We start from the raw sequence: 60,948 nt of genomic DNA, 5'->3' as shown, positions 1-60,948 counted from the left end.
ATATAATATTTTTCCTAAATATGAAAGTAAAATAATATTTTACTCAAAAATAAATATTTACTTTTATAAAAAAATATAATAATAAAATTTAACATTTAATTTAAAAAATAATATATAAATATAAATCATTTTCCTAAATTATTTTTGTTATTTTACTAAAGTAAGCGGGACAAACTACACGGAGGTGACCGTTTTTTAAACAGACACCACCAGTATGTTAGGAGAGTGGAGACATAACTGTGCGGAGAAGCGAATGTATATGGCTGTGTCAAGTGTAAGTCCAAGGAGATGGTTTCCACCAAAATCAGGCTTGGTAAAAGTTAATATCGATGCGGTTGTGTTTATAGAGTCGGGATACAGTGGTGTTGGCAGCGTTATACAAGATGAGCATACCAAGTTTGTTCGAGCCAGGAACCAAAGAATTGATGCGGTTTACAGTCAAAGGAAACAGAAGCAGTTGGACTGAAAGAGACTCTATCTTGGGTTAAAGAGCTTGGGTATAAAAAGTCTGTGTTCGAGACTGACGCTAAGATGCTTGTGGAGGCATGTAAGAAGGTTCAAAAACGTACTTATTTTCATTCAATTATGTTAAGTCGTGTTGAGTTATTTAAAGACTATGATGAGATGCTAGTCGAGTTTGTTTACGGGTCTGCGAATGAGATAGCTCATAAGTTAGCGAGAGCTACTCTATGCTAGACATCCATGAGTGGGATGATTCTGTTCCAAAATTTATTTCTAATGTGTTGATCATTGATTCAATTTAATAGAAGTACGTTTATTTAAATTAAAAAAAAAAACAGACAAGACACCACTAGAATGCTAGTTGTGTCCGAATACTGTTGGGCAACTAAATTTTTATCAGGTCCTTCTACCTTGTGTTATTTTATCTTTATATTCATTAATTTCATTCCATTTTAATTCTATTCATCGTAACCAAGCAAACATAAATTTTTTATGATGAATATTTTAAAGAAACATAAACAAAACAGAAGAATGAGTATTATTTCCAAAGCATATGATTAATATTTTTAATTCAAATAGTTTGGACGGAAATGATTGAATATTGAATGAAAATTATTTATATTTTATTCGAACAATTCTAGTTTAGAATACAAATTTGAATTTATTCTTCTCTCATTCATCCATCCTATTCAAATATTATAATAATCCCAAAATACATGTAATAACGTAAACAACATATGAGAACAGAGAGTGTGTGTATATAATTTGATTTTTAATATCTATGAAAAGGTTCAGTTTTTAAATCATTACTCCCTCTGTTTTTTTAATATATGACGTTTGACTTTTTGGCACACACTTTTAAGTGCTTTGACCGGGTAGTTAAAAATATTATTTTTGAAATTTTCTTTTTCTGAATAAAAATATGCAATCAAAATTTTAATTCATAAAAAAAATCAATTAAAAATAATGATTTTTACTACCCGGTCAACCCACCTAAAGTTACGTGCCCAAGTCAAAAGTGACATATAAAAAAAAACAGAAGGAGTATTTCATAACAACGGAAGAAGAATGGAGGTTTAATTTACGACAACACGATTTTAAGTTTGATTTTAGGGAATTTATCAAATATACTACTTTTTAGGATCTTATTTGCAAAAATACCATCTTCCTAAATTAATTGCATATTTACTAAACTAAGTTTCTAAATTGCAAAAATACTACCCCTCTCCCTGCAACTAAATGCAACCTCATATGCAACTGAATGCCTGATTTCAAATTCCACTTTTCAAATTATATATATATATATATATATATATATATATATATATATATATATATATTCTGAAAATCGGGTCGAAAATGACATTTGGAGACTGGAACTTGAAATCAGGCATTTAGTTGCATTCAGTTGCATTTGGTTGCATTCAGTTGATTCTATTTTGATCTAATGGCCCCGCCAGGGGCACCCATACATCAGTTGTAATTTACAGTTTTCAGTTGCATTTAGTTGCTTATGAGATTGCATATTCAGTTGAATATTGCCCCTGCGGGGCCTGCAACCCAAATCCACCACAATATCACCCCACCCTAAAAAAATTCAGTTGCTTATGAGGTTGCATTCAGTTGATTCTATTTTGATCTAATGGCCCCGCCAGGGGCACCCATACATCAATTGCAACTTACAGTTTTCAGTTGCATATGAGATTGCATTCAACTATATGCAACTGAATGCAACCTCATATGCAACTGCAACTCCTGATTTCAAGTTCCAGTTCTCAAATGTCATTTTCGACCTCATCCTTACAATCCATATATATATATATATGGATTGTAAGGATGAGGTCGAAAATGACATTTGAGAACTGGAACTTGAAATCAGGCATTCAGTTGCATGTGGTTACATTCAGTTGCAGAAGGGAGGGGTAGTATTTTTGCAAATTAGAAACTTAGTGTAGTAAAACTGCAAATAGCTATTCTTGAGAAAAGTAAATTTGCAAAAATTTACTTTTTCCTATATATTTATGAAAAAACCCCTTGATTTTAATGTATTTTGTGATCTATTTTATTTATTTTTCTATTTTTTCACGTATTTTCATAAGTCTTCACTCTATAATTAAAATTAAGGAGGTATATTCAACGAATCAACTTAGATCTTAATTGATTATATATAATTCATAGATTTTAATGGATTGTATCTGATTTTGATTTTATATGAATTTTAGATAAAATATCATGTTGATACAGATTATTTCAAGATTTATATACAATGCTTCATTAATATCTGTGGGATTTTAAAATTTTTTAAATAAATCGAAAAGTACCACAATATCTATCATTTTATGATATCCAAAACTATTAATCAGCATTTGAATACATGAGATTTTAATAAGTTTAAAACAATCAATCGAATATCATCAGACTTTTAAGCATAACTTAAAATTCAAATTGAATAACACATAATTTTGAAACATAACTTACGAATCTAATTGAATATTTTAAGATTTTAATATATTTTTTAAAGTTCAAGCTGAATATACGTGGTTATTTATTTATTTTTTTTGCCATCAATATAATATACGTGGATTTTAAAAATAAAGAAACTTCTTTAAAATTCTAATTGAAAGTGAAATTAATGACTTATTTCTACGATCAAAATCAAGTCTCCTATAAATAATCAAATCACTTGTCAACGGAGAGGATAATACTTTTTCATGTACTTAGTAGGCGTTTGGGTAAACTTAAAATAAGTGCTTTTTGCTTAAAATAAATAAGTGGAGCAGAAGTTAGAAGTAAATTAAGACTTATAAGTGGTTAAAGTGTTTGGCAAATAAGCAGAAATCCTGAAACAAAAGCTAGCATTCCTAGCTTTTTATAAGTGCTTCTTGACTTCTTACACAAACGGTACGAATAAGTGCTTATAACTTATAATCCAGAAGCTGGGCTTTTAAGCCCTCCCCAAACATCCCCTTAGATTCCGGTTTTTTTTAAGGAAAATTCACTTACAATATTTAAATAATATCAGAACACAATATGTGATGAAGTAAAATGGGGAGGGTTAACAACCCTTCCGTCAGCCCAGACATAGAATGAGACATAGAATGAGTAGCTAATAAATATGTGCATTCGCAGAACTACGCATGCACATCCTGCACTGTAATAAGATCAAAGTGCCTGAACAAATCTATACAATTGAAAATGATAGTGCGTGGAAATAGCTTGCTCCGTCCTCACCTTTACACGCCTCGACCAGAAGTTTAAAACCCAACTCGGAAATACAGTAGTAATAATTCAAGTTTTTAACTCAGGAAAGAGCTTTTCTTAAACTCAAAGCCAGTGGCGAAATTAGAAATTCATGTAAGGAGGGGCGTCATGTAAATACTCTCTTTATGCGGACACGTTCTTTGCATTATTTTTTGGAACACATTTTTAAGACTCTTATAAAATTAGTATTATAATATTTTATTTTAAAATTCTTTTTCCTGAAAAAAAGTTTGATGTTTAAAATTTTATTAAAAAAATAAATAAATTAGAAAAATGTTATGAAACTATACTTTATAAGAGACTCAAAATACGTGTAAATAGTAAACGTAAAATACATTTTTCATTCTATGTATTACTTTTATTTTATGAGAATAAAGTAGAGGATCTAGGTCAATTTTATTTTTTAAAGCAGGGGCAGCAAACAACATTAATTAAACCACAAGATTTGACCTATAAAAAAATTTATATTTGAGTTAAGGGGAGGCAGCGGACCCCAGCCATAAGGCTCGTTCCGCCACTGCTCAAAGCCTCAGCCTCTCGGGACTGCCAGGAAAGAACTTCGATTCCGGTTTCGATTCCAGTTAACCGAACAAAAATGTGGCTTAATTCCATTTAATTAAATACTTATCGTAATTATCACTGATCGATCCGTGTTGACAGAGATCGCTATTCACTAACATCTGTATGATTCTTTTGCATCTCTACCGGTAACAATAAAACACATATAAAGATGCAAGTATAACGCATGTGTTAGCATGTGCAAATGAATGTGCATGAACGGCCATGTGCCATGCTAAGTCATTCATTTTAAAGTTGAGAGGGTGAATTTATGATTTTAACATGAAAGAAGATGCCATTTCTCTAATTGTAGGCCACAATCTAGGAACTGATTGTACCTTTTCAGGATGAAAATTTCAATTTTATTGACTTTAATTATGCGACAACACATGTTTGTGTGTCCTAGACATATATATACACAGGCCCTGACTGAATCTTGAGTCTTGATTAACAAGTGGAGCAAGTGTCTGCAGTATTAACACTGTTCTCCGTGATCATGCAACACAACACGTAATGTTAACAAAAGTTTATAGTTATATATTTAATATATTATTTATTATTTAATATACCATTGTCGATTTAATTTGGAGGGGCGGAATGAAAGAGGTTTATCTTCACATCATTAAAGTTCTGATTTGGAAAACTAATAACAAAATATTTTTGTTAAGGACTGAATTGGGACTGAATTGGGTTTATTTTTGTTGGTATGGACATATTCGGCGTAAATGTAACTCAGCATCGGTTCGGAGAGTAAAACACATATCGGTTCGGGGCAAGAGAAAGAGGGGTCGGCCTCGTCGGACATTAAGTTTGGACATGGGAGCCTTAAATCTCACGGGTGATATGACATTAGATAAGAATCATTGGAGACGGCGTATTAGAGTGGTTGAGATTAGGTATCGTGGCTCACAGAGATTATGAGGGTTATGTTTTAAGGGAAGGGTTCATCTCAGTCATTACCAGATGCATTCGTGCCAATCAAAACCGTTTGGGTATGTCCCATGTGAAGAATGTCATGGGCTAAGGTATTATATTCTTATTATAGCACACACTGTTTTATTTGTTGTGCACTAAGCCGGTGGTCTTCACGGAAACAGCCTCTCTATTTTAAGGTAGGGGCATGATTGCGTACATCTTACCCTCCTCAGACCCTGGTCTAAGCGGATATACTGAGTATGTTTGGTTGGTTTGGTTTATATAGATCAATACAACTTGATTTTGAAATTTAACAATTTATTATTTCAATCTCAGTTTGCCTGATAACTTTCCCGAACACACAACTTTTCAGTAATTCTATAATCCTCATGCATAAATACAGAATTGTAATTCGAATCAAATCAAGTTGGATTCAAATTTTCAAAATCAACTTCGTAACTGTAGAAAATTCTAAGTATATTTTTAGTCTTTTAATATTCATTCATACTTCTTCTGTATATTTGTATATATATATGTTAGGTATCTAGGATTGTATATGATAATAACTATAATAATAATAAAACAAGAATCTTATTTTTGGTGGGAGCGAAATTTTATTTTAACTTTCCAAAATAAATTTTTGCCCTAATCACCATTTTATTAATAATTGTATAGATTATATTTTGGATTTATTGTATACATCACACTATAATTTATTATGTTTAGACTTGTTAACTTAATGATATAATTTATATCAAAATTGAAATAAATTATGATTATAAAATAAAAAATTGAACTTAACTGACACACACACATATCGATAGGATTAATTAAAAATATTAAGTAATCATAATATTTTATAATTATTTAATATAGATAATTTATTTTTAGGCGTCAGCTCCAATGGTAATTAAATACAAAATATTAAACTCAGTTTAATAGAATAATATAAATTATTTCAGTTTTAAATTTGATTATATATGGTCTTTAAGTTTGTTTAATATATCAATATTTGGATATTTGATATCTATAATCAGGTATGCATGCTTTGACAAGTTCGTTGAAGACTTGTACTCTGTCCGAGCTGTTTACGTTATTTTTTGAAATATATTTTGAGATTCCTATGAATATATATAGTTTTATAACAAATTATTAAATTTTTTTCTAAAGAAAAATCTTGACATTTAAATTTTATAATAAATTCAAAAAATATTATGAAATTTTATAAAGTGTCAGAATGCATTCCTGCCTCTAGTTGTTATGGAATTTGTCGTATATTTTTAATGATAATAAAAGAAATGTCGGAAGCCCCGCATCCGGTTGTTATAGATCACCATCCAGAGATTTGTTACGTCGCTTCACTAAGGTGAGTACTACTATTCTATACATTACGCAGTGATCAACCTTCATTATAAATCAAAGATAATGCATGACATTAATCAGCAAAATTGGTAAACTATAAATTACTAGTAGTCTTAAATTTGTCCAAATCATCTTAATTTCCTCTTTTGTTTCGAGGTGGGGTGAAATATTATTTATTAATTTTGTATCACAATATTAATATTTTTAAATATCGAGGATTTTAGTTGCGTCACTAACAGGTCACTAGTTGGTCATGCCATTCGTTTCCTCTTTTGTTTCGAGTAATTGTTTTATGTTTTGCAACATAAAGCTTTATGAGTCGGTTAGCATTACGTTTGACTCGAAAACGATTAACAATTTTTAGTCAGAAGATTAACAATATACGTGTACTTATGGACGAGCGTCAGCGAATAACAAATAAGACATGCTGTTAATGTGTTTGTTATAATAAATAAAGTTATTCCAAAAACAAATTAATTATGCTGTTCATCTAATACGTACAGTAGAATATGGGTTTTATGTTTGTCTGGTGACAAAGTCAATAGATTATTCCATCCAATTATTTTCACCTATAAACATACATGTATATTTAATAACATGATTAATAATTCTTCATCTATATAAATATATATGAACGTTTTGAATGATTAAGCATGATGAAATTAATGACGAGAGGTTTGATGTTTATATACTAAACAACTTAAGAATTAGTCCAAATCAATTGAATGTCAGCATTGGGGATCAATCATTAGTGAAATATAATGTTGATCAGTACTCCATGGTTGCAGATAATAAGATTTGGAGGATCTTTGTTGATGATAATCTAATCTATCCACTACGGGAAAACAGGACATAACCGACCGAAAGAATCGGTCGGTTATGATTAATATCGGTCGGTTATAAGGCTAAAACCGACCGATATGGCTGGTCGGTTAAACCCTGGTCGGTTATGTGAATTGGTCGGGTTTAACCCTTAAAACCGACCAAGTAAGTGGTCGGTTATGTGCCTTTTTGTTCCCAGAAAATTGGCCCCACTTGATGCCACCTGTCACCACGTGGCAACAGGTGTCAGACCACGTCAGAAGCGACTACTAAAACCGACCGACCAAAGTGGTCGGTTATGTGCTTTTTATCTGAGTTGACTTTGACACAAAACCGACCGAAGTCAACCTTCTGCCACGGTCGGTTATGTGCGGTCGGTTATGAGTCGGTCGGGTTTGTGGCAGTAGGCCACCCTGATTCACATAACCGACCGTCTCATAACCGACCGACGCTTTATGAAGACGGTCGGTTTTCTGGGTTTTATGTAATGAGCACGGTCGGTTATAATTGAATGCGGTCGGTTTTCTGGCAACAATATGGTAAAAAACGGTCGGTTTTGTGACCATTCGGTCGGTTTTGCTGGGTGAATTTTTAAAAAAATTGCAGCAGAATCTGCAGTTTCCAATCCATTCTAACCACAATCCAAACAAGAACCATACCAAAACCAGAACCATACCAAAACCATACCAACCACAATCCAAACAACAAAATTAAACGAAACCATTCTAAATAAACAAAATTAAACGAAACCATTCTAAATAAACCCAAATCCAAACATTCTATTTACAAATTCAAACATTCTAATTACAAATCCAAATCCAAACATTCAAAACACAAACATTCACCACAATCCAAATCCAACCATTGTCTTAATATATACCATCCGTTAAAATTAAATTATAAATTACACTAATCGGTCAAAGAAACATCGGATGATTCACCATCGCCTTCGCCACCATCTTCACCACCGCCTTCACCACCGCCTTCCCCACCACCTTCGCCACCGGCTTCACCCTCACCCTCATCATCCGTGTTTTCATCCGTGTCCTCGTCCACATCCGTGTAATCTTTCTCTCCCTCTTGCGCAGTTGCCTACAAAAACATGTCAAACAATTAGAAATCCATTCATTTTTACATATCAACCAAAAACAAAAAACAAAGCATTGTCATAAGTGTATTACCATTTTAGCACGAGCATCCATTTTTTGGAGGACATCCTCGAGCAATGTCCCTACAATATGCACAACCTCGCCGCCAAGAAGGTTATTCCATTCCGCCCTCCGAGCCGGGTCAGCGGCTGGATCGGACGCCTCGAGGGCTGTGCGTGCAAAGGTTGTTATCTCCTCATCCGATAGGCGACGAGCAAATTGCAGAGGATTGGCACGGGTTTCATTGAGCACATTGCGGACAATCGGGAGGAAGATGGAATCGGGAACCACTGGATTTTGTGTTGGAGCGGATGAGGATGAGCCGGCGCCGCCACGGGTGGAATCCCTATAGTGCGTGGCTAGTGTTGGGATCAAATCACTAGCTCGAGCTTTGGGGAACCCCACAACATAATTCTTTTTTGGCCTCTCGCCTTGGGGAACCTCCATTGCTTCCATCCACCAATCCCAAGGCTCATCCCGCTCCCCCGCTTGAGTAACCTCCACCGGCATACGCTCAAGAATCGAGGCATATCGTTCCTACACATTTATCACAATTAATTAAACAATTAATTAAACAATTAATGATATAAACAATTAATTAAAGTGCTAAAATTAGAAGATTACCGCAATGCGCATAGCGGCGGGGGTAGTATATATCCGGCTCTCGGGAGTGGAGCCGATCCTAGTGTGGCATTCATCCCACACCTCAAGCTTTGTCGGACTTTTAGACAATTTATTTTTCATGTTCTTGAATTATACCACAAAATAACTTATATTAGCATTTGCATTATCATATTATATATTATATAATTATAAGGTAAAAACAAAATGTGTGTGCGTGTGTTTGCATATTAAAAATAGTACTACCTCGCGCACACGGTTGAAGGAGCGAGCACCCGCGCTATGCAACCTTTCCACGCGTTGCCGATTAGCAGCTCCAACTTCCGACCTATGCAAGTGGCCTTCATCCGTGTCCCAATACTTGAGAAGATCTTTCCAAAAAATGATATTCCAATATTCCGGTTTCAAAGCCAACTTCGAAACCCCTTCCTCCCTTGACTTCCTCTCGATCCTCCTCTTCAATTCATTCATGGTCCTTTTGATTGTGACCTTTATGTGATCTTCAATGATAGCTTTGGCTTTTGAACGGCTTTGACCTTTCAATTGCCTATAATATTTCTACATAATATCAACAAATACAAGGATTAAAATTGAATAATCACACCAATTACCAACAAAATCAAAAACATATTATATTAAAAAAAATCTACTTACTAGAAACTCCTCAACCCTTAGACCGAGCCACTTTGGGTAAGCCGCGTCTATGTCACTAAACGTGTATTTACCCAAAGGCCATCTTGCCCGAATAATCGCAAGCAAAGTCTTTTTTGCCTCATTATCTTCAATACTATATAAGAACATTATAAATATAAACTCGTGAACAAATTATTAATAACTAACGCACACTATATATATTAATCATTACAAATCACTACAAAACACAACATATAAAAAAATATACTTACTGTCCATCGGAGATATTGATCCGTCGAGGTCTTGTTGGTATCTTAGCTCCAAAAATGCCGCATGAATGTGACCGTGGCATCCTCACAACTCTTCTCACCGGTTCCTCCTCCGCCTCCGCCTCCCTTGTGTTATGCTCCGATTCGGTTTCCGAATCCGTTGGCTCATCACGCAACCCCGTCTTTCCCTTTCCTTTTCCCTTGCCTTTTCCCTTCGCCTTCTTTTTGTTTGTACTACTACCGACACTCTTTCCCTTGCCTTTGTCGGTGTCCTTGTCCGTTGCTTTCCTTTTCCTTGCCATGATATATATCGTCAATGAAATCATGACGACTATCATCACCCAACCAAAGAGCCCCTATAATACAAATACACAATTAGAACACAAACTATACAAATTACAAACTATACAAACACATACATTATACAAAGACAAATTACACACATTATACAAACTATACAAACACACATTATACAAATTACACAAACTATATAAACACATACAAATACAAACACACATTATACAAATTATACAAATTACACAAACTATACAAAGACATTATACATAAACTATATATACAAAGACATTATACATAAACACACACATTATACATAACCGACGAACACACATTATACAAATTGGAGGCCAAAATTTATACAAATTGAGAAATTAAGAAAAAAATCACCCCACATATAACCGACCAACAAATTGCACATAACCGACGAACAAATTGCATGCAAAATTTCCCAATACACGTATATACACATACATATGCAGATTCACCAACAACATACAAACACACACATACACAATTATATTAACATATACGTATATGCAGATTCACCCATACACATATACACATACATATGCAGATTCACCAACATATACACACATATATATATACACATAAACGAAATTAAAAATAGAGAAAATGGAGAATATACATTGGAATCGCCACTGAGAGTTGGGGGTTTCTTCCTCCGAGCATAATAAGCACCGGGTCTCCTTTGTGAACCACCATAGTGAGCCCCCATCACCATTGGAACCACCATAAGCAAGAGAGTTGGAATCGAGAGCACTGGGGGTTGGATTGCAGAGAGTAGGAGTAAGAGAGCATAGTGAATTGAGAGTTGAAGAGCCATTGTAGAGTAAGAGAGCACTGAAATCGTCATTGCAGAAGGTTGGGAGAGAAGAGAGTTGGGAGAAAAGAGTTAATTGGGAGAGAAAAGGGAGATAGAAAGAAAAAGTAACGGCTGTTCTTTTTTATATATACAGAGCACAAAACCGACCGCATCAGCGGTCGGTTATGTCTTCGTCCCCAGTGAAACGACGTCGTTTCACTGTGGCGCGGTTTTTAATTTTTCACGAAATATTTAGGCGCAAAAAAAATCGGTCGGTTTTAGTAAGGGTCGGTCGGTTTTATTGAACCCTAAATTTAGGGTTTTTTAAACCCTAAATTTAGGGTTTTATTTAATTAAATAAAAACCATAGCTTTTAATATTAAAAATATTAAGATAAAATTATATATTAATAGCTAGTATTATTTAATAATAATTTAATTTCAAATTAAAAATAATAATACTATATTAGCTATTAGTAACCCTATAATTAAAAATAATATTACTATATTCATAAATTCTATAATTATTCATATTTAAGGTAATATAATATTTTAATTTTAATATATATCATATATACTTCGATTAAGAAATATATATAAGGATTAATCGTATTTCAAAAATCGAATCATTGGCCGACCTTGCAGTGGATTAATCGGGGATTACTCAGTTAAATCGGGGATTTTTAATTAGAACACTGCTTATGAACATATATAAGTTATAAGAATATACATGCAATGATCAGAATAATCTTAAATTCTTGGCACATCAAGTTAGAAAACAAAAGTTAAAATAATATATATTAAAAAGGAGCCAATAATATATAGACACGAGATACTGACTAGTACTGAGTCAGTCTACATTCTGCTTTGAATATCGTCAAAGGAGACGGAATGAACGACGTTTACAGCTTGTCACCGTGAGGAAAGGAGGAAACAAGAGTTAGGTTTCACACCTTCCTCTCCGGATACTTCACTTGTAACCATCCGTGTATGTAAGACTGAAGATAGCTATATGACTGTATATATATTTATATTCTGAATATATTTTATATAAATATTACATTTAAATATTATATATATACATATTTATATAATATATATATTTGTTTATATTATTATAATTTATATATATATATAAAATAAATAATATATTAGCTTTGACTGAGTTTTACCTAAAACCGACCGAAGTCAAAGGTGTCAACGGTCGGTTTTGTCTAAACACGGTCGGTTTTATAAGAATACGGTCGGTTTTCTGGAAAGAAGTGGTCGGTTTTACATGAATGCGGTCGGTTTTCTGGTAAACTTATATTATTATAATTTTTATATATATAACAAATAATATAAATATGCTTTGACTGATTTTTAGGTAAAACCGACCGAGGTCAAATCCTACCACGGTCGGTTATATGTGGTCGGTTATGACTCGGTCGGGCTTGTACCAGTAGGCCATCCTGATATTTAAAACCGACCGAATCATAACCGACCGCTCTTAGATGAGTACGGTCGGTTTTGTTGAAGAAGATGGTCGGTTTTAAGTGATTTCGGTCGGATTTCTGGAAATTTTATGGTCAAAACCGGTCGGTTATGTGTACTATCGGTCGGTTTTCTGGGCAAAAAAAGAAAAAAAAAACATAATTCGTTTGCAGTTTCAGTTGCCAAATCCTGTACCAACATCAAATAGCAATACATAACCAAATTACTAAGCAGCCTAAACAACATTGTTTATCATTACACCATCGTATATGATTACACAATTATAAATCATTACACAAAATTAAACATCATTGAAAGTCATCAAAACCGTCATCATCTTCATCATCATCTTCATTATCTTCATTATCATCTTCCTCTTCTTCATTGTGTTCAACATCATCATCATCATCTTGATTTTCATCATCTCGCAATTCGTCTTCTTCATCATCATCATCTTGATTTTCATGCCGAATAAATGGTATTTGTCCATATTGTGCAAAATCAACAAATAGTGAAAATGAGCTAGCGGCATTAGATCTATCTTCTTGAAAAGCGTCCTCTATATCATTTTGCACAATAATTGATTCATCAATCGGACGACTTTTAGATTTGACCACCGTATATATTTTGCTTCGTGGATCCAATACGCTAGGAGCGTAATACACTTGAGAGGCTTGACTAGCTAAAATAAAAACTTCGTTAGATCTCAATCTTGAAGTTATATCAACCGTCACGACTCGATTCTTATCGATCCTCACACCATTTCCGAGACTATCAAACCAAATACATTTGAACAAATATACATGATTGCATCCTTGATAAATAAGTCTTATAATTTCTATTAGTTGACCATAATAATCAAGATTATTTTCGTGCAAAGTTCCTTTAACTACAACACCGGAACCGGATGCGGATGATGTTGAAAATTTATATCCATTAACTTGACAAGTTTCAAAAGTCATGACCTTTAATGCCGGTCCTTCTAGCAAGTCCATGAAACGAGGTCCGTCTATCTCGTCTTTCTCAACCTTTTTCTTAAACCAAGCTTTGAATCGAGTTTTCACAATATGATCTAATTGTTGTGGTGTTGTCTCAGGACGTTGTCTCATAACTCGATCTTGGTACCTCCTACAATAATGCATAAATGTCAATAACATGAATTTATCATAAAATGTATTGACATCTTCACAAAAATTTATCATAAAATGTATTTAACATACCTTAGATAAGGTTGAACTTCAGGAGAGTTTAGAAGAACATATTCATCAGCTAATAATTGCTCATCATCATTCAAATATCGACTTCGTTCTTTTCCAAGAGAATCACATGGATATTTAAAAACTTCTAATTTGTCGGTCTTTTGTACATCAAACAAAACTTCGTTACGACTTAATTTATTGTGAATCGAGTCGGATGCAAAGTAAAAAGCACAAATATTGACAATCTCCTCCTCCATATATCGTTCGGCAATAGAACCCTCAACTCTTGCTTTATTGCCGACTTTTTGTTTTAGTTTCCCCAATAAACGCTCAATTGGATACATCCAATGCCAGTAAGCAGGTCCAGCAAGTCTAATTTCTTCCGCCAAATGCACAACCAAGTGTTCCATCGAATCAAACCAACTTTGAGGAAAAATTGTTTCCAACAAACACAATGCCTTCACAACTGATTTTTCCATTATTTCCAAATCGGTTTTTGTAACCGTGGATGAGCACAAATCTTGAAAAAAATTTGCAATTGCCGTGATGGCATCCGCAATAGGCGCCGGTAAAAGCTCACGAATTGCAAGAGGCAATAATTTTTGAAGAAATATATGACAATCATGCGATTTGAATCCATAAAATGTACACTCCTCAACATTACAACAACGAGATATATTTGAGGAATAACCGTCTGGAAGTTTCAGTGAACTAATCCATTCACACAAAAGTTTACGTTGTTTTCTTGTAATGGAAAAAGGTGCTTTGGGTGACTTGCCATTTTCATCGATCCACAAATGAGGTAACACACCAAAGTGCTTGCAATCCGCTCTTGCTTTTTTGTGATCCTTTGACTTCTTCGCATTCACAATAGTAAAAAATAGGTTCTCAAAAACATTTTTTTCCGTATGCATGATATCAATTGAATATCGTAAACTATGTGAAGACCAATAAGGGAGTTCATAAAAAATTGGAACATGAGTCCAATGATGCTCTTCCCCATATCCGATACTCCTCGCCTTTGTATTAGTCTTTCCGGGTGGTGGAAAAACTAAACCGTCAAGCAACTCCTTTACACCCTCCCCGGACAAACGACCACGAAACACTCTTCTTTCCGCATTATCAAACAAATTACTTTTCTGACGTAGTGGATCATTCGGTTCAAGGAATATTCGGTTCGTGCCATAGAAACTACATTTACCACAATGTTTTAATTGAAACCCTTGCACACTTCCAAGACACACTTGACATCCTAATTTTCCTTTACCCGACCATCCACTTATCATACTCATAGCGGGATAATCACTAATTGTCCACATAAGAGCCGCTCTCATTGTAAAATTTTGTTTCAAAGATTGATCATATGTTTCAATTCCTGTATTCCACAATATCTTCAATTCATCAATGAGAGGCCTTAGACAAACGTTAATATCTTTGCCAATGCTATTCGGACCCGGCACTATATCGGTCATAAACATATAGGGTTTTTTCATACACATTGATGGCGGAAGATTGTAGACAACTACTACTATGGGCCACACACTATATGTCTTTTTCCCGGTAGGGCCAAATGGGTTGAAACCGTCGGTTGCAAGGCCAAGCCTTATATTACGAATTTCTTGAGCAAATGATGGATATCGACGATCAAAATTTTTCCACTCTTCTCCGTCCGCGGGATGATTAATTTCTCCCTCTTTGACATCTCGATTCTTGTACCATCTCATATGGTCGGATGTATGTTTTGACATATACAAGCGTTGTAGTCGAGGAATCAAAGGAAAATGTCTCAATATTTTTTTTGGTATTTTTTTACCATCTTTCCTCAAAACATCCCGATAACGATCTTGACCACATATATCACACACAACTTTATCCTTGTCATCTCCATAAAATAACATACAATCATTCTCACATAAATCAATCTTTTGATATTCAACCCTCAAACCCTTCATTATCTTCTTCATTTCATAATAAGTTTGGGGCAACGTGTGTTTTTTTGGTAATACATCCGCAAAAAGTGTAAGCAAACTATCAAAAGCCTTATTACTACAATGTGAGATATTCTTGAATTCTAACAATTTTGTGGTAAAGCTTAATCTTGTATACTTCGTATTACCGGGATAAATAGGTGCTCCATTTTCAACAATCACCTCATACAATTTTCTTGCACTATCATTTGGAACTTCTTCTACATTCCTAGTTCCCGTATCCACGTTGTTATAAAATTCGGAATTTTCACCGGCAAAATCATGTAGCATCGCATTCAAATCTACCGGTTGTTCTACCCTCGTAGGTTCCCGAACACAATAACGATTATACGATGTTCGACTACGTTTTCTTCCTCTTTCTTCACCATGTGATGTCCAAACGGTATAACCCTCAAGCATCCCCTTAGCAAGTAAATGGAATCTAACATCATCGATACTTAACCAATTCAAATTCCTACAACGTTTACAAGGACACTTCATTGTACCATCTTCTCCCATTCCATTTTCACTTGCAAATTTTAAAAAAGTTTCTACACCATTCCTATATTCCGGAGTTAACGAAATTTTATCACTTTGCACTTGATTACTAATCCAACTTCGATCCAAGTTTGTCATCTACACACACATTTAACACACATTTAACACACACATACATTTAACACACACATACATTTAATAACACATACATTCAATACACACATACATTCAATACACACATACATTCAATACACAAATGTAATAACACATACATTTAACAAATAATTTCACATGAATTTCATACATTCAATACAAGCATTCAATACACACACACACACATTTAATATAACAAACACATTTAACACACCCACCACACACACATTTAATGCAAAGAAAATGAAAATCACTTACTTGAAATGTTTGCAAGCAATAATTCTTCCCCACTTTAGCTCCTTTCTTCTCCTTTGATTTTTATTTCAAGTGAATGGGAGCTCACTACTAGCTAAAAAGTGATATAAAAGCTGCAGGATAAAACCGACCGACCAATCGGTCGGTTTTAGTACCAAACAAAGAAAACGACGTCGTTTTAAGGGGCTGACGCACAGATATTTTTATTTAAATTGATTTTTAATTATTTTTCCGCGGAACACAAAACCGACCACAGGGAACGGTCGGTTATAGCATTGCCATGTCATACATATAACCGACCGTTGACGCCGGTCGGTTTTATTTGTTGCCACGTCACCCAGGTCGACGTCGTTTTGTGATTTCGACGGGTTAAAACCGACCACGCGACCGTCGGTCGGTTTTATTTGTGGCGGTCGGTTTTGTGCGGTCGGTTTTGACCTGTTTTCTTGTAGTGATCTATCGATGTATATACTCAAAACCCTTAGCTAGGTCAAATCCTTTATTATGTTTTTTCTGTTGCAGCTGCCCCATAAACCTACCCTAATTTATTAGTATGGCCCTACTTCCCCAACTTGTACATTTCTGTTGTGGTTTCCTTCTCGTCCTGCAATTTATTTCAACCATTTAAACCTTTAATACCAGAAGTACATGTTTTGATGATTATGAAAACTAGATTTAATTTTGTTTGGCGATAGTTTTCATATATTGAAGAATGAATTTGAATTTCCAAAATGTAAAATTCAATTCAATACTTTAAAATATTAATCTCCAACCATTTAAAGTACTAATGCTAAAAATAAATTAAAAATATAGTCACATGTAAATGATTAGATAAAAGAGTATTTGGACCTTTATAAGCACAAACAAATAACTAATATATATCAATTAGCTTGCACTTTTGGATCGACATGTGGTGGCTAGTCGGGTCTTGTATGTATCTAATTGGGGGTTGGGATGTTATAAATGGTATCATAGCGGTCTGAAGTGCAAAGACACTACTCGGATTTCGTAAGTTTGATTGTGGACTTGACGAGGATGTCGAGGAGGAGTTTGGAACATCTCACATCATTCAGATAAAAAAATTAAAAAAGTATTTGGCCTTTATAAGCACAAGAAAATAATTAATATATACTAATTTGCTAGCACTTTTGAACCGACCCGTGATGGATTGTAACTAGATCCGATATGCATCTAGTTGTGGGTTGAGAGATATTATAAATGATATTAGAGTTCTATGCGGCCGGAAGTGCAACGATAGATCAGTCGTAGATTGTTGGATGTAATATGCATCTAGTTATAGGTGGGATGTTATGATAGGAGAGGCTAGGAGCCTAAATTAATGGTGTATATATACTTGTTCAGAATAATCAAATATTATTTACATTATATTCCGTCACTTGTTTGTAGGAGTACTAAAATTCCAGCTCATGTAAATTATTTTCTGTACGTAAAACAAAAGTTTCTGCACTATATATGAAAAGTAACCTTATTATAAGACTTGGAGCTCCGAAAGCCGGCCACCCTTCTAAATTATACAAATTCAACAGTATATATAGATAGATAGAAGGATAAGTCTAGCATTGCTATCATCAAAGGTTGCTCTTCCAAGTCAAGGTAGAATTATGGGAGATTCTTCAGCAGAGGAAAGTGGTTGGACTTTCTACTTGGAAGATCTCTTGAACACTGAACAGTTTGATCATGAAAATAACTCTATGCAGCTTCCCTCTGCTTGTGATGATGAAATGGGTAGTCAGAGCCTTTGTCTCGTTTCTGATGCTGCTTCATCAGCCTCGGTTATGGGGAGTTCGAAAATATTGAGCTCCAAGAAGAGGAGAACCTGTATATTTAGTAAGAGATCTTCCATGGCGAGCGATGATTCATTAGAAGATACGGCTAGTTCTCCTGTTAGTAGTCCTAAGGTACATATACACTGCTTTTAATCTCTCTCTTGTTATGCTTATTAGTTAATGTCATACAAGTAGCTAGGTAGGCATTGCTGCTAGTAGCTTGTAATGTCCTTGCTGAAATTTTTATTCAGGTCTCCGATTTGAACCGGAAGGCTACTATGAACAGGAAACAGAAAGAATGTGCAGAAATTATAGAGGTAAGGAACATGTGCATGTAAAAGATGGATTTGTGATATAATGTTGATAATGGCACTACAAGAAAACAGTCAATAGACATCGGTTTTTAACCGATGTCTATGTTCTTTCCGGACCGATGTCTTTGTCGGTGATGTCTATATATAGACATCGGTCAAAAACCGATGTCTGAAATATATTTAGACATCACCCTTACCATTTTTCATGATGTCCATGCAACCATTATTTACAAAACATGTTGAGAGGTAAATGAGTTTATAATCAAATTAGTCTTACTACATGATATTAAACATATAAGGAGCCATGTATTTTAGTTATTAGTTTAGATTTTTGATTTTAATTTTATGTTAAATATGTCTGAAGAGAAGGAGGGAAGCCTAAAATGTTCTAAGGCGGGGGAATATTTGGTTCTAAGGCGGGGTTTTTTTGACTAAGGAGGGGAGAGAGGGATGGCCCGTGTGTTTTGAAATTTTTTAATAATATTTTAGACATCGGTTTAAAGTTAATTGATGTCTTAAAATGCTAAAGACATCGCCTCTAGAAGGGGTGATGTTAAAAACATTTTTAACATCGGCGGCAAATCTGACCGATGTCTGACCTATGATGTCTATTAACAATTTTCTTGTAGTGTGGTTTGAGCAGCTTTAAACTCATGGAGATTTTTTTTTGTTTGCTAGGAATGTACTAGCACATCCTCAACGGGACTGAAGAGAAGGGGACTTTGCTTGGTACCGGTTTCCACCATTGTGAACTTCCTCGGTTGATTTTTAGGCAATTGTGAATGATGTTTATATGGAGCAGGGTAATTGATTGTCTTGTTTGGGAGGATCTTTTCTCATGTAAGGGACACCAGTCTGTTATAGAAATGCATACATAGGATTGTCTCTTTGGTAAGATAACTACTCAAGTTAAGGGCTTTGTGTAATTATTTAGTTATGGCTGGATGGCTGTATAAATTGTTGAATGCAGCATGCTCATTGCTCTCACCAATTCTGTTTGCAAACCCCTAGTTTCCTTGTGGTAAAACATGGGCCAAGCCAACTTATGGTGCTACTATCAGTTACATTTTGTATAACGCAAAAAACCAGAGGGATTTACCTTTGTCCCGTCGTAGCTCTATCAGCGTCCATGTATTCTTATGTACTAGCCTTTAACCCGTGCGAAGCACGGGCGGATATGTAGTTCCTAATTTATTATTTATAATTTAAATTTTAACGTCATTTTATTAATATTTTAATATTAATAGATTGAATTTAATTAAATTATATTATTCAACTGACTATATTTCTCTCGATTACTTGAAAATTGACAAACCCTAACAAATATATAATATATATATATATATGTATATATATATAATACATTTAATTCGAATTTAGTACATGTAGATTTAAAAATTAAAAAAATCAGAAAATTCATATCTTTTCCAAACATAGACGATCTTGTAATACATTTGAAAGATTCAGTAATCTAATCAATCGAATTTCAACATAATTCTGTAATCTTGATTTTTTTGATAAGAATTAGAAAGAGTTATGTAATGTGTGGTGTTTATATTGATATATAACACGTCAAAGTTAAAAAAAGTTATATAAACTTTTTGTTAAAAAAAGATATTATATATATATATATATATATATATATATATATATATCATATATATATAATACATTTAATTCGAATTTAGTACATGTAGATTTAAAAATTAAAAAAATCAGAAAATTCATATCTTTTCCCAACATAGACGATTTTGTAATACATTTGAAAGATTCAGTAATCTAATCAATCGAATTTCAACATAATTCTGTAATCTTGATTTTTTTGATAAGAATTAGAAAGAGTTATGTAATGTGTGGTGTTTATATTGATATATAACACGTTAAAGTTAAAAAAAGTTATATAAAACTTTTTGTTAAAAAAAGATATTCAAAATTATTATTATTTATAATTTTATTTATAACATCATTATAATTTTTTAATGAAATATTATATGATAAGGTATTGTTTGGAGTGTTTTTAGTAATTGAAACTGTTTAACAATGTAAGATTAATAGACTCCACATTTGTAGACTTGTAGTACCAAAAGGAGAGTACCAAACCAAAAAATAAAATTAAAACATAGGACTACATATTATACCCATACTAGCCTATAACCCGTGCGAAGCACGGGCGACCATATAATTTTAGTTTGATTATTTATAAGTTTATTATTATTTTATTAGTGTTTTTTATTAATTAAATAAAATGATATTAAATTATATTAGTCGATTCGTTATATTCACTTAGTAAAGTTTATTTTGTACAATATTTTTCTGTATTATAAGATATTAGTATAAACAATCAATTTTTTTTATATATGTGAATGTTTTATTAATATTAATATATGATAATGTGGTTTTTGATTAATATTACCTCATATTTTTCATATTTCATTGTATAGCACATGATACTATTGTATTGGAAAAAATTTAATTATATTAAAATATTGAGCTAAAATTTTTAGTTACTGGAAAAAAAATCTATTTATTTAAAGATTTTAGTTATTAAAATGTTTTTATTATCCATATGTGAATTTTTTCTTAATATTAATATATGATAATATTAGAAAATGTTACGACAATAAGGATGATGCCTATATTCTAATGTGTAAAGCTGGTGAACTAACACATTTGTTGAGATAAAATAAAATTATTTTATTAAATCTTTGTTGAGATATACAATTTAATCTTAATATTCCTTTATATCAAAATTTATAATTATTAAAAAAATACATAAAAGTGTATATTGAAAAATATTTATCAAGTAAGATATACCAATATCACCTAATCGCCAATTCAATAATATTTCAATGATAGAACTATGTGTACATAGTTGGTCGACATTCCAAAACTCAAAAGTTAAATTAATTTAACTAAAAACTTGTAAGTCATAACTTTGTTCAAAGTCAGAAAAAATTATAATGTTAAGTATTAAATTGATATTGTAAAGATATAAGGATACAAAGAAAAAGCAAAGATGTTTTGACAAATAAATAAATTAATATAATATTGTACAAATATTTTAGATGCTCACTTTTTATTATGGATAACAATTTTTGATTTCCATAAATTCTAATTTAAAATATATATGTCTTGTGAGAATATTATAATCGCCCTGTAATTGCTTAGTCTTCAAACAAGACCTCCTGTTCTGGAACCAAAAAACAATTTTGCTGGACTGTAGTCCTAAAAATCTAGCCAGCATTCTCCTCTCAGGTTCAATGTTAGCACCTTGAATCAAGAAAAATAAGATTGGCTCCATCAAAAGATTCATCTTCAACAGATATAGACAACCACAGTCTGGTTACACGGATCAAAATCTTCCGGTCCGTCTTTGTACTGTTAAGGCTTGCCAGGTTTTGATACGACACGGCCTCATCCACCATTGCCATGCTGTAGAGTGAAGATGACGAATGAATAAGGGACTATGCACCTACATTTTTTATAAACAAATTAAAAAGTGCAGTATTATGACACTCCTTATAATGAGCAACATTAAATTTAAACATTACCTAGGAGTATATCAAAAAATAGCACAACTATATTGCTGACAAACAAATGACAGCACATCTATATGAAATGCCAACATATGACATATTTGATGATACAAAACCTATATCACCAATTGATTCAAATTATAGAAAACGGCACTTCAGCTAAAAGACAGGGAGGGAGGGAGGGAGGGAGGGAGATTTTAGGTGACCCTGCACTACTTTTGCCACGTTATCATAAGTATAAACAAATTCATCATTTTTCAATGCTACAATGTAATCCAGCGGAGCAAGTCGTTCATGGTTATCCTAAGCGTAGTCTTTTAAAGGTATATAAGACCTTATAAAATAAATAATCTAGGCAAAATATTTAAAACTAACCACCAATTAATAACACCAGGCCTTCCATTATATTAGATTCCCGAGAATACTTTGGTAATACTTTTAATGATTATATGTCAACTATTTGGGACATAAAATGTCACACAACAGTATTATTATAGGCATTTTTAGTAGCCAAGACTTAGGAGTTGATTCTCTCGGACACAACAAAAAGTCATTTAAGAATATATATAAACATATATATATATATAAACATATATATATATATATATATATATATATATATATATATATATATATATATAAACATAGTAGCAGGAACATAAACACAGTAGCAGCAGTTGGAGGTTACTTCGCAAAAGAATAAAAGGAAAAGGAACATTTAGTGGTTTATAGTAACATAGTAAGAGTTATACACAGACAACTAATTTACACACCTAAAACGAAAAACAAATTTTAACATTAACATTCTCTGGAGTTGCTACTTCCACCACCTAAAATTCCTTCGTTAATTGTGAGCAGGTGGTGCACTAAAAGCTAGCCACAGATGAAAGAGATAAAATGATTATATCTCAACTATTTGTGACATAAAATGTCAAACAACAGTCTGTTATTTCTCTACAGGCATGTATAGCAACACAGCTTGTAAACCGAAAACCATTCATTTGATGAAAGAGATACACAGCCACAGATGCTTATGAAAAAGTATATAGTATAGTTTTTTATGCTTACTCTAAAACATATTTAGGAATTCAACACTTACAAAACAATTACAACATTGGCAGTGACTAAATAAAACTCTGAAAGTCAGTATAACATATCGAATAGAAAACCAAATAGGAGGATGCTTTAATCCAAAAAGTTTCAGCACAACTAACCTTAACATGAGATACTTAACAATAAACATATAGATAGATATGTAAAAGTTCTATCAAAAATATTCTCAAGGTACAAACAACTGTCTTTCAATTTCGTTTTCGATTAGGTGAAGTTTTATTGCATAGCCAGGCCAAATTGCAATATATAGATTTAAACTGAAAAAATAAAGGACATTTCTATATCGACATTCATATTCTAGATATAATCTAAAACTGAAACTATCTATGACAACACATATAAATGAAAAATTAAATCACCTCACCAAGCTCAAGGTGACATTTCTCTTCCATAATTTTGTTCCCCTTGTATTAAATTGCCGAATGATCCACAACACACTTACGAATCAGACAATGTACAAAACAAATTTATAAATTCTATTCTTTCTCTTCTCAGTCTTAATCTCTTAATGGAGACCAAGACCTGACTTGATAACTCCCTTTCTACATCTTTTTAGGGGAGAGTGGTACACCGACATTAAGAAAAAACAGGCAGCATGGAATCAACTTCCCTAAATTAAAACTGAATGGATCTTATTTCTGTTACACATGCAACGATGTGGGTGACTAATAATTTAAGTTTTTGAAAAAAAGTGATTGGACAGAACCTCCAGACACACCAAGTCTGCGCATAATTATCTTCCGTAAAAATAAATTTACAAAACATAAAGACTTAAATCTTGAGAGGGTGAAGCCTCTAGGACTGTTAAATAGATGATCGTATTTTCTTTTATTCTTAGAGAATTTTGACCCAATTCATCTTTAAAAAGTTTGTGAGTAGTGATAATGGACTACCGTCGTCTTTCCTGCACGATATAAAGTATAAACAATTTTTTTTCTTGTGAGCAGTTGCAAACATTCACCAGATTTTATCAATGAGCTAAACCTCGTCATAACATCACATACTAACCAAATGTGAATAATTCAGTTACTAAGAAAGGGCCTGATAAGTACCTCGAAAGTGATCCCAGCCGCTCAGAAGTAATCGAATAGGACAGTGATGGAAGATGATCTGTAGGTGCCAAGAACAATGCCATCCTTGGATATATCAGAAGCTTTGTCACCCTAAGCTATCACTGTTTGTCTTGCTACATTCTGATTTCCAATCAAGGAGATATACGGCTTCGATGCCGGGATTATTACCTTTTCCCTGCGAAATTTCCAGAAATGCATAGAATGTTATCAAACACTTATCACCCTTGAAATAATATTACACAGGAATATGAGAAAAATAGCGGTTACATCTTGCAGTAAAAGCATATATTTAACTGTCCCCACAACCCACGTCACTGTTTTTTTGCCTATCATCAAACCTTGTCAAAATCGCACTCATTCAGCCCAAATCACTATATAGAATACAATCGTTGATGAATCTAGCAATAACAAAGTTTACTTTAAGAAATTCATCTCGTCAGATAGATAAAAAATGTTATATCTTTACTACTGAAGATATGAATAAGTTCCACACTTCCACTGTGACTGGATTTTGACAAATTTATCCCTCACCTTTAAATCCGAAGAAAAATTGGTAACCTCCTATTCATATCCGGCTTTCTTCAAATGAAAGTTCATCCATTTTAGGACAACCTTTTCTGGAGCTAAACTCATGAGCTCCTCGACATCCTGAAAATAATAAATAAATATTATGGCAGGAAGAAGACAACACTCAAATATGTTATAGAAAGAACAGGAAACCAAACGTGTGTTTCTTGAGACCTTCTCACCTTCCACCAGTTCCAATAGCTGAGGAGTTTTCTTGAGGTCGAGACTGGATAGAAGTTGTATCTGACATGGAAGATGCAAAAAAACACAAAATAAATCGAAAATCATGGTTGTATGTTGCTTTTCACTATGTCTCCTAAGCATGAAATTAACAAACATTACGCCAAGTATTAAAAAGTTAATGATTTATATCAATCGTTAAAATAAAAATTTGAGTGCAAACATACAATTCTCCGGCCTGTTGGACACATATGATCTAAATTAACCTTGTAAAAACATTAAATATGTAAAGAAAAAAAAATATATGTCAGGATTCTTATCAAACACTTCGAAAGCAAGCCCTTTAACTACAGACAAGTACAACCTTTACAGTCTAAAGCTTCGGTCCTCTCTAACCTTAGGTAAAAATATTATACAGAAGACAGAATCCTGTAACTCTAATACGTCAAACTCAAATTTCGTAAGTAATTATTCGAGAAGCTCGTGAGTGTATCTAAACCAACAATTAAAACTTAAAAACCAAATAAATCAAGCTAATTTTAGGTCTAACGATAAATACTTTGATAGTATATAAATTATTGTAAAATTATCAACAGAACATGTCCAAGAAGAATAAAAGACCATATAAATGTCACAGTATGATACTCCAAAAAATTTGAAACCTTGCAACATTAAACTCACCTGTACAATGAAAACATCCGGAACGGGTATTTTAACACAAAGAAACCAAAGCAGCACTAAAAATTGGAACACGGGCTTAAATAAAAGCATCAAAGGCTGAAGTATCTTTGGCATATGAGGGATTGCTGGCCAGGGTTTCTGCAGAACCAGAAAACTCATATTTAGTGAGAGACGTAACAATCCTTTAATGAATACACGAGTTTCAAGTTAACTTGGTATAGTTATTAACAAAAAGCAGTACCATTTTATGAAAATGGATATATTGGTGCTCTAATACAGCCGAGTGAGGGTCTGAACCTACTCATACATCCAAGAAAAAAAATTAGCACAAAAGAGTGTTACAAGTTTTTAAACTCATTTTCCAGATTGATATGGTTTCCCTATAACTAAACAAAGACATAACTGATTTAAATTACGCATAAAAGTTAATAAAATATCTTCTAATTTGAAAAGAACAATTCTACTCCAAATATAAAATATATTATACCTCCGTATGCAACTATATCCACTTCTAAGCATGCCTGCAAGAGAATGTGAGGTCAGAAAATAATCAATATATATATAAACTGGCCTCATACTTGAATCAATCAAACTATTATACATCTAGACTGCAGCTTCTTAAACCGATTTACTTTCTTACAAAACAAAAATCCTCAGACTCCAAAAAATTCTGAACTTTCAAGGTTTCCTCAATAGTAGAAAGTCTTCCCCGAAAAACCTATTGGGTAGGCTACAGTAGGTCTGCACATAACTCATCCTTCTCGACCCTATTTTGAGTGAGAAACACTACTAATCAATATGTTATTCAGTAATCCAAATTTCTTCAATCCTCTACATGATCAACGAAGGTAATTAAGCCATATCAGTAATTGACATAATGTTCAATGTATCTGAAGTTCTAGCCTTGTCTAAATAACTAACTTCTAAGTAAATTCACAAATTCAACGAAAAATAGCAGGAAAGCTGCCAATTTTACTCAAACATACATATCAAGCTGCAAAAGCACTATAAAGCAAAATCTTAATCTAGGTTACCCGCCCTCCATGTTTAACATGTATAGCACCCTTGCGTGAGTTTGAGTCTGGCCATAAATCAAGTTCTATAACTCGCACTCCTCTTTTAAGTGCTTCTATGATTGGAACATTACTACAATCACTATTGAGCTGATTCCCGGTCAAGTACGAATTATGTCCGGTGTATATGAAATAATGTGACAGTGGTGCAGTCATGTCGTGATTGACCTAAAAATAGAACAAGTGTCCATGTTAGCTGTAAAGTTTTTTATAAAGCATAACTGCTGAAAAAACATGAAACTATTTCTCTCTCTCCCTCTCTTTTTTAATATTGACTACCAAATGCAAATAGAAAAGGCTTAAAAAAAACAAAAATTAAATAGTTACATTCAAGGTTACAATCATTACGGAATATCTTCATTTCAAAACTGATACAGCCTAATTACTAATTTTCTTTTGCTGAATATTTTACCTAATTACTATTCAGTATTGTTAAATCAAGATATACACAATTTGAGTACTAACAAAGTGATGCTGCCTTCATATTTCCATTATCATTGTTAAAAGAATAATATCTAAACCAACCCCCTTGGGGAAACAGTTGAATCTTATTAGCCTAATGCCCAGTACTATTTAGTCATAATTTACTCCTAATATCTTCTGTCTGTCCATTTCGCCACACACCAAGATTTTCAAATTCAATTTCCTAATTACCACTTATCCCTAATTCAATTCCAATCAAGAATCCAAAACCAAAAACAAACAAATAAAAAAAAAATCCCAAAATAGTGGAAAAGGTCAACTAAGCAAGATCCCAACTCAAAAACCAAACGAATTGAAATCAAAGTACTTAAATCATACCTTAGACAACATGGGTGGATTAAGATCGGTTGAAAACAGAAAATGATGAAAGTCATCAAGACTCAAAGAATGTCTTGTGAACCTAGCAATGTGATGCCTCCTATCAAGAACTTGCTGAACTATACTCTCACACTCACCGACTGGGTTTGGTTCAAGTTGCAAAACATTAGAGAAAGGATGTAGAGGCTCACGCGAATGCTTGTTTTTGTTTGTAAAACTAAGAATTTTAGTAGGAGACTTTCTTTAAACAATAAAATAAAAATAGGAGACCTATTTTTAGTAGTAGTCTAAAGATGAAAAAAAAAAAGACGAAAAAAGTAGGACGAAACCAAAAAACGTGAACAAAAAGTAGGACTACAAATTATACCCCTCTTGTCTTATTATAGTATAGTATAGATTTTTAAGATGCATAAAGCTATAAAAGGAAGCTAATTAATGTTGACAGTAAAAGTAGCAAAAAATTAAAAGGAATTGCGCATCCAGGGAATCGAACCCTGGTCAGTACCGTGGGAGGATACTATGATACCACTACACCAGATGCGCAACTTGTTTTAAGATCTCTATTTCTAATTACTAACACGAATTCCAACACGTAACCAACAGGGCTTTAAATTATTAATTTATATATTATATTTATGGTAAAATCTTTATAAAATAATATTTTTGGGATCCGATAACAATATCATTATAAATAAGTAAGTTATTCTAAAGTAGAAGTTGACGTGTCATTTATATGTTTTGAAAAACAATTAATAAATTATTTTTTTGTATCAAAGATTTATATGTAAAAGCACTTACCATAATAATTATTACTAAGTATTAACACTAACACAAAATTTCTTTGTATCATAACCACATGAACCTGAAAGATATATCTTTTTTTTTTTTTTTTTGTCAGGGTGAAAGATATATCTTAATATTCGAGTATACATCAGAGTTAAAAGAATTGTAGCAACTAGCAACTAAACGATCAAATTTATTGTAACATCTATATTTTATTAATAAATCCGAAATACTAAAAAAATTATCGATCAGTCAATATTTGCACCAGTTTAGGAGTATTTTTATTAGAATACTTTTTCTTATTATTACTAAATCATATTTGAATACATATTGACCAGTTGCTCTCCCAGTAATTTTATTATTACGAAGGTATACAAATGGGATGCTATGTTGAATATCTATGTAAACGATCAGTACCGTTGCTAGATATTACAGAAACTATAGCAGCTGTACCACCTTCAACAACATAAGATCAAATAATCTCTTTGGCCTATTTTTTCTCAGGCATCTTCTCTAACAACTCCGGTATCACTTCAAATAAATCTCCCACCAGTCCATAATCAGCAACCTGTAATAAGAAAGCTAGATAAACCAAATGCTATATATAAAGAAAAACAACATAGCTATTTTAGGACTTGGCTCCATGAGAGACAGATCTCCTAGTCGACACATGTAATGCTAATTAGTACATACAGTTAGTAGAACTCCCAGACTGATAATTTTAGAAGTCTCGGATATATCTTAACCTGGAATATTGGTGCATCTGCATCTTTGTTTACGGCGACAATGACTTTAGAATCTCTCATTCCTGCCAAGTGCTGAATGGCTCCAGAAACACCAAAAGCCATGTATAGTTCTGGGGCAACAATCTTTCCAGTTTGCCCGACCTAGCATAAAAAGTGAAGTATGAAAACGGGGTGCCAAAAACACTAAATACTAAGAAATTAGTCCAATCCTTTCCATGAGAATAATTGAATATGATCCACAACGTTACATTTGCTGGAATGTGCTAGAAACTTGTAATAAAGTTGCACTTAATTCTCATACAGCCCCAATTTAAACTTTTAGTGATTGTATGATATGAACAAATTATCAACGATAACGTTTAACTGTTTAATGACAACATAATGTTACCAACAATATATATACTATTAATTTGAATAGTCACCTGTAGCTCATTGGGCACATAACCAGCATCAACAGCAGCACGAGTAGCACCAACTACAGATTAAAAAAAAAAAATTATTTAGATGGCATCGTCATTTTACAAGCAGCTTACTGGTCATCCGACTCCACTGTATTGTGGGTATGATAACATGGGTATGGAAAATTGGGAAGCTCACTGAACATTTGAAAGAATAGTGTGGTACAACTTGTGTTCAGTATTAGAAAATCACTTTTCAACGGAACAAATATATTAGAAAAATATAATAGTAAGAAAAAGCGTTTTCAAGAGAAAAACCTGCAGCACCAAGTTTCTCAGCAAGCTGTTCTACCATCTTAAAGTTTTCTGCACTTTTCAGTGCTCTGCCCCCAGTTATGACAACACGTGCATTCCCAAGATCAGGGCGTTCTGATTCCTGGGTTGTTTGTTGTATATATCTAGATTTACTGATTCCATCTGCGGAAAAAAAACTGCTATAAAATGACTAGTTTGCTGCCAGTTACAACGACTATACAAAAATTGTCTGCAAAACAAATCTAAAACAGCTAACACAAAGATTACTAGAGATGTGATAGATTCAAATACATGTAGCTTCTGACCAAGTCAGATGCCTTATTAATCTAATTCATTTTATAAAGGCCGGTTTTAGAAAATACAACCAGTGAACTAGAGAATACATAAATCAACATACCTTCATCTATGGTTGATAGATCAACTTCATCAATTGGTGCGGGATTAGATTTCGAATCAGCTGCCATAGAGATCATTGGAAAAGAAGTAGATCTGATGGACAACATACACGGGTTGGAACCAACATATCGAACAGTACAAAGAGCATTTCCTGCATATATTGGCCTGGAACATGTAAAAGTTTATATCACCAAACTGGAAATGTAGTGGGAAAATGTCACACATAATGCTTCTGACAGTTCCTTATCGAACCCGATTTGTATGACACAAAATAAGAAAACAAATATATCATAGAAGAGGACTAGAACGAGTAAGAAAACAAACAAGTTTAAAGCAAGGAGCATAAGTAGCTTTGTCAGGAAATATTATCGATGTGCATGCTTTAGACCCCAACACTACTAGTATAGGTTCTGTTGAACTTAAATGGGAATACACAAGGATATCAACAGAATTACGGGAGTAGCAGTCTTAACTTTTATGGGACAAGACTATGCGAAGATAAACAAACATATTGTCTCAGCCACTAGTCGATGCACACACCATAAAAAAACCCAGCAAGAAAGATGAAATTTTGATAATATGAGTAATGAAATCACCTGACAAAAAGGTGAGGTTCTGAAATCTTAATCACATCACTAATAGGAGAAACATCCAGAAGAGCAGCGGCACGCGGTAATATATTTTTCCCAAATGAACCTGAAGCAGAAATAATGTGCGAGTAGCTGCCTATCTTCTGAACCAGTTGGAGTAATTTAGCCCATGGCTCAGCTAGAGGATATGTAAACTTATCTGATTTAGCAAGGAGCACCTAGACAACAAACAAATAATAAAAATATTAGGACGGGTTTGGTTTGTTGATGGGGATGGGATGATATAAGCATGACAATGATTTAGAATCCCATAGGGTAAGAAGGAAATGAGTTGCCTTATTAATGTGACTAACATTCTCGTACCTAAGAAAAAAAAACCCTGAACAAAACACACGGGAACAACATTCTGTTCCCAATTAACCAGGTTAAAATATTATGAGCCAGAACCCACCTTGATTGGTTAAATAGAGTTTCTTACTAGATATTCTAACTTTCTCCATTGTATATTTTGGATTTAATAAAACCATATCTTACAGGAACCAATATTATTTATTAGGTAACAGCAGTTGGAGAGCTTTAAGATGGTTAAATTAGATTAATCACACACAAATTCAACCAAGTATGCCATAGAATCTACTTTTACCCTGTAACTCTTAAAAGAAGCTAACAATGATTAATATAACCACTGGGGCGATGAGATAATGCAAGAGAGAGTACCTTAGAAATGGAAGGATGGCAAGAAGCAGCATGTGCAGCAGCTTCTTGAAGGGAAGGGCCTGACCCAGCCAGTAGCAGAGAAATAGAACTCTCCTTGCCCAAATAATTTGCAGCTGCTATAGCATTTAAGGTTTGAGCCTTCAAAGAACCACCTTCGTGTTCGGCTAAAATTAATGTGCTAAGCTAATAACAAGGATGTCATAGAAGTGAATATAATAATCAGAAACAAACACATAATCACTGAGTCGGACAGGTGCCATATTGAAGCAAAAAAACATTAACATCTCAAGAGAGAAAATAATCAGTGAAAAAGCAAACTTAAAGAGCGCAACATGCAAATAATAGGTTATATACACATTTATATGAGTGAATGTGCATGAGCAAACAAATATTATTTCAAAAATAGAAAGTTAAAAAAGACAATTGGCAAAAAAATTGTTAAAACAAGGGAATGTATAACAATTTTCCCCCATCCCTCAAAATCATAGCCAATCATACCAAATCCTTCTTGTAACTAAATGAACCCCTCATGCCTACTCTCCAGTATCTCCTCTCCTTCATTATATTCATATTTTTAATTTTAAGTTTGTAGTGTGATTTCCACAAAGAAGAAAGATCGTCAACCAAACCTAATATTAACGCCAGTGATTACAACAAATTAATAATAATTGTATAACCACCGGTCATCACTTGATTACAGATTAGACAATCAAACTGAATCGAATTCGCTATTTACATTAATCAGCAGCACTGTGATATTTTCGATCCTAAAATGATCATATAGCTGAAGTCATACGGTTCATCTGTCCCCAAATTTTCGACTTTCAAGTAAACTCTAATTGGTTTAACTAATTTCAAATCTAGGTCAGAAAAAAGTAAATGATCATAATTTGAGTGTACGCAAGCCAGTCATTATGTAAACTTATATCCACTAATATACAAGTATACAAAACAAATCAATACACAGTAGAACAAACTTCATATATACTTAAAGGGAAACACAAGGTGTACCACTGAAGTTAAAAAGTGAATTAGAGAATTAGCAACAAAAGAAAAGGGTAAATTAAAATCAGAAGCAACTGGGATTATAAGAGTTAACTTACATATCTGAAAGTAGAAGTTGACCTCCTCTTATAAGCTCTGAGCATCGGAATTGTTGCCATTCTTTTTTGTTCTCTACAAACGGGAAATCTTCTATTTTCTACGAACGCGAATTTAAGAAACAACAATGGAATGCTCGTATTAGTTCACCAAGGAAGAAGTTATGTCACGTTTCAATTTATTAGTTTTGGAGAAAAAGAAAAAACTAGTATCATGTTGTCCTAGTTTCGATTGATCGATGATTACATTGTGTATATAGGAGTATTATACAATTGAAAAAATAATTAAAATTTATAATATTATATGATACATATAATTTATTTTAAAATATAATTTTTGATTTCTTAAAATAATAAAAGAATTTTAGTTTATTATTGGTAAAAATGTTTAATTCGATTATTAAAGGTGAAAAGTGGACACTTATACAGAGACTCCTCCTGGCGTCATTATAACTGATAATTCTGAGTAATGAGCTATATGTAATGCTTACACGAAGATGAACCGCGATGCTACTAGTTTCACATATAATTTAGGTTGGATTGTTCGAGATGTCATTATAATATTTTTTTTAATTAAAAAAATTTAAATGTTTTATATATTAGTGGTCTAAAAATAAAACAACTACTCACTCCATCCCTCTCATTTCTTTACAATTTTTTTTAACTACTCGACATGCTTTTTAAGACGTACATAACATAGTTATAGAGCTTGTTTCTGTATAAAAATTTAAATGTCAAATTTTCATCATGAGAAAAAAATTCAAAATAATTAATGAAATTATATTTTCTAACAGCATTTAAATGCGTGCCGAACCTCCTCCCCCGATATAAACAATCGAAAAGGATGAAGGGAGTACTTGTTTAGCTCCTTCTTTATTTCAGTATTGATAGTCGAATCTGCCCGTTATATTTCTCATTTTCATTTTGTTAAGTGTTTTGTTTTATAAAATCATTTATTTATAGAAAATCAAACATCTATGTATCACCTATTAAAAAAAATTAAATTTAAATTTAAATTTGGAAAGACAATCTGACCTCTTACCCACTTCTTTATCAGTCTTGATGGCTGAATTCAGCTAATCGCGAATGAATGTGAATCATATTTTAATTGATATTTATTTCTTGTATATTTAAAACGGGGGTTGTGGTGAGTGGCGTGTTTCAGAAACGTCTCAGTCATACTATCGAGGAGTGACATATACATACGAAAATAAGAGAGTTTATACAAGAGGCTGAATATAAATAAATTACTTACAAATCTCACTCGAAAACCCTCTCCGCTGCTACCATGGTTTCCTCCAGCAAGATCAAATCTGTCGACTTTTACAGGTACACACACACACATATATATATTTCATCGATACTTATTTCTCTGTTTTTCTTCAATTTGTAGATCTCATTTTTAATCTAATTTATGAACTAATCTCCCATTTGTCACTTTCGATTTGTGTTTATCTCCATGTTTTATGCTATGCGATTATTGAATTCAGTTAGTTAATCACTTGATTAGAGTAATGCTTGGATGTAAGCTAGGGTGTTTTGGAATTTCGATAAATCCTAATTTTGGCTTGTGTTTCTATTTGGATCGTTTATCTATTCGTATGGTATGTAATGTTGCAGTCTATGTTTAAATTATTGTTTATTATATTTGCAGAAAAATCCCGAGAGATTTGACAGAAGCATCATTGTCTGGTGCGGGATTGTCCATACTCGCAGCTTTTTTCATGATGTTCTTGTTTGGGATGGTAGGAAGCCCGTCCCCCTAGTTTGGTTCAGTTAGTTAATGTTGATATTGTGGAAGAGAGTTACAGGGTTTAGTCATTGCGGAACTTTTTGTTCTCTCCCTCTTTTTTTTTACTATTAATATTTGCCTATGTATGATCAATATGCAGGGTCTATGTATTCCTGTTACTCGTGTCGCTGTATTAAATGTTAACTAGCCGTTTTGTTGTCAGCATAGTTCTGGGTACACTTGAACATAGCTAAGTAATCATCTTCTTTTTTGCAGGAACTAAATAGCTATTTGACGGTTAACACCTCAACATCGGTCATAGTGGACACGAGTCCTGATGAAGACTTATTACGCATTTATTTTAATATTAGGTATGGTATTATCAATTATGTAGTAGTTATTTTGAAATTATGACTCACCCTTGTGTGGTTTCTACAAATTGTCTATGTTATTAATGTCTCAATAGATAACAAGGAGGTTCTTTGCAGCTTCAACAACTTTTGTGAAAAGAGTTCTGTTGACAATCCTTCACTATTTTAGTTTTGTTGTATGTTTGTAATGGAATTTCTGATGGCCTGTCCTTGCATTATGGTACCTGTATTTATGTAGAGGGTAGACGTAGAAGTATTGTACTAAATGGTATTCTATGATTTGGATTGTTTGCTGATATTCCTCTTTTTGAATTTTGTGGCAGTTTTCCAGCACTATCTTGTGAATTTGCATCTGTGGACATGAATGATGTTTTGGGAACAGTAAGTCAGTATTATACTATTTTTAGTGGTCTTCTATTCGGCAGTAAAAATGTAGCTTCAGAAATTTATGTGCGGTTCTAGTTTTATTTTTCCTTGAAATAGGCTTGACTTTGCGATATAAAACTAATTGGCTTGAGTTTGCATACTCTTATTTGCAGAACAGGTTGAATGTAACTAAGACAGTTCGCAAGTATTCGATAGATCGAAATCTCAATCCTACTGGTCCTGAATTTCAATCTGGACCAGTTCCGAGAGTTATTAAGCATGATGAGTTGGTTGATGAAGAATATGGTGAAGGTTCTCTTTCACTAAATGCACGAAATTTTGATAGGATTTCTCATATGTAAGTATGTCTAAGTTCCACCGAAACCCTTAATTGTTGTTCAATATAACTGCACTGTCAACTTTATGGTGCTTTCCTGAATCTGAAAAATTCTTTTGCAGGCATCCAGTTTTGGTTGTAAATTTCTTTGCTCCGTGGTGCTCTTGGAGTAATCGACTGGTGATAATCTAACCTTCTCAGAGTTTGCTTAGTCGTTGATCAAACATTATATTGTTTATGTTGAAGAATTTTGTATGTGAATTGACTTGGAGGATTAAACAAGTGGAAAATTTTTGAGGATTAAATATTGAACATGTCTTGTTAAGTCTCCCAGTTGCTCCTTTAGAGCATCTGTAAGAGTCCCTTAGTTGGTTCCTAAATATAATATAAATAATATGGCTCCTAGCAAGTTAGTACATTATTAAGATTGTCCATGCATGCTCCACTTGGCTCGGGTTGATATAGCTCAGTTGGTAGAGCTCCGCTTTTGCAATTGGGTCGTTGCGATTACGGGTTGGATGTCTAATTGTCCGGCTGTAATGATAGTATCTTATACCTGAATCGATGGCTCACTTTTTCTAAGTAATGGGGAAGAGGACCGAAACATGCTAACTCCGGCAATACTCTTTATACTCATTCTTTATTTTATATTTTATTCATATCTGAACCAAAAGAGACTGAGAGGGAAAAGTTATGGATGAGTGGAAGGGAATGAAATCATTATTAAGAACAATTAGTTAAGAGCAATGTGTAGGCTCTTTAAAATAGAGGGGAGAGAAGAGGCTTTTAAGTTTATAAAGAGCCTCTAAAAGTCTCTTGGAGCTATATGTGAACCATGGCTCTCTAATTTTCAACTTAAGAGCCTATGTAGAGAGCCTCTTAGAGATGCTCTTAATCCTCACTTTCAGGTTATTATGCAGTATTTTATGCTTCTATTTTATTTTTCCTGAATTGATGCAAGAAGGGAAAACCGTGATGTAGAACTAATTGCAGTCTCTTTAGAATTTGGGTATCCTGAGTCCTGAGAGGAGTGTTACTATCATGTAAAGTTCTATTTTACTTGACATTCAGATATGGTTTCAAGAGCAATCAAGGATGTTATAGTCTGCTTGCTTCTTTTTTTTTTTGGCTAATTGAACCCACTAACCCCCATCTTGCCTTGCCTAGGACAAGGCATAAACCTGGGACACCTGTGTGAGTGTGATAATGCTAGAGCAAGAGCAAGAGCCTTTTGGTGCTATTTTACTGGGAATTTCGCTCTATTCAATCTTCATCTGTCTTGTTTTCACTTTTATTGCTTATATCCAATTATCTATCAGTTTTATAGCTGTCTACTTCTGTAATTTAAGCTCTTGTTTAGTAAAAAATAAATTATGAACTCATTTTACATCTCTAAATGTATCCTACCTCTCATTTTTCTTGTTTCAGAGACCTTCATGGGAGAAAGCTGCAAAAATCATGAGGGAAAGGTGTATTAACTATTTTAATTTTTAATCCATGCTTAATAGTTGCATGTAGCTTAGCTCTGCTCTCTATATAGCATGAAGTATGCTAACTAGTTGAACTCGTAATCAAATTGTTTTCAGATATGACCCAGAAATGGATGGACGGATTCTTTTGGGAAAGGTTGACTGCACGGAAGAAAATGAGTTGTGTAGAAGGTATCTCTATAATTTATAGATATTATGGAAAGTAACTGAATTTCTGTTTGCAAATTTGTCTATCAAGTGACATTTCATTCTGATTCTCTTTAATAAATGACTGATGTTATTGGATACTCTAGATCATATATGCTGCTTTGTAGGATACCCTTCCTTTGTAATTATTTTGTTTGTTCAAGTGATCTGCAAACAGAAGAAAACTCTTTTGGCTAAGATATCTCCATAACTTTTCTATCTAATAATTTTTTACTTTTTGTTGAATATGTGATTTATGAAGAAATATTGTATACTCTAGGTATCATAATGGCATCAATGAAATTACAGCAGGTCATTAATCTAGTTCTACTCATACTTAAATGATTTTATCTGTACACCGGAACCTTCGCTTCAGTTAAACATTAAAAGTATCCTTTATTGGTCATGCCGGTGAACACCCAGAAACATGTGTTTCGTGATGATCTCAATACAGGGGGATTTCCTGTGCTCATCAAAAGACACAAAGTCCATTGCCATATAAAAGGAGAACTTAATCTGACGGGATCCCTGCAGACAGAAGGGATATTACAGTTTGTTCAATACTGTTTGAGTTGCTTCTGCAGCTTGAACCAAGAAAAACATAGGTGTATTGCATAAGTTCATATAGAACATACATGACTTTAGATCCTGTAAATTAATGACCTTGCCAATATTTTAGAGTCAATGTGGTTTCAGCAAAAAAAATTTGGTTGTGGATTTTCAGGAATCACATACAAGGCTATCCTTCCATTCGGATATTCCGTAAAGGAAGTGATGTCAGGTACATACATTTCCAGATTGCAAGTCTGCTATGTGTAAATATATTTTAATTTCAGTATGCCGCTTTGTAGTTTTTGTTAATTTCTTTAATTTCTTTAACTATGTTGGCACATTCTGTTTCACATCTTATAATTATCTTGTAATATGGTATCTTTTTCTCATATTAGGGATGAACATGGACACCATGAACATGAAGCGTACTATGGAGATCGTGACACTGATAGCCTGGTTACTGTAAGAACTCAATGATCTAGAAATATTCTTCACTTTCTTAAAATTAGGACTAGAGAGCCAGGCATCAATAAAATGTGTATTACTTGTTATTTTCTTTGTGATACGATAACTAATATATATCATGTATGTCATTTATCACAGACAATGGAAGAGCTAGCTGCCTCTGTCTCTCTGGAATCTCAAAAGCTTGCTTTAGAGGATAAGTCTGGAAAGAATCCTGATAAGAAACCTGCACCGGTAACTGGTGGATGTAGAATTGAAGGTTTTGTGCTCGTGAAAAAGGTAATAATATCATTTCATAATGAGAGTTACTTGGATCATGATCAAATTGCTTTTTTCCCAGACACTAAGCTGGCTGTACTTAATATATTTTTCCAGTAGTGTTATTACCTATTTGGATGTGTAGATTTGGAACTTATACCGCACAGCAACATATTACTTTTGCGAAGTGTGTTTTATGTTATATATAATCACCTATAGAGTTCATCTTGTTGACCTTCTGAATGTGCTTATGTCAGGTTCCGGGGAACCTCGTTTTCGCAGCTCGTTCAGGGTCCCACTCCTTTGATGCTTCGCAGATGAATATGTCCCATATAATAACACGTCTTACCTTTGGCAAGAAAATTACTCCGAAAGGGATGACTGATGTCAGTCGGGTGTTGCCTTATATCGGTCAAAGCCATAACAAGTTGTATAACCAGGCATATATCACTCACCGAGCAGATGCAAATATTACTGTAAGCTCGTACTGGCCACATTAAAACTAGCAATATAGTATTGTTTGATTGTTATATTAGTGTTCAAAAGCCTGATTAGAAAGCACCCTTTTCAAAACACTTAGGTAATTCTTGTGTTTCTTGCATGACATTAAAGGTAATGGAATGAGATTTGCGCTATATATTTTGGGTAAAATTTTATTTCTTCCCCCATTCCATTCCTAACTAGAGCTTAATTCCTCCGTTTTAAAAATGATGCTCTCATTCTCTTACGCATTTTCTTTCGAAACCTCTATTATAAAAAAACTTTTGCACTCATCTTTTCAGAATATTCCCTCCTACCTCTATTGTTTCCTTTAAATTTCATTTAATCCATTCAATTTCACTCCCCCCAACCAAACACAGCGTAACAATATTGACAGGCTCCCCCCACCCCCGATTGGTGATTTAGAGCCTGTTTGGGGCAGCTTTAAGCCCCAGCTTAAAGCTGTTTCCAACTTTAAGCTGAAAAAATGTCTGTTTGTGTAATAAGTCAGTAAGTCAGAAGCCGGCTTAAAGTCAGAAATAAGTCAGACTCTGACTTAAAGCCAGAAGTTAGTTTGAGGTACTTTTTTCAGTGACTTAATTTTTTTAAACTTTTTTTGATAAAAATTACCCATAAGTCATAAGTTACTCATAAAACACTTTTATTTTTATTATTATAATTTTAATAACCCATAAGCCGTTAATAAGTCAAATTACCCAAACAGACATTTTTAAACTTCGAGCTTATCAGATAAGTCACGTTAAGTCATAAGTCCGAAGCTCAACCAAACGGCCTCTTAGTATTTACATATAACCTCAGTCCTACCTTAGAGTCTGGGCTGTACTTTGTAGCCACTTGATAAGAATAGATAGACATATGGTATGGTCAAGTGTAGTGCAGGGCAGGTCCTCTGGTTCACCTTGTAGTTGCCTTGTCATCCAGCTGTACTCCTTTCAAGAATACAAGTACACAAACATGAAATAGTTGTCAGGACTGATAGCAAATTCTTATTGTAATACTTGCAGATAGAGCATTATCTTCAGGTTGTAAAGACGGAGGTGATGACAAAAGCTTATAAAATTATTGAGGACTATGAGTACACTGCTCACAGTAGTTTAATCGCAAGCCCTGCAGTTCCAGCTGCGAAGTTTCATCTCGAGCTGTCTCCATTGCAGGTTTTCAGATTATAGACAATAATGCTTGTAGAGTTATATTAAACTTCTCATACAGTCTGTCTAAGACTTTTTATTAACAGGTCCTTATAGAAGAGAAGCCAAAATCTTTTTCGCACTTCCTCACCAATCTCTGTGCCATTATTGGTGGTGTTTTCACGGTTTGCTCCCTCTCCCTCTCTCCCCCTCCCCTCTGTCTCTCTCTCTACACACACAGCCTGTGTGTTTGTGGTTATATTAATGGCTTTTGGAATATATATTTTTTGCTCGACAGGTTGCTGGGATATTGGATTCTATTCTGCACAATACTCTAAGGTTAATAAAAAAGGTTGAGTTAGGAAAAAATTTCTGATAGAAAGCAGTTGGCCAGTGCCTAAAGATCGTTAGCACACTGTTTACTGTATTAATCAGGCCCTTTAAAGTTATTTACATGTAATAGACATTATTGTCTTTGTACACAAGTTTTGCAGTGTATTTGGAGAGTGCAGACAAATTACAAATTAGCATCATAGAAATGACTTGCAACCTAGAATCTCGTGTTCCTGTTTTGTTTTGCTACATATTTGTGTCAACTTGTGTGTTTCTTATGCGCTTGTTTGGCCAACCTTATTTTTTAGGAATAAAGGTTTATTTCTGGAGAAAAGTACATATAATTGTACTCTTTTCTGAAACAAGTCCTTATTTTTTTCCTAAATGACAAATATAAAATACTTCCTAAACATTTTCAAGAAAAGAAACAGACATGAAACAACACCCTACGGAGCTTCAAGCCCACTATCAATCTTTGTATATACAGGAGAATGAAGCTTACTGTCTATATTATTCAAACATGTGCTGTCTTTATATTATTGTCAAACATGAATCAAACCAATAATGACGGCAGGACTCTACATTGGAATGCCGTTAAAACAAACTCAGGGTTTAGAAAAATACTTGCCATAACCATTTACAAGGAAAGAACAAACAAACAAACAACACTTTCAAATCTGGCTCGCAAGTCACAAGTTAGAAAACTAATACGAGGGATGAACCAAGTAAAGCCCCGGTAGAGCATAGGAAACTGGTGATGGATGGTAAAGCTGCAGCACCATTTTTATGTGGAGAAGGTGGATTTGTATCTGAAGGTGTATCTGGATTCTGTTCACCTGTTGGTGGAGGTGATGAATTGGACTCTACAGGCGGTGGGGAGTTGCTATATGTCGGTGGAGGAATGGACTCTACAGGCGGCGGGGAGTAGCTGTATGGTGGTGGAGATGGATTGGACTCGAGAGGAGGCGGAGAGTTGCCATATTTACTGCCTCTATCAGCCAACACAATGACCACCAACTTCTCATTCTTTTTGCAGTGCTCTTCGTTGCCACTAATGAAGTAATGAGGTCCAGATTGATTGAACTTGTAAACGGTGTGGCCATCCGTAAATTTATTAATAGGATATGCTGTATTGCAGTTTGTGTAGTCATCTTTTGTTACGTAAAGCACTGAATCTTGGTCAGCTGCATAATTAAACACTGGAAAACCACAACTGTTATTGCACAAACTAAACTTATATATAAACAAATAATGCTAAACAAATAGTCAAGACTTAGAAATTTACCAAGAGAGTCGCCAATTTGAAAGCGTTGAGATTCTGCCCACTGATTGAGTGCATCAGAAGCAGAGGGAGCCCATCCATTAGCGCCTCCAACTATGAACTCAAATGCATTACCAGTTTGGACCAAGAAGAAAAGACCGAGCAACCCGAAAACATACGGTGCCTTGCTCTCATGAATCCTTGTAAACAGAGGAATGGCCATCGGAAAACTAAGAAAGAAAATAGGATGAATTGTAGGAGGCTCCTGAAAACTGGAGATTTGATCTGGATGAACAAATATGAAAGGTAATTTATAGGAAAATGTTGCATGGAACTTTAGACATAGTGTCAGTGAAGTTTTTCACCCCTTTTTTTTATTCTCGGCATCGAGATTTCTTGGCTTCCATTACAAAGCATAAGATCACCTTTTTTACACTTTAAACGATTGGAAATACCTTATGATTGACATGTTTTGGGAGCTATCCTTTGCTTGACACTTCTGAGGAATATTCATAGCTTGTAATATGGTTTAAACTGAGGGGTTTTAAAAAATTAATTATCAATCCTCGTATATATCATAATGCATGAATAGATCTAGTTAGCTTGATGAATGAAATCGACTGTGTCAGCATTTTAATATAGCCTGGAGCCTATTGTTCCCTATGTATAATTTGCCCTGAAGTTTCAACACAAACTCTCAGATATCCTAAACAAATTTTAAGGGTTTGTTCAATAAGACTGTAAAGGATTTTAATGAATTGAAAAATATGTACAGTTTCTGAAAATGGAGTACGGTTAAATGTCAAGAATAGCAGCATAAGCATGGATTTCTCCTCTCTCACCGAATTGCATGAAATAGCTGAGAAACTAAAGGGTATATATATTTTCGAAGAACCGGATATTAGAGTCACAGCAACTTCAACCATACCAAATCTTTAACTAAAAAATAGTTGGCATGTTGTTACGACATAAACTTTGTGACATGATGCACACGGATGACGACGTGACGGGAGTAGCCTGACATAAAGTGATTGAGAAGTAACTGATAGCTGCGAAAAAGGAGGGATAAGCATGGAATGAGATAAGCATAAAAAGGGTTGAGCAGATAACGGCTAAGGAGTGGAGAACGTGGAGCAAATAGTGGAACAGCCCAACGGGCTTGAATTTGAATTGTAAGCTTAGCCAGAATGCTAGTATAAATAGAGTAGAATAGCATGTTGAAAGCAGGCAACTCAGCAGCTAAAAACACATTTTGTACTCAACATATTCGATTCTAGTGAACATTTTTGGCAGGGTTCCAAACCCTCCCGCGGTTTTTTCCCTTCCTGGGTTTTCCGCGTAACCAATCTTTGTCTTATTATTTGCACTTAATTTTAGTTTATAATTCTTGGCATTTAACCCACAAAAAATAGCATAAACAGTTTGGCGCCGTCTGTGGGAAACTTGTCAAGAATTCGGCGTGAGACGACATGACGACAGATGAGCAACATCAGGGTAACTCCTCGAGCCAGAATGACAACCCGACCATACGACAGATGGCTGAAACGATCGGGAAATTACAGGCTGACATGGATGCTCAGAGAGAAACATGGAGGTCAGAAAGAGAGGCATTCCAATCACAGACCCAAGCCCTGCAGAGAGAGCTGACAACGGCAAGGTCAAAGTCAAACCCGACGGCGAGAGAGACATTGGCAGGTGTGACGAGACGTCTGAACATGGATGACGGAGAGGAAGAAGAATGCGACGAAGAGATCGAGGCAGAACCTGACCCAAACCCAGAAAACCCAGAAACAAATGAAGAAACTGAAACTGAGAACCCATCAGGGGGGAAGGGACCTGACAATGGAGGGACGCGTGTTGAGGAACGCAAGAAGGAAACCAAGAAGAAAAAGCCTCACAAATCGACAAAATCACGTAGCCGTGACTCAATGCGAAAGAAACTTCAAGCTCTAAAGGAGATGGTGCAACGGATTCCGGGAATGCCTAAGCCCTTGGAAAAGGCAGCGCCCATGAGCTACGCGGATTCCCCTTTCTGTGACAACATTGCATTGGTGGAAACACCAAAACGTTTCGCGGTGCCAGCAATGAAGGCCTACGATGGAACTACAGACCCACAGGAACATGTGGCACAATACAAGCAAAGAATGTTTACTGTGCCCATTACAAAAGAGCTAAGGGAGCCATGCATGTGTAAGGGTTTCGGCTCGACACTAGCCGGACCAGCATTACAGTGGTACGTGAGCCTCCCCAACGGGAGCATAGAGACATTTGCTGACTTGGTCGATGCCTTTAATCTGCAATTTGCTAGCAGCAGGGTGTTCGAGAAAACAACAAGTGACCTGTACAAGATAGTGCAGGGGTTCAGGGAACCTTTAAGAGACTACCTGACCAGATTTAATCGCGAAAAAGTGACAATCACGAACTGTGACACTCCAACAGCGGTGGAAGCATTCAGAAGGGGGTTAGAAAAAGATTCACCATTGTATGACGAGCTCACGAAATATCCATGTAAAACCCTTGATGACGTTCAGGCAAAGGCAATGGCACAGGTGCGCCTGGAAGAGGACAAGAGGGAGCGTGACGACAAATATTATCGCCCAAACCGCAAGGTTCTGACCACACGCACCAGGGAGTACAAGCCCTACAGCAGAGATGCGAGGGATCCAAAAGAAGATTCACGGATTAATTCCACGCAGGAGTATTATGATTGGAGGAAAGACCCAAACTTGCCACCCACATACGACATCTATGGGTTCACGATCACCCCGTCTGCCATGATGCGGGAATTCACGAAGTTAGGCGATGTGGTAAAATGGCCAGTCAAGAGCAACAAGCCGAAAGCCAACCCAGATTCCAAGCTTTGGTGTGATTTTCACAGTGACTATGGCCACAAAGCCTCTGATTGCGTAGCACTAAGACGGGAACTACAGTACCTCATCAAGAAGGGTTATTTGACAGAATTCATGCCGGCTGGAAGGACGCAGGACAGAAAAGATAGGACGCCACCAAAGTTACCACCACCACCACCTTACCAGAAAGTCATCAACTTCATAGCAGGAGGCTCAGAAGTGTGTGGTGCAACATATTCGCAAGCCAAGCGAATGGCCCGACGGGCAGAAAAACAAGTTGCAAATGTGAGCAAGAGACTGGATGAAACAACAGCCTTGACTTTTGACGGAAGGGACAAGGAACATGTCAAGGAGCCACAACAAGACAGCCTAGTAATATCACTTCCCGTGGGAAACTGCCTCATCAAGAGAATCATGATAGACAACGGCAGCGCAACCAACATTATGATGAAGCACACATTACAAGAAATGGGCCTAGCTGAAAGTGACATGATCAAACGCTCTACAACGCTGGTAGGATTCAGTGGAGAGATAAAGAAGACTATGGGAGAAATCACACTGCCAACTTATGCACAAGGAGTCAACGTCCTGACAAAGTTTCTCATAATCGATTGTGATTCGACCTATAACATAATCATGGGAAGACCATGGATTCACGAGTTGCAAGCAGTACCATCAACAGTCCACCAAGTCATCAAGTTCCCTACACCCTGGAGGGTTCAACAAATCAAAGGAGATCAAGCTACGGCAAGGGAGTGCTACAAGACCTGCATGAAACCTACTGTTGAACATGAACTCCAGCCGGATCAAGAAGCCGCCCCTACCATGACAGGACCTGAGAATCTGACTGAAGTCACCCTTGACACAGGGGACAAGAAAGTGCTCATTGGGGAGGACTTGTCTCCCAGTCTGGAAGCAAACTTAGTAGACTTCCTGGCAACACGACTCGACGCCTTCGCCTGGGAACATGAAGACATTACAGGAATCAGCGCGGACGTGATCACACACAAGCTGAACGTTGATCCTAGCCACAAACCTGTCCAACAGAGAAGGAGGAAGTTCGCTGCGGAAAGAAACAAAATCATCAACGAGGAAGTGTCACGATTATTGAAAGCATGAATGATAAGAGAGGTGGACTATCCGGAGTGGCTCGCGAACGTGGTGATAGTGCAGAAAAAGAATGGGAAATGGCGAGTATGTGTCGACTACATCGACCTCAATAAAGCATGCCCAAAAGACCCGTTCCCGTTGCCACACATAGACACAATGGTAGATTCGACGGCTGGACACGAACTACTGACCTTCCTAGACGCCTCCAGTGGTTTCAACCAGATTCAGATGGACCCCTCAGATGCTGAAAAAACCGCCTTTGTTACCGAGAGAGGAATATATTGCTATCTTGCAATGCCCTTTGGATTGAGAAACGCGAGTGCAACATTCCAAAGACTCGTCAACAAGATGTTCAAAGAGAAAATCGGTGACATCATGGAAGTCTACATTGACGACATGGTGGTCAAATCGCTTAATGCAGAGGATCACGTCAAACATCTCGAGGAGGTATTCGATATACTACGGCAATACAACATGAAGCTCAATCCACAGAAATGCAATTTCGCCGTCTCCTCGGGAAAGTTTTTGGGTCACATGGTTACAAGAAGGGGCATAGAGGCAAGCCCGGAGCAAATCAAAGCCATCCAGAATTTGACGAGTCCATCTAACATCAGGGAAGTCCAGAAACTGACGGGAAGAGTCGCTGCACTAAACAGGTTCATCTCACGCTCCTCTGACCGATGCCGTCCATTCTACAATGTCTTGAGGAAAAACAAAGGCTTCAGTTGGACTGACGAGCACGAAAGAGCTCTCAACGAACTAAAACAATATCTGACATCACCACCCCTGCTCGCAAAGCCAACGCCAGGAGAAGACCTCTACCTGTATCTATCTATCACCAATCATGCCGTCAGCAGTGTCCTGGTAAAAGATCATGAAGGTGTGCAATCACCGGTGTATTACACAAGTAAGAGCCTTTTCGAAGCTGAAACAAGGTACACTCCCTTCGAAAAACTAATCCTTGCACTTACCATGACGTCAACTAAATTACGACATTATTTTGAAGCACACAAAGTACATGTTTTGACAAATTTCCAAACCGGAGTTGACGGGACGCATGGCGTAGTGGGCAATTAAGCTCAGCATCTACGACATTGTATACGAGCCCAGAACAGCTATAAAGTCACAGAGCCTGGCTGATTTTGTGGCTGATTTCAGCCCAAACCAAATGGTGCTAGCAGAACAGGAAATCCAACACATGACAACGTCCCAAAGCACTCAACCATGGACACTACACACAGACGGGGCCTCAAATGCAAGTGGAACCGGACTGGGGCTTGTGCTGAAATCGCCACAAGGGGACAAGATAGTGTATTCGGTGTCATGTGAATTCAAGGCTACCAATAATGAGGCGGAATACGAGGCTTTGATCATGGGCCTAATCACTGCTAAAGACATGAAGGTTAAACATATTGACGTATATTGTGACTCACTTTTAATAGTCAATCATGTTAATGGAACTTATGAAGCAAAGGATCAAAAAATGTATACATATCTTGACATAGTGAAGAAACTACAACCATCATTTGACACATTTGACATCCAACAGGTGCCAAGGGAATCCAACACGCAAGCCGACGCGTTGGCTGGGCTCGGAGCCGTATTCAAAGACAAAGGTGTTGTGAACATCCCCATAATCCACATCATGCAGCCTGCGAGTTTGAGAATGCCACAACTTGTCATGTGTGTTGATGGCACACAAGCTGACCACGACGCAGAGCATTGGATCTCAGTCCTCAAAAACTATTTACTACACGGCATGCTGCCAACTGATCAGAACGAAGCACGAGCTTTACGGCTGAAAGCATCGCGCTTCACAATAGTTGATGATGTGCTATTCAAGAAGTCAGTAACAGGACTCCTACAGAGATGTTTGTACCAAAATGAAGCTGAATTGACACTGAGAGACATCCATGAAGGCGAGTGCGGTAACCACACTTCAGGCAGGAACTTGTCCTTGAAGGTTCTGAGAATGGGCTACTATTGGCCAACAGTTAAACGTGATGCAGAAGATTATGTCAGGAAGTGTGACGCCTGCCAGAGACACGCACCCACTATTCATCAACCCTCAGAACAACTCCACACTACAGTCCCGTCATGGCCATTCATGAAATGGGGAATGGACATTGTCGGAAAGATGCCACCAGCCCCAGGACAAAAGGTGTACATGTTGGTCGTGACTGATTACTTCTCTAAGTGGATCGAGGCGGAAGCTTTCCGACAAGTAACGTCAAAAGAAGTAATATCCTTCATCAAGAGGAACATACTGTGCAAGTTCGGGATCCCTTCCGAAATTGTCTGTGACAATGGGTCCCAGTTCATAAGCGAGAAGACTAAGGCGTTCTGCAAAAAATACAACATCACCTTGACAAAATCCACTCCCAGATACCCTCAGGCAAATGGCCAAGCCGAGTCCAGCAACAAAATACTCCTAAACAACTTGAAGAAAAGACTGGCGGCCCACAAGGGAAAGTGGGCCGAAGAACTACCTTGGGTCCTATGGTCAGACAGGACGACCCCTAAAGTGTCAACAGGACAGACACCCTTCAGCCTTGTTTACGGGACAGAGGCAGTGCTCCCTATTGAGGTGATGATGCCAACCGCTAGATACGGGCTCACCACCACAGATACCAATCAAGCAAGCCTAAGCCACGACTTGGATACGATCGATGAAACTAGAGAGGCAGCCAGGGTACGCCTAGCAACATACCAACAGAAGATAGCTAGAAGCTACAACAAGAATGTACGCGTAAGAGTATTCCGCGTAGGTGACATGGTCTTAAGGAAAGTCTTCCAGAACACGATGGACCTCACGGCAGGAAAGTTTGCAGACGCTTGGGAAGGACCCTATCTGGTAGACAAGATTGTTGGCAAAGGGGCCTATCAACTGTCAACACTAGACGGAAGGCAGGTGCCACGAAGTTGGAATGCTTTACACCTAAAATTCTACCACGTGTAATAGTGCACTTCCTTTGCGTTTGATCTTTATTTCATGTTTTAAGAATAAGTCGCTAGGACATAGTGTAGCAATTTGAAATTCTGCATTCCTTTGACATGTTTGTTTATGATCATGTCTTAAGTGATACTATGTGTCGTTGAAATAAAACTAGTGGTTTACCTTGCCCCAATAATACCATGTATTCTATCTGAATAATATGCATGACTCACAAACATGATGTAGATTTAGTTAAGTAATACTGACATGCATTTGTTTGTCGAGTTTGATCATAACAATTATGGGAGTCCAAGTATTGAACACATGTCCCCATTGCAACACAAAAGCACGACAATAGCAATAACACATTAACAAAAGAGAAATACGTTGAACTGGTGAGCTTCAAGCGGCTTGCACCCTTAGCCACCTTACGAGTGCATGCACTTACGAAAAGAAAATTATGAAACATCGATGTAACTACAAAAACATCACAAACAGAATGGAAACAGCAATCACGACATAAGTACGACAAAAGCAGATAACATTCCACAAATCAAACTTGGAAAACATCCAAGATAATCCCAGAAGCAACAAGTCTTAACATAGCAAAACACGATAATTACTTAAAAGTCTTAAAAAGCCCCAAGGGCATCATCATGAGAAACGAAATGCAAACATAGGAAACTCATTAATTCTCGTCACCATCCTTAGAAGCTTCATCCATGGCGCTGGGGGGAACATAGAGAGGAAAAGCATCGGTAGGGTACGCCTCGTTGTAAATGCGGATCGTCTCATTCATATCCCAAGTTGCGTGCTCGCCTTTAAAATATTCCAACATGGCCTCCACCCTAGCGCACATGGAATGCTGAGTGATCATCTTTTGAGCATCTTCACGCGTCTTCTTTTCAAGAGATTGCACCTTTGCAACAAAGTCATCAAGCTCGAGCTGCAGAGCTTTGCGAGCCTTGACATTGGCCGAGGCCAGTTCTTGAGCAGCACGTAACTTTTCCGAACACACCTTGCTGGCACGTTCCATTGCATCTATCTTCATAGATTGCTCAACAAAAGCATGACGAGCCATGAGAGTGGCTTGAAGGTTCTGCACAAAACACAAGCCAATGAGAGAAACCATGATGACAAGTGCAGGGAAAATAATGACGCAAAAAAAAAAGAACTCACGTGGAAAGCATAACCATTGGCTTCATTTAAGATGGTCAGTGGAGTTTTGCCAAGCGAAGAATCTACATACTGGGAGAGCAGCATATCAGGCAGCAAATGGGCAAACTCACCAGGATTGCCATGAGGAACGTAATCATGAAACACTTGAGGGATGCTAACATCAGATCTCATGGAGACAGGGTACTCAGAGGCCTTGAACTTCTTGGCGTCAGAACCTAAGTTGGACTCAAACAGGGTGGGACTTTTGGAAGACTCGGTTTCAACTGTTTTCTCATCACGGGCCCTCTTGGCAAAGATCTCTTTAGTAGACATAAACAAGGGCTTAATGACTGGAGGCTTAAATTCTACAATTACGTAGAAAGGTTCAATCAAAGACAACAATACGAGTGACAAGGGTAAAAACAAAAGGAACTGCAGTGTCAGGGAATAGAAAGTACGAGTACCTCTTACGTAGGTGCGACTGGAGCTTATCTCCAAACCACCCTCCTCGGTTCTGGGGCTGTCCAAGGAGTCAGAATACAGAGTGCGAACACTGCATGACGTCTTAGATTTGGGGGTAGTGACCTTGCTTCTGGTCCTATTGGCGACAGACTTTGAAGGCATTCTCTCAGAAGTCTCGCCCTCACACATTACAGGAGCCTTGTTCATCCTGGCCAGGAACTCTTTCATATCAACAGGGCTGGAGTTCCTGACGGGACGTCCAAGACAATTGGGCCAGATCCTGTCCTCGATAGGAAGAGCCAGGATCATGTCAACAATCTCCTTCGCAGCAACATTTTTCTCATCAAAAACAAATCCAGGATCTGAGAGTAAAGAGAAAAGACAACAGAGAGAGAAAAGAAGGGTAAAGATTACGAATCTACACAACAAAGCCACGATAAGGGGAGGTCTACTGGCAAAAAAAAATAAAATATATATATATATATATATATATATATATAGTGAAGGCATACCCGTGGAATCCCATCGCTCGAGTAAACTAGAACCACCCTCGCCCATAGTAGACTTCTCCACGAAGAAGAAATCAAGCTTCCACAACCTATCATTCACAACATCAGTGTTAAGGATTAGGGCTCCATCTCTCCTTTTGTTGGTGAAGCCGAAACGACACCCGAAGAACTTCTTGATTCCGTAGCAGCATTTGATGACATCAATGTTTATGCCCAGATTGTACTTAGATTCAATGGAGTCTAGACATGCCAGGATTCTCCAAGCCAGAGGCATCAGTTGTCGAGGAGAGATGCACATATCCACCAAAAGATCATTAACAAGCTTTGGAAAAGGGAAAGGCAACTTGATGTCAAAAGGATAGAAATACAAGCATACCCAGCCTTTGCGATACCAGTCTGCACCTTCAAAAAGTTTTGGGATCACGGCGTTGACGGGCGACTTGAAAGCAAGGCAAGCCTCTTCAAATCTTTCCTTACTTATCATAGTGTTGTTGTTGTCCTTCGCCTCAATCAAGCTAGTAGCAGACCACAGGGAGGCTTCAGCTGGAAAATCGGCGATGGTGGTGTTGGGGTTTGAAGGTGAAGAGGCGTTTTTCTTTCCCATGATGACAGAGAGATTTGGTGAGTGTGGAGAAATGACAAGCCAGAAGGGGTTTGATAACACTTAAAGAAGATAGAGCAATCAGCGTGGGAAAACGAAACGCTAGGTTGATAAGTACAAGAAAGAGATTGGCGCGGGAACCAAGATGCATGCGAGAATATTAATTTATTTGTCATTTCTAATTAACAAAAAAATTAATAGGGCTAATGTTACGACATAAACTTTGTGACATGATGCACACGGATGACGACGTGACGGGAGTAGCCTGACATGAAGTGCAAATAGGGGGAGATTGTAAGTCTAAATGTAAAGACAACCCTATCTGTTACATAGGGATGATAACTCAACAATAGAACAGGACAAGTAAATAACACTACGCCTGCACCGGAATCGGAAGATACGAAGACAAAGGTTGAAGAAGCCATCTACAGTCTCGAAGGAATAAGTTCACTGGAAGAAGTTCATTAAATGTTCATGCCTCAGTGAAGAATAAAGATTGAAGTATTCAAGATTGTGGAAGCAATGAAGATGTTGTCCAAGTACTCGAAAGATTTCAGTGCAACCCATGAAGCAAGATATTTCTATATATCTTGGTTGGTTATTTATAATCAACAAACTGAAGCATAAACTAACCCGGAACCGACTGATCAATGTTTGCTGACAAAGAAGGTACAATGTTTGACTTCAGTGTTAGTCGCTTGTGAACCAGACCAGTGCACTAAGCGTCAACACATACGGAGTTTTCCAAAGTATTTATCAATCGAAGAATTGATCAAGTCATAACAAGTCATTTGTTCCAAAGCCAAGTCAAGCCAAATGCCAGCTATGCCAAAGCTTACTGCTCAAATGCCATATGTCAAAGCTTCCACAGAAAGCCATATCAGGAAATGACATTTTATATATGTGTGCACTTATATATTTGTATATGTACAAATATAATTATATATGTATATATGTATATTTAATTAAATATAATATATATAATATATATGTATATATGTTTTTAAACATATGTATATGTATATTTATATGTATATATATTTAAATAAATATATATGTATATAGTATATGTATTTATATTTTACATAAACATTTATATATTTAAGTGTATATATATATATTATATTATGTGCATAAATATGTGTATATTTATATCTATAGATAATTATATATATATCCCTATATATATTTATATTTATATTTACATATAATTTTATGTATATTATATATATTTAAATATATGAGAATATATTTAAATATATGTATATATATATTACTATATGTTTATATAAATATTATTTATATACATTTATATATATATCTTTATTTATACATATATTTATATAATATTATGAATATAATATTAATAAATGGATGGAGCAAACTCAAGTCAATCTCAGTCAAAGGAGTGATAACAAGGAAAGCTCTTACTATGTGAGGAACAACATTTGACCGAAGTCAACAGCTCTTCCTCACTTAGAAAATTCTCTAAGTACATCACAGTGAAGACATAGCACTCTTGAGGCGCAACCTTTGACCAAAGTCAAAGTTCGTCCCCAAGAGATGAGAGATAACAGGGGAAGCATTACAATGGTGGAGCAAGTTCATATTTGCCTTAGAATTTCTCTAAGTCACCATATACCTCTTGCACACTCTATGGCGCAACATTTGACCAAGGCGCAAGGTTTGACCCGGGCGCAACATTTGACCCAGGCGCAACATTTGACCCGGGCGCAACATTTGACCGGTCAAATGTTGCTCCTCTACTAACAACTCTTGGCACTAACCCTTTGTGACTTAGAATAATTTCTAAGTCACAACTCTACAAGGGATGCACTATATTGGAACAACATTTGACCTGGTCAAATGTTGCTCCTCTAATCAACAATCATGGCGCAACTTTTGTTACTGGAATTATTTCTAAGTACCAAACAGAGGAGCAATGAAGCGCAACATTGTTGAAGCGCAACATTTGACTTGGTCAAATGTTGCGCCCCAAACCAACATCTCCTGGCACCAATTCAAGTACTTGGGAGTTAGATTTATTTTGTTAAATCGAATCCGTCCAGGACGAACTCAATCCGTCCAGGACGAACTCGTTAACCATGGTTAGTTTATGAAAGCCTATAAATATGTGATTGTGGTTCTCACAATTTACATCATCCTTCGGGATGAAATGGCCAAGTGCTCTGCACGGCTACTCCCACTATATATACACTCTAGTCTAGCTTTGTAATAGAAATATCCGTAGCGGTTAGAGTTTGTAATATTGAGAGTAGTGGTCATTGTAGCCAACCTTCGGGTTTGGATTTGTAGCACCCTTCGAGGTATTTATCAATATACAGATATACCTTGGAAAATATTGTGTGTTGGTTTAATATTTTCATATCCTCAGAAACCGACCCAATAAATATCCGGAACACGAAACCCATTACAGGACTGCAATTTGTTTATCCGCAAGATTCGAAAGAATTTTAAATTGTAGTGAGTATCGTATTCAACCCCCCTTCTACGATACTTTGGACCTAACAATTGGCATCAGAGCGAGGCTGATTGATATACATATCAGGATCCTTATCGTACGGAAAATCAAGGACCTAGCTTTTGATATTTGATTAGGGGAAATGTTCTTACGGTTTGTGTTGCTGAATTTGTCCGTAGGCCTAAGCAAGGATTATCTGTCGGATACTGAACTTTGGACCGGGACTTATAAATTTATACTTTAAATTTTAATAAGTTTATTTTATAAATTTAACTTAATTTATTTTAAACTTATTAATTGAGTTTATTATGAATTAATTAAATTTATCTTATAAACTTAATTAAATTTACTTTATAAACTTTGCTAAATTCATTTAATAAATTTGCTTAAATTTATTTTAGACTTGTAAAGTTTACTCTTAGACTTTATCAAGTTTATCATAAATTTTTATAAATTTATTATTTAAATTTGTATAGTTTATGATTTAAATTTAAGTTAAAATATAAAATATAAATTTAAGAGGATTTAACTGATTATGGATATAAGTTCAGGTTCAAGGGTTCAATTTGGTATGTTCTAGGAACAATGATTTAATTGGAGATGAGACACTTGAATATTTTCAAAAATTAAATTTATACAATAAATTTTAATATATTTATTAAATGAATTTGAAATAAATTTATTCTAAACTTATTCAGTTTATTATGAATTTATTTGAATTTATTTTTTAAATATAATCAAATTTATTTTATAGATTTGACTAAGTTTATTTTATACTTTATTTTCTTTTATCTTTCAAAACTTATTTTTAAATTTATTTTCTTTATAATTTAAACTTAGTTTAAATAATCAAGTGTCCCGTAACCTTTTTAATAATTCTACTCCAAGACAAATCAGATTGACATTTAGTTGAGACAGATCAGGCTGACAGATTACAAGACAAACACCAGGCTTTCAAATACCAGATTCTCAGAACCGGTAATGGAAGTACATTGATGACCCAATCCAATTGATTACTCAAAGGATTATTAGAAGCAGTTTTCTATGTTCAACCAAGCTGATTGTGATTCGAAGAAGATTCTATTGAAGACTAATTTGGTACTACTAAGAGTGGATTTTAAAGAAGGCACTTCAGGCCTTGATCTGAGTAATTACTCCGACTTGATTATCAGATCACCAGATCAGGATGGGAATTTGCTAGATATGCAGTGAAGCATCTTTCCAGGGCTCGGAATGTCAACTTTGAATGGCACCACTAGTAGTAGGAAAAGAGAAGTTTTTGCAGAAGAATCTTCAAGGGATTTCAATCTAACTCAGTGATTCAGGGAAATACAATTACACAATGAATTGTATCAATGCTAAATCCATCCAGAATCAACTGAACCAAAGACAGAGAACTGTGGAGGTTTAAGGATATAATTATCGAGTTACTACCGCTCCAAATCAGTTTCGTGCATTTATGTCAGAACCTTAGGATTGAACAGAAGAGTTTGTAACTGCTGAATTTGAGGAAGCTCAAGTCGACGAAAGTTAACACTTTTGAAGAATGTGAGGACAGAACTTCAAGGATTAGTATAACACTGTCTGAGAGGTTTAGTCATGTCAGATTCAGATGGAATCCATTGATTTCAAGTGGAGACTTTTCGGGGTTCAGTTCGACAGGTTGTTTGAAAACTGAGTTGGTCAGTACACACAATATTGATTGGTATCTGTAGCAAAAGAAGGTTGCTATTGAAGCCTCGACAAACAAGGATGATAGGGTTTGTCTGGAATTCAAATGGATGTTTTGAAAGAAGCATCATAACAAGTTCTAATGCTACATAAGGAAAGGTGTGAGATGGATCAGTTGCTGATGAGAAGGATGATTATGGTTATCTGGCTATCCTAGCATTCTCTGAAGATGATTCACTTTGCACATCTCAGGTATGAATTCTTTCTAACTTTGCAATACTTATTTCATTATATTCAAATCATGTTATAAATCTGAGTAGAATTGTTTAACACACAAGCACAAGCATGATAGCATCATAGTAGATAATGTTGAACTAGTATGCTAGATGACTATTCTGGTAACTAGGATTGATGATAATCTTGTGCATGTGTCTTCAGTAGATTCTTAACATGTGTATGAATATTTATGATTTGATTATTTGCATTGGTGAGATTAGAAGCTTTCCTTTGGAACACGACTCTTAGTTTTAGGGGTTTATGATCCTAGCATGTATAACTTTGTTAAAACACTTACTTTCAGATTCCCTAGTACAATTAGATTTGCTTATCTAGTATGAATTGTTTGTTAAGGAATTTATTTGTTCTATGATGGAATGTCTACCTTATGTCAGTAGAACTATTAGAACTTCATGTTAGATCTAAAACTGACTTAGGTAATAGAGATAGTATAATGCCATATAACAACAGAGTGGAATCAGATCCTTATGCTCTTAGAAGATTATTGAATATCTGTAATTCTACTTGCTACCTGTTGCACTTGTGTTAATTGGTTTAAGTAGAGAGTACCGAATCTTCTGAATTGCATAACTGCCTGTCTTGCTCTTGTCTTGTCTTATCTTTGATTGGTTGCCATGTGTATTCAACATCATGTCTGCTTATTTTCATGTCATGAATGCACGTCTTTGTACTTGCATTGATTTTAGAAAAGCATGTTTGAGAATCACATTAGGGCAATGTCTAGATAAGAATTAGCATGTTAAGGTTGCTTCTGTTGTTACCATTGTTAAAGATAAATCTCTAATCCATTCGGACCCAGTTATGCTTGGGGACCATAGAACTCTTTCCATTTGTGATTGCAGGTTACATATGTTCCATATGATTTTTGGTGCACTCTGTTTGCTGAGTAGCTGAAATCATATGATTCACCAAAAGTACCCTGTTAGCAAATGTGATCGTGTGAGCAGTTCCGTCAATAATCTTTGAAAGATGACAACAAAGATTTCCTTGCGGGACATGCCTGTTTTCCTGGAATGTCATCATGGAAACATATCTTTCTTGAAAGAGTCAAAGCACACAAATTCCTAGCATCAGACGGTTCTCTGACAAAGGACATTATGTCAGTTCATGGAATAGTGTTTTATCTTAAATCAAGAAGGATGTGAATTTTGCTCGTAGCTAATATGGAACTTCAACTGAAGATGAAGTGAGCTATTTCGATAGTAAAGCTTCATCGGATGAGTGTTAGCTATGGAACATGAAGCTCTCACACTTGTATGTCAAAACAAGGAGCTCTTTTTATTCGTAAGAAGAGAATTAGTGAGAGGACTACCTCATCTGGGATTCTATATGGATGAAGCTTATGAGGTATGTCAATAGGGAAGTCGAAGGAGCATCACAAAGAAGCAAAGATATGATCAACATTTCTGAGCCGCTTCAGATGATACATATGGATTTCTACAAATCAGTTAATGTTATATCTACAACAAAACCAGATATCTTTTTGTGATGATCGTTGACTACTCTAGATTCTTTCGTGTTGTTCGTTTGTGTTCGAAGGACGAGACGTCACAAATGAAGGTTGATCAAGATGAACCCTGATCATTGATAAATCTAGAAAGACACCATTCTTGTTAGTGGCCAATCAGAAGCAAACACTATCTTTTGGTATGTGTTTGGAGGAAAATGCATCTTTGCAAGTCTTGCATCTAAAGCTCAAAGAATATTTTCCTCGGCTACTCAATGGAGTCTACAGTCTACAGGGTGATTATGATTATTCAACAGAAGGTGATTGTAAGTCTGGACAGGACATTGAACGACACTTTGCTCCAAGCTGTTAAAGGTGATATTAGTGGTATAATAATAATTCAGATCCAAGCAGAATCTCTTTGCAAGGATAAGGATTATTAAAGAAATCCCAGCAACAGCTTAGGGGGAGCATTCGGTGGATCCACTAGTCAAACTCAATACCAAATTGAAGATGAACAGGACATATCAAGAACGTATCTGCTTAGACAAAGGGTTTGAAGTCAATATCATTCTCGGGTTCTAGTTCTTAAATGTTCCTAACGGTGAAGTGAAGACTGGGAGAGCTATTGTGAAAGGATGTTGTTTCTTTTGGTTTCAATCTGAAGTGAAACTAGAGGAAGATTCAGAAGCTCTTAAAGGGATCCAGATTGAGTGATTGCACAGCAAGATGATCTCAATCAATTTAAAAAACAGACTGTGCGGATTCTAATACTTGACCTAATGACAATTCAATACTTAGTACTTGTCGGGTATTTAGATTCCAACTGGATGTTTTTGGCTCTGTTATGAGGGACAAGCCAATTTGGTTGCTTAGAGTTACTTCAAAAGAGAAGGTTATGGAGATGTTGGAAATAGAATCTTCAAGTTCGGGACTCTACATCTTAGGGGACTCAATGACCTTCATGATTGAACTAAAGCACCATTGACGAGACTCGGGTTCAGGATATTACAGTGAGCTAGATGATGAAGCTTCATGCAACATTTCAAGGACTTTGCAGTTGCAAATCCAACGGAATTTGTATACCTATTTCTTCACCAGCTCTCTGTGAGTTACTCTCCAGGACCTGATGATCGTCACGGACATGGTATGACTTCTGACTAGCATATTATTTTAAATATTTGTTTGCTAGAGTCATATTTGGTATCCAAATTATTACCTCTCATGATACAAGGCACACATAATACAACTATTTGTGCTGTGATATATACCATGATTATATTATATGTGGACTAACGTCACTTGTGCAAGATAATTGCAAAGTGAATGCAGATTAGTGATATGATGAGTTTGTTGGAAAGTTGCAATTCTTAATGGTCTACTAGTTAGCCTAAAGAATGATGGCAATAAAAGGAAGTCAAGGATCTTTTGGATATGCGCATTTTGGAAGATTCTAGACCTGCCAAGACTTATGCCAAAAACTCTGGACTTGATCAGTACAAGAAAGGTACATCAACTGAAATGTCAAGTCTCAGAGGTATTCAACTTATCACTTTACTTAACTGCAAATAGATCACATGATATATTTTCTATAAGGTATTACTTCTTTCATGAGCATGTTCATCGTATTTCTTGAATGAATTCATGAGTATTAAATTGTCTATACATAGGACTTGTGAATTTATTTAAAATCCAGTACCTCGTGCTTTTTGCTATTATATGTGATTGCCATGTTTATTGTTTTGCATGCTTAGATGGTGATTATATGTTTTAGCATGAGTGTTTGTTATTTCAAATTATTTAAATTATGGTGCATGACAATTAAGTGACTTATTTGTTCATGATTTAAATGATTAGAGATGACATGAAGAATGACTTAATTATGTTATTTTTCTTGATCTATACCTCTTCAACAATTGGTATCTAGTAGAGAACTTTGTCATAATCTAGTCGTGATATATCTGTATTTGTGAACATACTTAGGATTATTTTCTAGGTTGAATTCATTTTTATAGGTATAAAATCTGAAGCATGACTTATTTGTTTCTAGACTTGTGACTTGTATCAGTAATTGGTATGTGGTTAGAATCTAGTTAGAATTTAGTCATGATATACTAGTATTTGTGGAGTTACTTAGATTCTCTCTAGGCTGAATCCATTTATATTAGTGTATATACTTGAAGCATAACTATTTGTGTTGGATATTTGATGATTTATTAATTGATATTTCATTTCATGTCTAACTGCATATAGTTGTGATACTTTTAGTGTTAGTGATATTTTTGCATGCTTATATGTAGATCACTAATATTAATTGTTAATATTTTTCTGCGAGGAGTTGTGTGAATTCACTTGTGTTTAATGATTACATGTATAGGACTTGTGAACTTTTCTTCAACTTTCCCTCGGGCTTGCGAATATCTTTGTATGATTGTCATGATTTTAGTTGTTATATGCTCATCTGATAATCATATGATATTGCGTAGGTAATTATTATTTTATCTTAGTTAAATTGTGATCCATGACAATTATATGCTTATTTGTTTCATGATTGACTTTGATAGAATAATAGAAGCATGATTGATTCATTTTTGAAATATTTAATTGGTATCTATTTTTGATGCTTTATTGATGTTTTATTTTTGAATTGATTGTGATGTATTGGCACTGATGAAATATTGTTGCATATTTCTTAAAACCATTGGTGCTAATATATTTTAGGTGTTTAATATTCTGAGTACAAGGGAGACAACATAATCTTCATTCTGTCTCAAATTTATGTTCTGGAGTGGTGAGTTTCTTCAAAGAAATTTTCTTATCAATTGATTTCAACAATTGGTATCCACTACTTTATTTCATAAATATTTCTTAGAATATTTTGCATCTATATATGTAGCGTCATAGGACGAGACATTGATTATCTTGTATTTGTGTACTTGGTGATCTTTGTCACTTGCAGCGTCTGTTTTGACGATGTGCTAGTATGATGCCTTTTCACTAATTATTGTGATGAGTGCTTTATACACTGTAGCGCATAAATTTTCTTGTTTCCTTTTTAAATTGTAGTGAGAAACAAGAGTCTGTGTCTTTTTCAAAGACAAGTTCATTTAAAACTTTTATGCATAGATTCAGACTCTCGTACTCAAACCAGTTTTTAATGGAAAACTTTGATTCTTTCATCGGTTGTGAGTGTCATTCTTTATGAAAATCATTTTACAGTCACAACTGATTCATTTTTTCTCAAAAGATTAAATGCAATTGCTTTCATTTAAAATCATAGATTTTCTAAAATGCATTTATATCTCTTTCTGTTCTTCGGAACTTAATCAGCCTCTTGGCTTTCCTAGATAGTCATAAGGTTGAAAACCAACAATCTTTATCCCAGACTATAAAACCAAATTCAGAACACATCCCAACTTTCCCCCTGGAGTGATAAGGAACTTATTAGACTAAAGGTCAATGAGGGAGAAACTGTACTTGTTGCAGCAAATAAGGATGTGAGGGATAGTGTACCCACAGCTCTACCTCTCAAGGAGAAAAGGTGTTTTCAAACTTGAGGTAAC

At 35.3% G+C, this 60,948-nt stretch overlaps 7 protein-coding genes and 1 non-coding gene across 11 annotated transcripts; 2 read left to right on the top strand and 6 right to left on the bottom strand.

The window, feature by feature from the left end:
- Positions 1-7,897: 7,897 nt before the first annotated feature.
- On the bottom strand, positions 7,898-10,398 carry LOC108212282 (uncharacterized). Its single transcript, XM_064090955.1, has 5 exons — positions 9,804-10,398; positions 9,396-9,707; positions 9,153-9,275; positions 8,562-9,065; positions 7,898-8,472 (listed from the first exon to the last, which is right to left on the bottom strand). The coding sequence occupies exons 1-5, from the start codon at positions 9,948-9,950 to the stop codon at positions 8,290-8,292; spliced, it is 1,269 nt and encodes a 422-aa protein (XP_063947025.1). The 5' UTR covers positions 9,951-10,398; the 3' UTR covers positions 7,898-8,289.
- On the bottom strand, positions 10,051-16,328 carry LOC108212281 (uncharacterized). The gene is made up of 3 exons (XM_064089811.1): positions 13,864-16,328; positions 13,609-13,771; positions 10,051-10,407 (listed from the first exon to the last, which is right to left on the bottom strand). The coding sequence occupies exons 1-3, from the start codon at positions 16,326-16,328 to the stop codon at positions 10,051-10,053; spliced, it is 2,985 nt and encodes a 994-aa protein (XP_063945881.1).
- A 1,657-nt stretch (positions 16,329-17,985) lies between these two features.
- LOC108213671 (vascular-related unknown protein 1) lies at positions 17,986-19,781 on the top strand. Its single transcript, XM_017385466.2, has 3 exons — positions 17,986-18,634; positions 18,754-18,819; positions 19,495-19,781. Exons 1-3 carry the CDS (start codon positions 18,338-18,340, stop codon positions 19,579-19,581), a joined length of 450 nt encoding a protein of 149 aa, XP_017240955.1. The 5' UTR covers positions 17,986-18,337; the 3' UTR covers positions 19,582-19,781.
- Positions 19,782-21,822: 2,041 nt separating this feature from the next.
- Positions 21,823-28,110, bottom strand: LOC108211883 (UDP-glycosyltransferase TURAN). Of its 3 annotated transcripts, none has more exons than XM_017383594.2 (9): positions 27,841-28,109; positions 27,001-27,207; positions 26,454-26,487; positions 26,208-26,263; positions 25,967-26,104; positions 25,288-25,348; positions 25,070-25,186; positions 24,518-24,713; positions 21,823-22,288 (listed from the first exon to the last, which is right to left on the bottom strand). In XM_017383594.2, exons 1-7 carry the CDS (start codon positions 27,850-27,852, stop codon positions 25,104-25,106), a joined length of 591 nt encoding a protein of 196 aa, XP_017239083.1. In that variant the 5' UTR covers positions 27,853-28,109; the 3' UTR covers positions 21,823-22,288; positions 24,518-24,713; positions 25,070-25,103. The 3 variants fall into 3 exon arrangements, with proteins under 3 accessions (XP_017239083.1, XP_063944729.1, XP_063944730.1); XM_064088659.1 differs by having other exon boundaries at positions 21,823-22,248; XM_064088660.1 differs by lacking the exon at positions 27,001-27,207 and having other exon boundaries at positions 27,841-28,110.
- Positions 28,111-28,312: 202 nt separating this feature from the next.
- Positions 28,313-28,383, bottom strand: TRNAG-CCC (transfer RNA glycine (anticodon CCC)). The gene has a single exon. It is a non-coding gene; the product is annotated as a tRNA-Gly (tRNA).
- Positions 28,384-28,901: 518 nt separating this feature from the next.
- Positions 28,902-33,149, bottom strand: LOC108214518 (electron transfer flavoprotein subunit alpha, mitochondrial). Its single transcript, XM_017386540.2, has 8 exons — positions 32,889-33,149; positions 31,786-31,968; positions 31,075-31,286; positions 30,480-30,643; positions 30,086-30,244; positions 29,792-29,844; positions 29,370-29,510; positions 28,902-29,191 (listed from the first exon to the last, which is right to left on the bottom strand). The coding sequence occupies exons 1-8, from the start codon at positions 32,946-32,948 to the stop codon at positions 29,114-29,116; spliced, it is 1,050 nt and encodes a 349-aa protein (XP_017242029.1). The 5' UTR covers positions 32,949-33,149; the 3' UTR covers positions 28,902-29,113.
- An 894-nt stretch (positions 33,150-34,043) lies between these two features.
- LOC108214517 (protein disulfide isomerase-like 5-4) lies at positions 34,044-40,881 on the top strand. Of its 2 annotated transcripts, XM_017386537.2 has the most exons (15): positions 34,044-34,214; positions 34,540-34,630; positions 34,894-34,988; positions 35,312-35,369; positions 35,528-35,712; positions 35,814-35,871; positions 37,120-37,160; positions 37,278-37,352; positions 38,092-38,148; positions 38,315-38,381; positions 38,523-38,663; positions 38,900-39,118; positions 40,148-40,297; positions 40,378-40,455; positions 40,569-40,881. In XM_017386537.2, exons 1-15 carry the CDS (start codon positions 34,174-34,176, stop codon positions 40,644-40,646), a joined length of 1,434 nt encoding a protein of 477 aa, XP_017242026.1. In that variant the 5' UTR covers positions 34,044-34,173; the 3' UTR covers positions 40,647-40,881. The 2 variants fall into 2 exon arrangements, with proteins under 2 accessions (XP_017242026.1, XP_017242028.1); XM_017386539.2 differs by lacking the exons at positions 34,044-34,214; positions 34,540-34,630 and having other exon boundaries at positions 34,891-34,988; positions 35,533-35,712.
- Positions 40,882-41,095: 214 nt separating this feature from the next.
- On the bottom strand, positions 41,096-42,189 carry LOC108213177 (early nodulin-like protein 9). Its single transcript, XM_017384945.2, has 2 exons — positions 41,889-42,189; positions 41,096-41,802 (listed from the first exon to the last, which is right to left on the bottom strand). Exons 1-2 carry the CDS (start codon positions 42,085-42,087, stop codon positions 41,300-41,302), a joined length of 702 nt encoding a protein of 233 aa, XP_017240434.1. The 5' UTR covers positions 42,088-42,189; the 3' UTR covers positions 41,096-41,299.
- Between the last annotated feature and the right edge of the window lie 18,759 nt (positions 42,190-60,948).

This window comes from Daucus carota, chromosome 3 (assembly GCF_001625215.2).
Source record: "Daucus carota subsp. sativus chromosome 3, DH1 v3.0, whole genome shotgun sequence".
NCBI lineage: Eukaryota > Viridiplantae > Streptophyta > Magnoliopsida > Apiales > Apiaceae > Daucus > Daucus carota.
This window is presented reverse-complemented; position numbering and strand designations above follow the sequence as displayed.

Coding starts and splice junctions, on each gene's coding strand:
- LOC108212282 (XM_064090955.1), bottom strand. CDS start 9,950: ATGTTCTTATATAGTATTGAAGATAATGAGGCAAAAAAGACTTTGCTT. Junction 9,276..9,395: donor CCTTCAACCGTGTGCGCGAG/GTAGTACTATTT, acceptor GTATAATTCAAG/AACATGAAAAATAAATTGTC. Junction 8,473..8,561: donor TGGATGCTCGTGCTAAAATG/GTAATACACTTA, acceptor ATGTTTTTGTAG/GCAACTGCGCAAGAGGGAGA.
- LOC108212281 (XM_064089811.1), bottom strand. CDS start 16,328: ATGGGAGAAGATGGTACAATGAAGTGTCCTTGTAAACGTTGTAGGAAT. Junction 13,772..13,863: donor GAAGTTCAACCTTATCTAAG/GTATGTTAAATA, acceptor GCATTATTGTAG/GAGGTACCAAGATCGAGTTA. Junction 10,408..13,608: donor TAGAAGGACCGGCATTAAAG/GTCATGACTTTT, acceptor TTTGTATTATAG/GGGCTCTTTGGTTGGGTGAT.
- LOC108213671 (XM_017385466.2), top strand. CDS start 18,338: ATGGGAGATTCTTCAGCAGAGGAAAGTGGTTGGACTTTCTACTTGGAA. Junction 18,635..18,753: donor CTCCTGTTAGTAGTCCTAAG/GTACATATACAC, acceptor ATTTTTATTCAG/GTCTCCGATTTGAACCGGAA. Junction 18,820..19,494: donor AATGTGCAGAAATTATAGAG/GTAAGGAACATG, acceptor TTTGTTTGCTAG/GAATGTACTAGCACATCCTC.
- LOC108211883 (XM_017383594.2), bottom strand. Junction 26,264..26,453: donor GGATATAGTTGCATACGGAG/GTATAATATATT, acceptor ATGTATGAGTAG/GTTCAGACCCTCACTCGGCT. Junction 26,105..26,207: donor ATATCCATTTTCATAAAATG/GTACTGCTTTTT, acceptor CTGGTTCTGCAG/AAACCCTGGCCAGCAATCCC.
- LOC108214518 (XM_017386540.2), bottom strand. CDS start 32,948: ATGGCAACAATTCCGATGCTCAGAGCTTATAAGAGGAGGTCAACTTCT. Junction 30,245..30,479: donor TCTATCAACCATAGATGAAG/GTATGTTGATTT, acceptor TTTTTTCCGCAG/ATGGAATCAGTAAATCTAGA. Junction 29,511..29,791: donor ATGTGCCCAATGAGCTACAG/GTGACTATTCAA, acceptor TTTTTATGCTAG/GTCGGGCAAACTGGAAAGAT.
- LOC108214517 (XM_017386537.2), top strand. CDS start 34,174: ATGGTTTCCTCCAGCAAGATCAAATCTGTCGACTTTTACAG. Junction 34,989..35,311: donor CGCATTTATTTTAATATTAG/GTATGGTATTAT, acceptor ATTTTGTGGCAG/TTTTCCAGCACTATCTTGTG. Junction 35,872..37,119: donor GCTCTTGGAGTAATCGACTG/GTGATAATCTAA, acceptor TTCTTGTTTCAG/AGACCTTCATGGGAGAAAGC.
- LOC108213177 (XM_017384945.2), bottom strand. CDS start 42,087: ATGGCCATTCCTCTGTTTACAAGGATTCATGAGAGCAAGGCACCGTAT. Junction 41,803..41,888: donor TCAAATTGGCGACTCTCTTG/GTAAATTTCTAA, acceptor GTGGTTTTCCAG/TGTTTAATTATGCAGCTGAC.